The sequence below is a fragment of the Acinonyx jubatus genome, chromosome F2, assembly GCF_027475565.1.
Source record: "Acinonyx jubatus isolate Ajub_Pintada_27869175 chromosome F2, VMU_Ajub_asm_v1.0, whole genome shotgun sequence".
Lineage (NCBI taxonomy): Eukaryota > Metazoa > Chordata > Mammalia > Carnivora > Felidae > Acinonyx > Acinonyx jubatus.
The window spans coordinates 21,610,221-21,682,309 of NC_069394.1; the positions used below are offsets into that span (position 1 = coordinate 21,610,221).

A 72,089-nucleotide genomic window follows, 5' to 3' on the forward strand; every position below is an offset into this window, starting at 1 on the left:
TTTTAAAAAGATATTGAATAGGTCTACATAATTGACTGGTTCTTATCCAAAAAATAGAGGTCCATGATAAAGTAAAAAGTAGGATATACTGTATTAAAAAAAAAAAGCATCTGAAGATGTCACTTACAGTATTCAGTTATACTTTGTGAATTTTATTGGGGCAGGAGATGAAAAATATAATGACTTTTTCACATTTGGAAATTCTTGAAGATCTTTGATTATATCCCTATGAATGTCAAAGATTTATTGAACTAAATCCAAACTAACAAAGCAGATAAATTATGAATAGATTTTTGGCATCAGGAAAAATTTCTTCGTTTATTGAAGTGTTTGTGAGGACTTCTTTAAATATCAGCCTCCCCTGGTACGTTGAAGTGTTAGTAGATATCAACCTCCAGCAAAGAGTCTAGGGAAGATCAAAAGAAGGAGTAAATCTAAAGAGCTAGGAATTACTGCTACTCCTTGATTTATAGAGAGATGAGACACAGCAGCTCTGGCACTGTAGTGAGTTAATAGCAATAGACTTCCTTCCCCAAAGTTTGATATCTATGCTACTTGTGAGGAGCAGACCCGCTGCTTTATTAAGCAGGCTGCGTATTTACAACTGTTGAATGCAAAGACCAAACGTGAACTTTCTCAGCTTGAGTTGGAAACTGCTGAGATTAAGAAACTTCCAAATCACCGAGAACATTTTTTTTAAAGGAAACAAAAATCAATCCCCTTGAACAAAGTTAAAGGGGAACTTATGTCACTTTTGAACAATTTCCAACCCTTCTTGTTGCAAAAAATAATGTAACTGTGGGAGTTGCCTTTACTGGCAGGAAAACAGCAACGTGTACTAAGTCTTGAGGGGGTGAACATAAAGGGTAGGTTGCCATCTTGCAGCCTCATTAGGCAAAGCTCACTGAAACTGAGTCCCATTCTTTGAATGGATGGTTACACACAGCCCCTTCTTTATCACCAAGCTTGAAAATGCATCCTCTAGTTATAAAATGAAAGAGCTGTTTAAAGAGCGAGGTTGCACACAGCTCCCTCCTGGTGCATTTTCTCATTTTGTTGACTTCCAGAAAGCTACCTACCACCTTCACCATAAGAATGTCCAGCGCATCCTAATGAATGCTCAAGGCATCCTCTCTGAGGTGGGGCCAGATGGCTCCCTTGGGGTGTTTGGGGGTAAAGAAGGACAAGAACATCGAAGCAGCAGCCTCTTTTGTTGACATTCCAGAACAGAAGGACATTTCAGTCTTTGAGGCATCTCCTCAGGGAGAGAAGATTCCTGTGTAACAGGAGGGAGGCCGGCAGTGTTGTGTAGTATCCGGATTTATGCAGCGCTGGTGAGATATGAAGATGTCTCCTTTTTCAGTGTTGAAAGGACACATGAGCCCCAAGCAGCAGCTGGGTAGCCTTTTGTTGCATGGACCCTAAGAAGAGGCTTCCCTGCTTTTTTCTCCTTGCGAAGCCTGGGTGGCCCCCTGCTCCTCTCACTAATTCCAGAGGCCCTCACAGATGCCGAGGCCAGCGGCCCAAGGTTGCTGACAAAATTCCGTAGGAGAAGAGTTTAAATGATTTGGGATGATGATTCCTTGCTTTACTGCTGAATATTGGTAATAGTAACCACCTCATGGAGCTGTTGTGAGGATTAAAGGAGTTATTAATTAAATGGAATGTATTAGAACAATGTGTGGCTCAATAGTGTCAGCCATCATTAGTACTGATAGTTGTGGTAGTATTTGAAAGTTCAGTGAGGACGTTAAGAGTGAAACTACAGTTTACCTAAGGAGGCAGCTGGGTGACTGGACTACTGTTTGTTATTACCTGATTGAAGTAAAGTGTCACAGGTCTAAATGAGGACTTCTGTGCTGGAGGAAACAGGTCAACAGAGCCCTGCAAACAGCTCAGAGGGGTTATGAAAACCAAATCTATCAGAAGTCGGATGTTGGTTACAGAATCGTTGGATGTAGGAAGATAAATATTATCCATTTATTCATTTTGAGATTTTCATCCAGAGTCTTATTTAGTAGTTGAGAATATTGAGGCATCAAGAGGTTAGATCAGCGGCATCTGAGTGGCTCAGTCAGTTGAGCGACTGACTCTTGATTTGGGCTCAAGTCATGATCCCAGAGTCATGGGATCAAGCCTCATGCTGCATGCTGAGAATGGAGACTGCTTAAGATTTTTTTCTCTCTCTCCCTCTTCCCCTGTCCCCTACTCTCCTGTTTGTGTGCCCTCTCTCTCTCTTAAAAAAAAAAAAGAGGTTAGATCAGCCTTTCCTAAGGACATGCCCTAGAGAAAGTAGGAGTCCCTGAGAAAGCCTTTGTCCATCATGTCACACTATCTCCTCCTATTGAAAAAAAGTTGATAGAGTGGAAAGCCCACTCTTCCAGGGCTTGTGGCTGCTTTTGAGCCTCACCAGTTATACAAGTGGGACATGATCTGGCTTCCTTAAACAAAGGTAGAGCAGCTGAATCTCAAAGAGGCATTCAAGGAGGAGGGCAGGATAGCCTGGACGTATGGATCGGGGTCTTACATCGCATCACAAATGATAATTATAATAACAGTGATGATGATGGTGATAATATAGCAAAGTCATTCAGATCCTTCCCTTGATATTTTTTCTTAGGTAAGTTACCTAAACTCCCCAAGCCTTGATTTTCTTATACATGTGAAACGTGGTTAAGTATGGTAACTGCCTCGGAATTGTGACGATTAGGAAAAGAGCTAAAACCTATAGGGTGCTTGACACAGAGCCAAGGTAACTGCCTAATAAATGTTAGCTACTAAGAAGAGGTTCCCTTGCAAGAGGGATTCCAAGTTTTCCAGTTTCCAAGGAATGCAAATAGTATTGTACACCAGGATTTGAACACAGAGCTCTCAGACTCCAAAGTCCACTCCCAAAATGTACCATAATGTAGGCAGCTTCAATACAAAGCAGAACTGAGGCAGAGACAGATGGGAAAAGGATTCTAGGTCTGTGTTTTAGGTGTCACTTAAATGCTCACATTTGATTCTAAACTTAAGAGAGTTAAATTCTAAACTTGGCATTGTGGTTGCAACGGGCCACTAAATATGTTGCCAGTCTCTTGGACTTCTTCTGGGTGGGTCACCTGAGTTGTTAGAATTCTCCTGTTCAGTGCACATGGGTGTCCAAGGGAGAAGGCAGATTGAGACTGACCCAGAAGGGTTTGAAAGTGGAAAGTGAGAACTGGCCTCTGACCTGTAACTGTGATGCCCCAGGCACTCATTAGCATGTGACAGCTGTGGCCTGTTTGGCAAAAGTCTTCTTTTGTTAAGGAAGAGTAGGAGCAACCTCTCTGGGAAAAGATGGCAGCTGTCCAGTAGAAGGGGAAATCAGGGTTCAGTAATAGCAATTGCTGCAGAACTGGGCCCTGAAGAGGTGAAAGCATCTCTCATGTGCAATTCAGCAATATACATCCTAGGGACAGGGTTAGATCCACAAACTTATAATAGCGTAATTCTGGAGATTTGATGCCTTCCCCACGAATGCAGGTGTCCCTACCCTACGTTAGTTCAGCATCCATTCATTCAACAAATACTTCTGCATACCAAGTGGGTTGTAGGCACTGAGGGTACAGTAGTGTTTGTTGTTGTTTTATTAATGTGGACAAAGTTCACGGATCTTACATTCTAGAAGAGAAGATAGGCAACAAACAAGTAAAGAAATATAAAATTCTGAGATATGGGGTGAAGAAAAAGTAAGCAGGGTAAGGAAGAGAAAATGTTATAAAACTGGGCTGCCAGGGAAGGGCTTTCTGATGCGTGACCTTTGATCAGAGAAAGATGGGAATAAGTGAGCAGATGTCTGGGGAAGGAGAATTCCAGGCAGAGGAGACAACTACAGAGTTCCTAAGGCAGATATATGCGGGTGTAGCAAGGGGCCTGGGGTAGTCAGAACAGAGAGAACAGGAAGGAAAGTGCAGGAGAGAGGATCAGGCAGGAAGAGGAAGCAGCGCATGTAGGATTTTGATGGCAGGGAAGCTTGACTTGTATTCTGAGATCAGTCTGTCTTCTCACTTATGTTTTAATGGTATTATTTCATTTAAGATGAGGCCAGAATGTTGGGTTCCTAAATGTGCCCAAAGAAATAGTCTAACAGTGCTGAAAAGGAGAATATGAAGAGGAGGAGGGGGACCTTACAGGAGGGGTTTTGTTTACATCCCTTCAAATTTTAAATGAATGTTATTTCTGCACTTTAGAAGTCTCTCTTAAAGCACAATGGCATAGCTGTCCATCAACCCTTCAACCCCTCTCAGCTGTGGGGATGGAGAAGGAGGAGGAATAGTGACTTAGAGAATTCAAAATAAGCAGGAGTTCATTGGACCAGTGTCTGAGAAAATCATTTAGAAGCAGTAGATATAAAAATTAACTTGTGTCCATGGCTGGGCAATAGAAAAAGGAGGCAGGATCCCAGTGGTTGTCCTGGGAAAGCTATGCCAGCCAGTATTTAAAACTTCCTAAAAATGGTCCACAAAACAGATAATCCATATGTGAATTGCAGGTAACTCAAATTAGGCAACAGTAAGACAGTAATTGAGTTGAAACAACCTCCAGAGCTTATGAAGCTATTTACAAAAGAAAACAGATTTGCTTATGCCTTCTAAAATGGGCGAGTGTCTCGGTAACCATCAGTGCAAAGGTCTTGGGAGGGAACACAGCAGGCTTTAGCCGTTTCCTCCCCATCGCTCCACCTGCTGTAAAAATGTATCCTCTGGATTGTTGATGAGAAACAGCTTTGTCTTTGACTCAGACTCCTCATCCTGTGCCCTTGATGTGGAGGAACCTCAGGTATCATGACATCTTTGGACGTTTGAATCTCCGGGCCACCAATGGGTGGATACTTCCATGTCATCGTGCTGAGTCCCGACGCATAGGTACTGAGGGTGCAGAGCTATGACTGTGGAACAGGAGTGCCCATATCTGGATCTTGGCACCGAATCCTGGCTCTGTATTTGCTGCTTGGGCTTGGACGCACCTACATTTCCTCATTCATGAAATAAAGGGAAAAGAACAGGGCATCTATAAGAGCTCACTGCAAATACACTTGTACACACACACACACACACACACACACACACACACACACAGTAGTGCTTGATACAAAAAGTTCCATGATCAGTGCTATTTGCTCATACTGTTAATGATATTGGCTATAGTTTTCTTATTTTTCTTTCTTTAATTCTTTCCTTCTCATTCTTCTTCCTCTTCAGACTTCTTTTTTTTGCACTCATGTCTTCTTTTTTTTCTTATCACCATTAACCCTCCTCATGTCATTATTATGACTGTATCCTAAGAATAAGCTGTAGACTCACTTACTTTGATAAATAATGTGGCATGGTGGTGAGTGGGAATGTATGCATGGTCAGTGTTAGTACTTTATAGATGATAAAAAACTTGAGCACACCTTTTTATCACCCCTTGTCCAGAAGGGAGGTAGGTGGAGACAGGGGCAAGGGAGCAGAGGCGTTGTGTAGAGGAGGAAGGAGGGGGAAGGTGGGAAGGGAAGGGTGAAAAGAGCCACAGAAAGCCCTTAAGGGGACATCCCACGGTGTAAAGAACATACACATGCATTCATCTCCCAGGGTGCATTATCATCTTGTGAAGGGGCAATTTATCCTTGATTATCACCACTACTCTGATTAACCCTAAAATGTGAACGTGTGCTTCAGAAAGGCCTGATTTTGCATGAAAGAGGTCCTTACGGGCCACCAGATAGGCTGGAAAGATGTAAAATGCAGTCGGAGGTGGAGACCAAGAGGAAAGAAAGCCTTTAGGGAAATCGGATGAACAGGTTGATACAATATCAACTAATGGGCTGCCACGGAAGCAGATAAAAAGCATTAACTCACACGAAGAAAGTCAGGAAATGCTCCACCTTTTGAGGAGCGGCTGCATCATCTTCACCGTGACAAGCTGCTGTGTATCTGGCTGGCAGCATGTTGTAAAGTGCTGGAGGGCATTGATGAGAGTGGAATGACCTTATTATGGTTTCAGGTGACACCAGGGAGAGAAGTTGTCATCTGGAACTGGGGAGATGGATCTGAAACCCAGATGGGATGAACTGACCCAACACGCGGTGAGAAAGGCATGAGTGCTCTTCTGGGAGAGGTAGAGAGACAACCAGGCTGGCCCCTGACTTGTTTATCCCGCTGAGCCCTGACGAGCTTCATCGGTCTGAGGACAAGAGCATGCCTCACACACACCTAAAGCCTGTGTTCCATGACCCAGGACAGAAAGAGTGCGTTCTGCCCCATCCAGCCATGGGAACTTGAGCACAGTGCTTATCCCTTCAAGGACTCAGCTGCCTTATCTGCAAAACGGGTGATAGAAGAGTGACTTCAGATCAGGTTAGTGTTATTAATGATATCCTTTGGAAGCCATCAAGGACAAAGGCATGAAGGGATGGGGAAGGTGGGGAAATGTTGTGTTCCAGCTTTGCTCACAATTATGCCTGCCTCATCCAGAATAGCTCTACTTACATGAATGATGTGATTGCACTACGGGCGATGTTCGGTCTTAAAAAGGGTTTCAAGGCTAAGGTTGGAAACCCATTGGTTCCGCCATCTCTAGATTGCTTTGGCCTCATTTTCTGTTTCTCATGAGGTGACATGAGAGTATATTGTGCTGAAAACATGCTAGAGAAAAGGACCCAGATAAAAATAAATTGGAAAACGAGTCTGCCAAGGATGCAAGGGTTTTGGCTCAGGGGACCCTCAGGTCCTGCTTAAGAAGCAGCAGTGGAAAGGTTCTGCACCAGAGGGGGTCATTTCCTCCTGCCTCCTTCACATTGATCTCTCTCAAATGCAGAACTAATCCTGCCTGCTTCAGATCATGGGCAGAAACCTGTTTAAAGCGCCTATTTCTTGTTAAGAGTGTGTTATGTAGGCTGTAATTTAAAATATATCACCCAAGACAGTACGATAAAAACAGGTGCAGCTAGCTGCACCTAATTGGACACACATCGCCGTGTTGGTTTGCTATAGGGATGGTTACTACAAGCATCTAGCTCTCTTTATCTCTAGCATCTCCAGCGACACCAGAGTTTCAGATATTAGCATGTTGTTATAGATGGGTTTGCAATGATGAAATTGCTGGTATTCAAAATATGTGGATTCTAGAAATATTATAAATATTATAGAAACCCTAGGGGCACCTGGATGGTTAAGCATCTGACCCTGGATTTCGGCTCAGGTCAGGATCTCACAGTTCATGAGTTGAAGCCCTGAATTGGGTGCTGCTCTGACAGGGGGGAGCGTCCTTGGGATTCTCTTTTCTCTGCCTCTCTCTTCCCCTCCCCCGTTCATGCTTGCTCTTGCCGGTGCATGCTGTCTGTCTCAAACTTAAAGGAAACCCTAATGGCACTTGCACAGAGCATAACAATCGGGGGAACCCCTAGTCTGTACTGTTCACAGTGGTGTCTGGAGTTTGATTCTGAAACTCCTTTGTCTAGCAATCAATTCTGGGATCGTCTGATTCATTTTCTGAGGTTAACTGAATCTCCGCTTCCAGAACACTGCCACTTTTGGTTTATACACAGGTACGGTCACAACAATTAACAGGGCAAAGATCTGGGACCTCATTCAGTTTCTAGAGTATGACTGTTTTGTTCTTTTACTAATAAACTCACGAGTGGCCAACTTTGGTTTGAGGTCTGTTTCCAAAAGAACCTGGAAGCAAAGTTTTGGGGCAGAAACTTCTACCTTTGCTACTCAGAATGTGGTGTATGCAGCCAGCAGCATAGGCATCACCTGGGAGTTTGTTAGAAATACAGAATCAGGCCCACCCCAGATGTACTGAATCAAACTCAGTATTTTAATAGGATCCCAGGCGATTTGTGCACACATTAAAGTTTGAGGAGTTCTGTTACAGGCTTCACCTACCTCCGACTTTAGATACTTATTGATACTGAAAAGAATCTAATAACTGGAAGCATGAGATGGGCTTAGGCCACTTTGCAACAGAAAGCGAGAAGGAAAATTTCCGAGGACGTTATGCTACGGGCCCTCTGTGAGAGCTTGGAAGGAAGGGGAGGAGAGAAGCAGGGAAGGAAGAAAAGCTTAATAGAAGTTGCAAAGTCAGATACTGGTAGGGATAAGGCCGGTTAGGGAAACAAGAAAGGTGGGAGGGATGGGAGCCATGCAAACCTGAGAATTCATGCCTCTTTCCAAGTCAGCTCCCGTTCCTCAGCCTGGACCCTTGGCACACGGAAACATGGGCCTCATGTTGTCAGACCTTCTGACTTTCTTAGAAGCCCAGAATCTACATTTTAATGGAAAACTCCATGATTTTTATTCATTGAGGCCCGATAGACTAAATCTAATTCTATCAGCTAATAACAGCTGAGCTTACTCAGTCACCAACTCCTTAAAAGGGTCTGTGGCAAGTCCCTTCTCCTCTCTGTATTTCTATTTGTGTGTTCCTTTCATGGGTTATTATTAGAGAACATGTAATTTCCCAAATCCATTAGAATAATAATGATGTGCTTGGGAGACCTGAACCAAAGGCTCTGAGAATACATTGCTGATTTCACCTGGAGTTGATCTCCTTGGAAGGCTGTCAACGTGCCGCTTTCTAACAGGGTCTTGATTTTCTGTTGGCAAACCCAAGGGTTCAGAAAACACCCTGCTTAACCATGCATTACTGTCTGAACAGGTGGCTACTATAAGCTTTGCAACTTGGTGATGTACGACTGAGTTCAGATTTGAGGTGTTTGATTAATAGAGTTTTATTTCTCTAGGGAGACACAGGGCATGGGGGGGGGGTGGTGAGAGGTGGCAGGAGGTGGGATTGCTCAGAATCCCCAGGTGAAGGTAGTAAGTTGCTTCCCCGGGGATGTGCCCCAGAATGGTATGATTTTCAAGGTATTGTCTAAAGACCACCTGCATTAAAATGACTTGCAGTGCATGTTTAAAATGCAGAATCCCAAGTATGATTCTAAATCTATTACATAAAAATCCAGGGAGTGAGGCCATGAAAATAGTACTTTCAACAGATACCCCAGATCAGTTTTATGCATATTAAAGTTGTAGAGCTATTATAGCCTATGAATGAGATCATGTTAGGTGGTAACCAATTGTTCTCCATTTCTACGGAGGACAGCATAAACAGTAAATGCACTTGACCTGCTGCAAAAATAATTAGAATGTTTTGGAAGTGCCAGTAGGATTGGGATACTTGCATGATGCTGTTATGCCAATGAGAGAGCACTCCCGCCTTAGACTAGGTGTATGGTGTGCCATAACCCACTTCTCTAGAGGACAGTGCTCCCGTTTGTAGTGTTTTCCTGGTTCTATGGGGCACACCCTCCCTTCATGGCCAATTTCATGCTATCAGTGTATCCTCACTGAATAGGAAGATGGAAACGACATGAAGAATAGGCTGTCACTAGCCTGTGCCAGCTGGCTCTAGCTCACCACAGACAGCCCCTAATGAAGTGGTCCCAGAGGGAAATTTAAGTACGGGGAACAATGGCATTGCTACATAAAAGAATAAATACTGTCTTTTTTTTTTTTTTTCAAGTAGAAATTTAAACCAAATACCAACATAGTTTGCAGTTTATAGACCTAGGCTGGGCTTCTCAGAATGTCCATATGAATCACCTGTGGGTCTTGTTAGAATGCAGATTCCAGTTCAGTAGGCTGGGCTGTGGTCAGAGTCTTTGTTTCTCACAAGCTCCTAGGTGAGGCTGCTGATGCTGGACCAAGGACCACACTTTGAGAACCTCAGCCTAGAGTCCAAGCAAATTCACTGACTTTGCCCCCTTCCTTCAAATACCAATCAAAGCCTCAAATTTAACTATTCCAAGAGGTTGAAAGCCACACTAGTACCAGACTGAGAGCTCCAAATACTAGAAAAATTGTCCTGGTATTTGGCCAACCAGTTCCATAATGTTCTTCTTCTGGAATGGAATAATTAGAATAGGAAGGAAGATTTCTCTTACCTCGAGACCAGAATCAAAGGGAAATTCCCTGCCTCGGCGGGTATCTGAAAATGGTGATCATTAACAAAAGCTAACTCTGAAATCTGCTTTACTAGAGATGATTACAGACATGATACCTTGATTGCCCATAAAGACCATAAGGGACTTCAGAGGACCTGAGACGTCCAGTGAAAGTGGGGGTTCTGCTTCATGTCCGTCTTTTAGATCTACCACTTTAGGGTTCCTCAAACGTCTTTGAAGGGTTAGGACTGACTCTTGGGGCCAAGAAAACTAGCCTGTTACTGAAATAATAAATATTTCCTCCCATTGTCTGGACAGTAGAGTGTTTTTTATTGTTTATGGGTGTTAATCATTGTGCTAGATGTTTTATCTGCTTTTTCTCCAAATCCTTTACCATTCAGGCAGAGTCGGTATTATAATCCCCATTCTCAGGTGAGAAATTGAGGCACAGTGAGATGATATAACATGGCTGGTGCCAAGGTATGAGTAAATGGTAGAGACAGAATTTAAACCCAAGTTTGTTTCTCCTTTTTTTGTGTATGTTTGACCTTTCACTTCTTCAAGTTACCTTTAAATTTTTAACAATAAGGGTTATACCCTTTCTTTTTTCTTTATTTCATCTTGGAGTACCCAGGTAAGTTGTATGCGTGTGTTTGTGTGTGCACACGTGTTTATATACACAAAAGTCTACACAAGATGTTTGTTTTTTGGGGTCTGATAACTGTGCAAGTGAAAATAAAATAAAAATGTTAAATCCACATTATTTTTATACTTATATGTTCATACCAGTCAATGTGCTGCAAAAAATTGCAATACTATTTTCTAGTTATTACATGTAATTTTCAATATGCAACTGATAGAATCCACGAATGATGTGCAAGAAATGTGTATGTGATGTGGTATGAGAACACACCTGGAGCACTCAGGGAGAAAGCAACAAACTCAACAGCAGAATGGAGTTGGATAAGCTTTTTTCATTGCCATGGGCAAAGAACTGAGGGACATTTAAAAGCCTGGCAAGTGCCTTGACCCAATGAGAAGTCTGAGGCAAGCCAAGGCTGAGGGGCCCTTCTCAGATCCCTACTCCTCAGACCCAGGAGTGTGGGCTCTATGTGGGCAAGGCGTAGATGACCTTGAGTGGCCTATGGGGAAGGCTGCTTGGCTTCCTAGAGACCTCAAACTCAAGAGCCCCTCAGGAAAGGGAGTGACATTTCCTAGGTTTTAAAGAAAGAGTCTCCATTCCATGGGTGCCAACAGTGTTCCTGGCGGCCTTTCACTGAGCTTGAACACAGCAGTGGTATTGAGGTTGTAGACTGCAAGTACTGAGGGATGGCTTCCCACCCCTTCAACATGCTGTGGGGTAAGAGGTACTTGTGTTTTGACATGAGAGCCAGCTCTGTCCACCTCTGATCTTTTTAAGTGTACCAGACACTGTTGGAGAACAACTTGGCCAACACCTTCTCCTTCCTGGCAAAGCCAGCCTCCAGTGACAGTGGCTAAAATACCATATATCCCCTTGTTGGGCATCCCTTATGGCTACAGGCGGCACGTGACCTGTTCTGCCAAACGAGAGTTCAAGAGAAATGTGTTAGAGGGTCTGAGTAAAATTCTCTTTCCTGATGAAAGAGGTGTCACAGCAAGACATGTCGCATCCCCCTCTCCGTGTGGTGTTGGCAGTGTAAACAAATAAAGCCTGGAACTACAACAGACACCATGCAATCATGAGACAGGAAGCTTGAAGACTAGAAGACAACACAACAGGGATGGAGGTGTGAAAAGATGGATAGAGCAAGGGTCCTTTTTATCTCATTTTATTTTATTTTAATTCCAGTTAACATGCAGGTGTTATATTAGTCTCAGGTGTACAATATAGTGATCCAAAATTCTATACATTACTTAGTGCTCATCATGATAAATGTACTCCTAATCTCCTTCACCTAGTTCACCCAGCCCCCCCACCCACCTCACCCCTTTGTTCTCTGTAGTTAAGAGTCACTTTCTCGGTTTGTCTCTTTCTTTTCCCCTTTGTTCACTTGTTTTGTTTCTTAAATTCCACATATGAGTGAAATCATGTAGTATTTATCTTATTCTGACTTCTTTCACTTGACATTATATTCTCTAGATCCATCCATGTTGTTGAAAATAGCAAGATTTATGTGGCGCCTGGATGGCTCAGTCGGTTAAGCGTCCAAGTTCAGCTCAGGTCATGATCTTGTGGTTTGTGGGTTCGAGCCCCGTGTTGGGCTCTGTGCTGGCAGCTCAGAGCCTGGAGCCTGCTTTGGATTCTGTGTCTGCCCCTCCCATGCTCATGCTCTGTCTCTCAATAATAAATAAACGTTAAAAAAATAAAAAAAAAAATAGCAAGATTTCATTTTTTATAGCTAAATAATATTCCATTGTGTATATGTGCACCACATCTTCTTTATCCGTTCATCTAACAGTGGACACTTGGGCTGCTTCCATAACTTAGCTATTGTAAATAATCCTGGTATAAGCAGAGAGGTGCATATATCTCTTCAAATTAGTATTTTCGTATTCTTAGGGTAAGTATTCCGTGCAATTACTGGATCAAATGGTAATTCTATTTTTAATTTTTTGAGGAACCTCTGTACTGTTTTCCACAGTGGATGCTCCAGTGTGCATTTCCACCAACAGTGTGTGAGGGTTCCTTTTTCTCCACATCCTCAGCAACATCTGTTGTTTCCTGTATTGTTAATTTTAGCCATTCTGACAGGTGTGAGTTGATATCTCCTTGTGGTTTTGATTTGTATTTCCTTGATGAGTGATGTTGAACATCTTTTCATGTGTCTTTTGGCCATCTGCATGTCTTCTTTGGAGAAATGTCTGTTCAGGTCCTCTGCCCACTTTTAATTGGATTTTTGTTAGAGCCGGAGTCCATGATACCATCATTAAGCTTGTGACCCAACCATGGGGCCTAGACTTCTGGACTTCTTGTTCTGGGTGATAACTCGAAGTGTTTTTTTTAAGTGTTTGTTTGGTCTTTTGTTACTTGTGCTTCAAAGCATCCTGAGTGACACACAAGTTCTACAATCTCTCTAAATCTAAACTCCCTTGTCTGAAAAGTGAGGCTGGCACCACCTAGGAGAGTTGGGGATAATTTTATAATTGGATCTGCATAGGTCACCTGACATAATACTGCCTCCGAGTAGGTACTCAGTACATTTTAGTTAAATGTGAAGAAAAATTGGGAGCATGAAGCACAGCTTTTGACCAAATATGAATATTGCCACAGCTATTTGATGAGGCTCCTAATGTATAGAATGAACAGTACAATGCATTTTTGCTTTGTATTGCTTTATGTTACTACTTGATTTATCAATATATGTATAAATATGCATTTATTCATTTTTATAAATAAACTACATTTATATATATTTTTTTCTGCTGACATCTTTTTCAACGCTTTGTTAGGGAGCAGACTATTTTCCTCTTTCTCTGGGGAAGGAGGTTTCTCACCGCAGAGTTTAAAGGCTCAGGAAACAGTCTGTTTACTTTCAATAGCCCTGCATTAAGAGCTCCCTCTACATCTATCCAGGCTCGTGTAAGCCTCATCCTATCATATTTTCCTGGTAACATTTTCCAAGATTTTATAAGCTTCCACAGGCCACAGGCTTTACCAGAACCTTGCACAGGATGCTCACTGGTCTAATATGAAAATATTGTGAAACCCATTTTCCTCCCAGATGGGGGAAATGCACTTGCTGGGGAAGCTGCCTCTCCTTTGTTTCCCCTCTCTTTGTCCCTTCAGAAGTGGCCACTCTCAGACTCTTGGGTGGTTGCTGAAATTGGCTTTATTTTTCTGCTTCTTAGAAAGTGATGAACTTGTTTGTGAAAATCATCTTCCATTGTCAGGACAACAATAGCTCTTGTAGCCTCCTCTCTGTCTTCAAGTAGAATTCAGAAAGCATTGGTCTCTTCCAATTCCACAGGGGCAGAAAGCAGCCAAGGTTTTGCTCCTAATGTGTCTGAGTAAAGTCCTCCCGTGTCTTCCTTCTCAAGAAAGTGTAAAAAAAAATGACCTGTCCTCACTGGGAATTTTTCTTTTTTTCTTTCTTTTTTTTTTTTTTTTTTTGCAGTACACTATACTCCAAGATGCAGAGACCCATCTCTTTGGTAAAAGTAACTGTGGCAGCTGGTCTGGCATAGGTTAGTGCTGAGTTGGGCAAGGGAGCCCCATTACACATACCCACATTCGCTATGTAGATAGAAGTCATATGATTGTCACATCTCCCTAAATTCAGAACCCAAATATTGCCCAAAAGGTAGCTTTCACAAGTGGTGTCAACTCTTGGAGGCAGAGACTCAATACTCACTTTCCAGAACATTCTAGAACATACCTACTCAAGCAAAACAGCTCCTTCAAGAGTGGCCCCAAAGCATGGTTCTTAAAAGCATTCATCTTACACTATGATGACCTGAATGTGAATCTTCTGTCAATTACTAGTTCCGTGTCCCCAGGTCAAGTTCTTTCACCTCCACTTTGTGATTTGTAAATTGAGGGTTTTCATGAAGGCTACCTCCTAGTAGTGCCTGTAAAGGCAAGTTGATAACCACAAGGCACAGAAATCTGCACCTGTTATATACTGTTTTCATGAATTCTTTATAATCTCCTTAAGAGTTCTCGTTCATTCAGTAAATATTCTTGAGTGCCTATTATGCGCCAGGAACTGTTCTCATGCCAGGAACTATCCCCTTCCTGCTGATGTTCACAATGGTCCATTCACTTGAAAGAGTGTGGCTTGCTGGTCGGCTCTCCATCTCCTCCTATGAGCTGCTGTTTGAGCAGTTTCCCACAGAAAGCACGGCCTTGGCTGAAGAAGGCAGTCTACCCCCTACCAGGGATAGAACCCCTTCTCAGTCACCTTTTGTGTTCTGTAACCAAACCTGGCTTGTGAGAGTGTCTCAGATCTGCTGAGCATTCTGGGAACCCAGGGCTTGCTGGATTTTTACCGAACAGGCCTCACATAGTGAAGTGCTCTGCTTAGCCCAAGTATTGCTTTGATTTGCTAGATGCATTTGGATCCCCTTATGGTGAAATGCCTTGAGTTTGCCTGGTGGCTTCCGAGCAAGTATGTAACCAGAGACAAGGAAAATAGATGAAAGAAAGTACAAAGGAAATCTGGGGGCAGAAAAGATAAGGGAAGATGATGTTGTTATGCCCAGAATTCGTGATCCCCAAAGACCACTAGGGAGCCGAGTCCGATGCAAAAGCAAAGAGCCTTTATTCGAGCTAGCTCGAGCTCAATCCCCTACCTGCACCGACGCAGCGGTGAGATACCAGGGAAAGAGAGCGAGTTTCAAAAGGACAAAGGTTTTATTGGGGCCTGGGGGCAGTTGGTGAGGTAATGGCTATGGCCTCAGCCGATTGGCTGGGGAAGGGTCCTGGGGAAGGGTCGAGTCCTGTTAGGCAGGTGAGGGGGGGGTTACTCCAGGGGAGGAGGTGTGGTCAAGGTGAAGGACACAGAACAAGATGGAGTTGGCTGGCGTAGGCCCGCCCTTTCATTCCCCCCTTGTCATGTAGCTTAGGGACCCAATCATGGGACCGGCTGCATTTATGGTGACAAGGGGAACGGAGTTTGGAGGTTTACGCAAAGTTCTGGGAACCAAGTGTCCCTGGGGTGGCTCTGGGACATCTGATTAAGTATTGTCCCCGAGCTGGTGTCTATGATCTGCCAGGTAATGTTTTGGGGGGCGTGGGGACTCCCGGCAGCATGAGCAATGACAAGCAGAGTTAACAGAGTTACCAATATTAGGTAGGTCAAATGCGCTGTAGCTTGAGCTTGAGCGGGTTGTGTTGGTTTCCCTTCCCGCCAGCTCTTTTCCTTGCAGTATGCGCACTGATCCTTCTGCAGCCTCTGCTTCCCCCCCTTGGTGCTTTTACCTTTTCTTGTGTCGTCTGCCAGCTGCCGGAGACGGCGGTCTCGTTCCTCGGGGAAGTCAGCAGTGGTAGCTAGTAGTATTCTGGCCAGGTCTCGAGTCTGCTTACTGCTGGCAGCCGCCATAGCGCGAGCCTGCTTGTCCTCAGGAGGCTCCCGGTTATTATATACCTTTTCGGCTACCACCAGTAAGTCCTGCAGACTTTTTTCTCCTAGTCTATCTATTTTCTGTAATTTTCTCCTAATGTCTATGGCCGATTGGTTTACAAAGGCCATGAGAACAGCTGCCTTGCTTTCTGGAGCCTCTGGATCCATGGGGGTGTAGGTACGGAATGCCTCCATGATCCGTTCTAAAAAGGCAGCCGGAGAGTCATCTTTTCCCTGTTGTACATTTCCTACCTTGGCCAAATTGGTTGGCTTTCTAGCAGCCATTCGGAGACCCCCCATTAGAGTCTGGCGGTAGACCCGGAGCCTCTCCTTACCTTGAACAGGACCTGCAAAAGCTGCTGGCAATAATAAGCCCTGCCGGTTCTGAGCTTTAATGGGTTTTGGCTCCGGAGGGAGCAGGGTTAGGAAGGGCTTAAGCCAAGAGGGTGGGTCTTCTACAAGGTCCTGCCAAGTGATAATGTAAGGGAGCTGATCAAGATGGCCCGCCTTAGGCTGAGAGATGATACTCCTGACTCGGTGGATAGTAGGGAGGTCGAAGGTCCCCTCGGGTGGCCATCCGACATTGAAAGTTGGCCACTCGCTAGAACAAAAAAACTGCAACCGACCCTTTCGGACTTCCACACTGAGGTTGTTAGCTCTTCCCCTCACATCCTTAAAGTGGTCAATCATAATACTTAGAGGAGTAGTCTGAGTCTGTCCCATAACGTCCGTCCAGTAAGTCCACAGAACAAAACAGAGAAACACAAAAACAGACAAACAGAGGGCCCCTAGAAAGTCTTCCAACTCCATGGAAGCAAAACTGCAAGCTAGCTTAGACCTTTGAGGGGATTCCATGTCCCTCCAAAACCGATGAGGGGATTCCACGTCCCTCCAAAGACAACGGCCTCACGCCGACCAGCGGGAGCGACCCGCCTCGTCTCAGACCTTTGAGGGGATTCCACGTCCCTCCAGAAGGGAGAATCGGAACGTCTTCCGAAACTCCCGGCCCGTGGTCCTCCAGTGCGTCCACTTAGACCGCGTCGGGCACTACCAGAATTCCAGAAATGAGCTCACACAGAAAAGACAGAACAAACAGACACTAACCGTGGCCAGTCAGGCTCTCCGGGTCGGGGGTCCCTCGGGGTTCTTAGGGATCCCGGGCCGAGCCCCCAAATGTTATGCCCAGAATTCGTGATCCCCAAAGACCACTAGGGAGCCGAGTCCGATGCAAAAGCAAAGAGCCTTTATTCGAGCTAGCTCGAGCTCAATCCCCTACCTGCACCGACGCAGCGGTGAGATACCAGGGAAAGAGAGCGAGTTTCAAAAGGACAAAGGTTTTATTGGGGCCTGGGGGCAGTTGGTGAGGTAATGGCTATGGCCTCAGCCGATTGGCTGGGGAAGGGTCCTGGGGAAGGGTCGAGTCCTGTTAGGCAGGTGAGGGGGGGGTTACTCCAGGGGAGGAGGTGTGGTCAAGGTGAAGGACACAGAACAAGATGGAGTTGGCTGGCGTAGGCCCGCCCTTTCAATGTGAGCTCTCTTTTTTCCTTTCCATGACCTACCTGTTCAAAGAGGCCTTTAAGACACTGCAGGAGGAGAGAATAAGAAAAAGGGTTTTAAATCCCTCTGTGAGGAGAAACCCTGAGAAGGCAAGCGAGATGCCGTTTTTATGTTCTAGGGAACCTTAGTCCTTAAGTGGCATGGGTCATCCCAGCGTACTGGATGGGAACATGGTGGTGGAGTACTTATTTACCAAGTACTTGTATGAACCAAGCCTAAGTCAGAGGTGTACAAATATTATCACATTTAATTTCTTTTTCTCAGGGAAAGAGGAGTTCAAGTTCTGAACAGTCTAAATCTTGCAGGGACACTGAGGTCTTAATGTGGCACAGCTGTCTGAGTTATAGCCATGTTTTTGCCTCCTCTAGATGGTCCATACACTGGCTAAGAGTGAGGATGCTGGAGCCAGACTGACTGAGATTTGAGCCCAGTTCTACTACCTTCTAGCTGAGTGGCTCAAGGCAAGTTATTCAACCTGTCTGGGCTCCTGTCTCCTGGCCTGTAAAGTGAGAGCAATAATTGATCTTATTTCATGAAGTTATTTGGGTTGAATGAATCATTACATGTAGTACAGGGTCTGGCACACAAAACCTATTATCTTTGATTCTCTATTATATCTTCTCTGAGGAAAAATACCCTTTTGTGTTCAGTCTTCACCCCTTTTCTAGCAGGTATCAAGCTTCCTGATCTGTAAAAGAGGATAATATCTATTTCCTATGGTTGTCTTAATGATTTACTATCTTTTTAAAAAATTTTTTGAATGTTTATTTTTGAGAGAGGGAAAGAGAGGGTGTGTGGTGGAGAGGCAAAGAGATAAGGAGACACAGAATTCAAAGCAGGCTCCAGGCTCTGCTCAGCACAGAACCCGACCTGGGGCTTGAACTCACAAACTGTGAGATCGTTACCTGAGCTGACATCAGACACTAAACTGATACTGAGCCACCCAGGTGCCCCAATGATTTACTATCTTAATGTATGTAAGTTATTGCCTTATATACTGTCTGTTCATAAATAATGGTCTCTCAGTGAATGAGTTTGAACTTTTCAATGAAATATATATGTATACTCATTAATATATATTTTGACCTCAAAAGAATTCTATCTTGCATCAAGTATAATGAAAAAAAAAAAAAACCTTTAAGGCAGTGTAAAAAGTAAAAAGATCACTTCTTCAGCAGTGTGAACTTATGAACTACAATGGATTTTGACAGCAGCAAACTCAGCCTCTATTAAGTGAATATCTGTGATGGGCATAGCATTGTGCTGGGTGGGGAAAGAGGGAGAATTAATCCTAACCCCAGGGAGCTTTCCATCTACGCAGGCAGACAGAGCACACACATGAAACTGGAACATAAGAGCAGAAAGCAAGGTGTGATTGGGCTGTGAGTCCCCAGAGCTCAGAGGTGTTGGAAGTCAGTAGGGAACGATGTCAGGGGCAGCAGTGTGGTTTCAGATGAATCTCAAAGGATGGTTAATGATTTAATCAGAGAAAGGGAAGAGCTCACAGGGCATCCAGGTTGTGGAAGAGGATGAGCCGGTGTTGGATTTGCCAACATTAGATGAGGTGTCTAAGGGAGGTTAGCATTTAGAAAACATGTGGAATAAAAGAGAGCCAGAAATTGGAGACTAAGAGGACAAGAGTGAAAGAATGAAACCGATGTGATCAGAAAAGCTCGGGGTACGGTAAGGAGTTAGGGCCTTGCTGAAAGAAAATGGCAATGGGGATGCATCTAATTGAGTTTTTGAAATCCCACTGTGAATGTGAGGAAATTTAGTGCTGCTTTGCTGAAGGCAGTTAGAGGGAGAATGGCTTGTGGAGGGGGTGGAAGTGATGAATTTATTTCAAAACCTTTACTTTGGACTGAAGTCCAGGTAGAGAAAGCAATATCTGATATCTACAGATCCCCTTCTCTTCTGTGTGGGGGGGCATAGGGCTAAACAGTAATACACCTCCTCTTATTTCATCCTTTTCATATTTTCATAAGTTATTGAGGTGTTTGTTAGGTAAGACATTGGTAGATGTTAAGTAGATCCTTTAAATCTAAACCTCCCTGTTTTTGGAGTAGTTTAAAAGTAAAATCCACAGGAGAAAATACTGTTTGTCCCTTTTTCAGAGGAGAAAGCCAAGTCCTAAGCAAGTTGAACAGTTAGACCCAGGGAGCAGCTGGTAAGCAGCATGGGTGAGGTACAGGCCGTTTGTCTCCAGGCCCCACACTTTACCCACAATTCAGGACTCAGTCATGGGACAGGGTGAGAATTCTCGAAGAGCCAGGTGATCCTATTCTCTACCATCTGAGAGAGGAAGACCCTTCCCTATCCACTCTCTCCCTGTCGCCCACAAATACCTGCCTACAGAGAGTGTTGTAAACAAGTAAATAACCCAATACCTTACAAAAATCCTGTAGAGGTATGCCCTGCCCCCCTCCCCCCCCACCCTCCCCCCACCAAATTAGGTGCTCAGAAAAGAGGCTAGAAGCTCTAGGAAATGCCCTCTCTGACTGTTCCAGGTCACCAGACCATATTGCTACCACCTTGTGTGGATTGGCAAGAACAAACATTTAGGAATCCACCAAGGTGAGTATCATAAGAAAGAAACTTGCTACTACTTAATTCAAAGTCTACTGCTACGACTGTTTTATGTCTTAGTTATTTCTCACCTGGACTATTGTTGGTTTCTTGGCAAGCCCTTTCTGTTCATCTGTCATGGTTTTACTGTCTATTCAAAACACAGAAACACATTTATTTTTTTCCCCACCAGCTGTAATTCTCAAACCACCCTTTACTCAGGCAATTATACCAGGTTCCTGTTTCATCAGAGAATTCAATTTAAAATTTTAGTGCCAGTGGTTAAAATACTTACTTCATACACAACTTCAAGTTTGTATGGTTTTAATTCACATTTATGTTTCTGTTCACACTCTGCATTCTTTAATTGATTTATTTGTTAGCTATGCCATCTGTAGATTTTAAGTACTGAGGTTTCACAAATGACTTTTCTTCCCCCTCCGAAAGCTGTTTTGAAAACTATTTCCCTCACCTTATTGCAATTAAATCTGTGCTACATTCTCATCTTCCGGAGTTGAACATTTTTATGGTGTTGCCTTCTTGTATCTTTATCCTGAGTTAGACTATTAAACAGTTCTGGGCATATACAACAATATAACTTTTTAACCACATAGATACTATTTTTGTATGGTATCCCATGGGAAGGGGATCTCTAACTTGAGCTGTATAATCTGCTCTACAGGCATCATGAAAACACAATTCTCCTTGGAATAAGCGTTTCACAGAGTTCACTAGTTCTTTGGGTTGGTTGGTAAGCATCCCTCTTGTGGATGCACAGAAGTCCCCTGACTAGCCTAGAGTTTGTGTATATGAATAACTCTCTTCTAGCTCCTATTCTATAACTTTGAGTGAAAGGTCCTTTCCGTCTTGGTATACCCAGCGCCCACCATCGTGTCTGGAGTCTGTAGGTGCTCAGTAAAGACTGTTAGATGAGTAAATTATAAATCCAGGTTGGTTATCTTATCAGTAAAAAAAAAAAGATATGGCCATCTTCAGCATGGAACAGAGAACAGAGACAAATGTCTTCCCTTTGACTTCACCCAACCTCTTTAATGCCTAGGAAATATTCTGACCTATGAGGATGAGAGACCACGCATCTGTTTCCGTCTTTCCCTTCGCCTGTAAAAGTGGTTGACTGTGTGGCATTTTTGTGGATGATGAGAGTGAGGGCTCTTTGTCTCTGGAGTTAGTCAAGTATCCTTACAAGAATAATGTGAGTATAGGTGAGTTTTAGGATTTTGACTTCTTGAAGTTCTTTGCTCCAAATATTTAACTGTGACTAGAAAAATCCATCGCTCAAGCTCTTTTCCATACCTATGGATCTACATAGAGCAATGGTTCTTACCTTGGCTGTACATTGGAGTAACTTAGGGAGCTTTAAAACAGATTGATGCCTGGATCTCACCCCAGAATTCTGATTTAATTGGCTTGGGGTGTGGCCTTGGCACAAGGGATTTTTTACCATTTGCCCAGTTGATTCTAATGTGCAGCCAAGGTTGAGAACTGCTGATAATAGAGTATTATTTTTAAATACTCAAAAGGCTAGAAGTCTAAATACGGTGTAATATAATTTGTTTTATATTAATATAGCGATTTTTGAACAGGTTTCATATAAAATTACTCAAATGACTCACTAAACTGCATAGAAAAATATTTTTCCAGTGTCAGTGATAGATCACTGGGAAACTTGTGAAATATGCAGATTTTTATCTTCCCTTAGGCATTCTGATTCAGTACATTCGTGGTCAATCCAAAAATCTGTATTTTAAAAAGTACACCCAAGTAATTCTTGTGTACACTCAACTTGAAGAGATTCTGCCTCAAAAAAAGAGATTCTGCAACTGAGTGACTTAAAACAAATTGTGGTCGTTCTGACAAAGAGCATGCCATTTGGTTTTCTTCGGTTTCCATGCTGTAGAAGAGTAAGACCTCAAGGTACGGAGAAAATATAGGTTCACATTTTCTTTGTAAATATCTTACTATTCTAATTTTGGAATGTAGATTACCTATTGACACTAGTAAGAATTTTTGAAAAAAAGTTGTGAATCATCAATGCATACGTTTACTGACGTAAATATCTTAGTGCCTAATTTAATCCTGTGTGAAGATATAAACTGAAAAGGTATTAAATAAATTCAACTCTAATTCTTTCAGTTAAGAAAAAAAGATGTGAAAGAATTCAAGATTCCTGTCATGTAAAAAAAAAATATATATATATGCATCCCAAATAGCTTTCAGTTTATGCTTAAAAAAATAAGTTCTTGGTCCACAATGTTTTATAGGAATAGAAACAATTTTAAGGCATCCAGTTATGTTGGACAAATTTAGGAGCACTCAGGATAACAAACTCTATGAGCTGTAGGGCAAGCACACATTTTAGTTTAAGGCTGAAAGACTCCTCGATCTAGCTTAAACTTCCTTGGGAATTTAGGAAATAAAATGAATTACTCAAACTGGAACTACATCAAAATGTCAAGTTAACACATTTTGGCTTGTAATGGTGCCAAGGGATCTAATGTTTGAATGATCAGGGCCTTAGGTTTCCCATTCATTTTAAAGATAACTCCAGCATCATGGTAATAAAATTTTCATTTTATTTTATTTTTTTCTTAGCTCTTTATCTTTGCTTCTACCCAGGCTAGACTAACCAAGGTCTGACAATATCACACTGTCCTTAATTAGAGCAGCTATAAAGGAAGATGTCAACATAGAAGTCCACAAATTCAGAAAACATTTTAAGTTTTCTCATGATCGTGAATAATCCATTTGATTTTCTGTAAACTCTTCTTGGGTTTTTGAGAGTTGCTTCACTCATTATTTAAGGTAGTGGTAGAACGAAGGAAGAGCAGGCATCAGTGGACTGTTTGCTGTTGTTTGTTTTTCTTGCAAATTTTCCTAATTGGTGCCCTTTCACCCCCCTCCCCCCCATATTTGTTCCCCACTCAATGACTTTTCTATGACTCTCACACTCAATTCCTGGCTACAGAGATGGGCTCATAACCTGGTCAGTCTAATCATGGTACCCACATATGCAACAGTTGGTCCAAAGGTTGGTTATATGGCTCCAAGCTGTGCTAATCAGGGTCCACTAGAGTTCTCCACTTAGAGAAGTGGCCCAGCCTTGGGGGTCAGGGTACAGACATGTGAAGATGGAGAACCATCTTTCCATTTGGAGAAAGCCTACCTGCCGTAGAAAGAATGGAGCAGAGAGCCAGCAGAAATTACAGAGGCACCAAGAATCCTGGAGCATTGAATCTGGGCTCTAATTCTTGAAGCCCAAGTTCCTGCAGATTTTTTTTTTTTTTTCCACACAGAAACTAATAAATCCCTTTTGGCCCAAGCCATCTTGAATTGGGTTTCTAACATTTGTAACTAAAATTCTAACACAGATCAACAAATGCCACCTATCCTTTTGTAGACAAGAAAACTGAGATTAATGTGCCCAAGGCCATCTATCACAACTGAACTGCCCTCCTGGCTCTTTGGTCTACCTATTGGCATACTCTCCCTCAAGAAAAAGCTAGAACTTTCAGGATTAGTGGGGTCTGTGTGTTTAATAACCCCCAACCCATTCATAATTGGTCCCAAGTAGATCTGTGCATAACTGGATAAACCAGCATCAGTTCTGAGGGCTGAAAGCACGCTCCCCGAATTTGGGCCACAGGTCTGTAGCTGAGTGTAGCTACACTGACTTTTGCTCCACAGTAGAGCTACTATCTATAGAACCAAGGCCCCAAAGACATGATTTCCACATTCGCTCCAAGAGCTGAGTTTGTGGCACCTTGAATGATACAAGGAATTGAGGGTGACAGTTTAAACAGAAAACCATTTGGTTAAAACAATTTTTATAGGGGTGCCTGAGTGGCTCCGTCAGTTAAACATCTGACTTGATTTTGGCTCAGGTCCTGATCTCATGGTTTCTAGGATCAAGCCCTGTGTTGGGCTCTGTGTTGACAGCACTGAGCCTACTTGGGATTCTCTCTCTCCCTCTCTCTGCCCCTCCCCCCCCCGCCCCGCGTGCGCGCACACACACACACAGTCTCTCAAAAATAAACATTAAAAAAACACTATTTTTATAACTGTTTATTAGTCCATACTCAAACACTAAATTTGCAATCATAATCAGCAATCTACCATGCAAAGGATGTATTTATTATTAGTAAACATCTGTAAAAACCTTGCATGTCCAATTGGTGATAGGCTAAATAAAATATATTACCCTTAGATACTACAGATTTCTGAGGTAGATTGAACTATCGGTCCTAGTTCTTGTCCTTGTCCTAGCTTCATATGCCTTTACTTCTGCTTGAAACTGCAGTGCTTCCCAGTGTGGGCAGTTAACTCCCCATCTAACATTGGGCTTGCTCAGGACAACTGCTTTGATAAGTGTAAGTTAGAGGGTCTGGAGAGGCCCACACACGGTTAGGCTTGTCTCCTTGTGCGTCTGCCACTTGGTATAGGTGGGAGTTTATGGAACTTAAAATGAAATGTCACCTATTTTTTGAATAGGCAGTATTTGCATGATATAAAATTTCAAAGGAACCAAGGGGTACACAGTGAAAAGTAAGCATCTTCCTCAACTGTCCAGATTCCCTCCCCAGAGGAAGCTTGTGTAACCTTCCAGAGAAACTTTATCCATATACAAGAGAAGTTGAGTAGCAGTATTACTGAGTCAGAAGCAAGTAAGATAGATAGGGGCTTCTGGATTAGTCTGAGAATCTGAATCTCTTATTTGAGAGTACACTATAATCTGAGAGATGTGCTCCTGTAGGCAGACCTATGAAGGACTTAGTGTGGACTGACCACCAATCTATAGAAGCACTTGTCACATAGAGCTATCTCATTTAAAACTCCTAAAAATTTACTGTTTCCAAAAGGCCCTCAAGGTTACTTTAGGCTATATCTGAAGAATGAGGTAGGGTGTTGCCTCTTGGGCTAAAGCAGGTAGCAAATAAGCACATAGTTGTGATTTCAATTTGTGCCAGACTCAAATTATTTGGTTCTCTCTGGTTAGACATAGATCATTCCAAGTAAGACCCAACACTTAAAGCACACATTAAAAGTAATTTTCATCAATTTACAGCAATATACAAGTTAATTATTTCCTCATTTTAACCTGTTTGGGAGGGGCATCTGGGTGGCTCAGTCAGTTGAGCATCTGACTTAGGCTCGCTCAGGTCATGATCTCACGGTTTGTGGGTTCAAGACCCATGTCAGGCTCTGTGCTGACAGCTCAGAGCCTGGAACCTGCTTCAGATTCTGTGTCTCCCTCTCTCTCTGCTCCTCCCCCATTCGTGTTCTCTCTCTCTCTCTCTCTCAAAAATAAACATTAAAACATTTTTAAAAAATTAACTTGTTTGAGACTCGAAAAAAAATTAAGCTGAAATGGTGACTTACAAGTTTAATTAGTTTGTACACAGATAAGACAGTACTTGGTATTTCCATATGCAAAAATGTTTAAACCTTTACTCCTAAAAGGGTAATAAAATGAGCAAAACCACCACTGATCAAGTTGAAAATTTATTTACAAAACTTATTTTGCTTAAAAAACTCCTGAAGATTAACCAAAACATAAACCCTATCAAAGTTTATTACAATAATTATTCACAGAATCAATAGCTTAAAAAAAAACTGCCAATGAATACTTTAATGTAAAACCGCAATGTAAAAATAGGAACTTTAATTCTAGTGAGTAGAATAAAAGCAGATAAATAATCTTCTTCAAAGGGAAAAAATACTTGAGGGAAAAAAACAGCATAACGTGTAAAGCAGGAAATTTAAATATCAGTTTAGTTCCGCATTGCCAACATGGCATTTATATCCCAGATGAGATTTCGTAATTGATCCATAATTTGCTTCAGCTGTTGATTCTTCTGTTTGAGTTTCTGTAGAAACAAAAGAATTTATCAAAAATGTTTCATGAATTATAGACCATGAAGTGAGAAGATTAACATGTCAAAAGTTAGAACTCTAATGATCCAGACAGAAATAAGCTTAAATACTTCCTTCATGCAGAAAAGGTCTCTATCTTTTCTGGCCAGATATATTCTCTGAAAGGCATAATGAATTCTAATTCAGCCCACAGAGGCCTCTGGTTCCATCCCTGTGCCTCCCTTTCTGCCTCCATTCCCAATCAAAGAAACTAAGCTAAACGTTTAATTGTTATAAAACCTAAGATACAGGTTTTCTAAGATGCAGGGTAACCTAATGTCAAGAGTATAACCTCTAGAGCCAGAATCTCTTGGGTTCATGCTCCTCTCCTTCACTAACTACATATATGACGTTGGCCCAATTACTTAAACTCTCTGTGCCTCAGTTTCCACATCAGAAGAACAGGGATAAATTTGAACCTACCTCCTAAGAGTTATTATGAGGATTAAAAGATTTGATTCACATGTTAAAATTAGGTTGGCATATAAGTAAGCACTCAACAAATGTTCCTCGTAGGCACTGAACATAAAAAACCGTGAATACAGGAAATAAAGTTTAATGCAAATACAATGCCTGATGCAACTGGTCTTTGAAAAATGTGGCAGAAGCCACTCCTTGCCCACAGCAGGAAGTGCAATCTGCTTCTGCTTCTGAAAACTGAAGACCAATTGGCACAGTCTCTGATGTAATCTTGTTCACAGCTAAGATCTGCAGGATGCCCTCCCTGAACGCACATGGCTCTGAATCTCCATATCTGGGTTTCTACCAGACCACGGTTTATAAACTTGTCTGTAAGCACTTCCTTCAAATCCCATGTGGCAAATGTCTGCTGAGGTAAAACAAAATAGAGAACTTCTGGTCAAAGTACTTACTAGTTATAATAATAATCATTACTATTCAGTGACCTTTTAGAACCTTACATTAGGAAATAATATCTTTAATTAGATAATTTTAAAGCTACTATATTAAAATACCTCCAGATAAAGCAGTATATTCATTATAAAGAGGTCTAAAAATCTTAATTTTGATTTCATTAAAAAGCAAACTAGGATTAAGTTATCCTATTTTATCTAGAGTCAGAGAGCAGGAAGAAGCTAAAAGGGAGGAACAGGAAACTTTTACTGGAAAACAGAAAACAATGCACATAGATTTGAATGTTTAATATTAAATTTAATTCACATTTGAGGAGAGAACACAACACAGATAAAAACAGGATATACAGTACACAGGGCATGTGTACAGTATGCAGTCTCATGAAGCTCACGTTAACACTGTTTTTGGGAAAAAGATACTGTTAGTATTTTAGCTACTCAGTCTCCTTAGATTTCAGATTGGCCCATCTTCTAGTTCTGTTGTCACAAGTATGTGGCAGTTATTGAAGCAACTGTGCATAGAATCTAATCAAATGGACCCAGATAATTGGGTGGAATGATGGGTGACCAGATGGCGGGTACCAGGCCCGTAAAGTATTTTCCATCCTAGAGATCAAGAAACAGGTACTTCTGCCGGCCATCAAGGGGAGCAGCAAGCAGAGGGACACAGGAGTAAAGGTGCTCTACTGTATACTGGGAGGTGGGGGGGAAACTTCAGGCCCAGTTCTAACTTTGCCCCTAACTTGATATTTCATCTCAGAAAAATTCCTCCTCAGTTTTCTTATGAGATGGCGTCATATAATGGACGAGGCCCCTGCCAGTTCTATCTGTACACCCATATCTGGGAGCACAGTCAGTTACATAGACACCTGTGATGAAAGCCAGTGAGTTTAGTTGAGTGAACTAATTGCTGGCTTCAAAATGGCTCAGAGTCCGCTGCCATCCCCACTGAGCCATTGCTCACTCCCCCAGCCATGAGAGGCTGCCATTCCCACAACTCCCCTCTCTAATTTTTCAGGGACAGTGCAAAAGAGCTACTGAGTAAGAATACAAGGAACAGAAAGAAGGCAAGTTGATATTAAAAAAAAAAAAAACAAACTCATTTAAATTAGTACCTTCTGACATATCTTGAATATGATTACTTTTAAAAGTTTCAGAACTTTTCTTTGGAATGGAATTCTGAGCCTGTAACACGTTCTGTTCTGTATTTACTGAGGATATGTTATGTACAAAGCTCCAGGTCAGGCATTGTAAAGGGAGAAAAATGAATAAGGAATAGTTTCTGCCTTGAGGAAATTCTGCATCAAGGAGGAAGAAAATAATGTCCAAGTGACTAGGCTGGTAGCCTGGGAAGGCAGATGCTGTGTGACCCCAGAAGATAGAGACCCTACTTCTGACTGGTGGGGCAGCAAACAAGGGGTCCAGAAAACTGGTAGTGAGCAGAGTATTAGGAGGAGGAACTTGGGCTTGGTAGTAGGGGCCCATTAAAGTTCTGGAAGAAAAAATATGGTTAAAACTTGAATGAAAAAGGTTAACTAGACAGATGTGTGAGATGGATTCTCCTGAATAATTTTAATGGTGACAAATCTGTGCCCATGGAAAAGAAGAAAGAGGAATGATTTAAATTTTAAAAACAACTGAAAACCATTCAAAGGCCAAGCTTGGTGAAACAAGCTCAGTGATCAAATTTTCAGTAAAAATTAAGGAGTAACTGGAAGTAATAAAATTATATTCTTGAGTCGTTAAAAATACACTTTAAAATCAATATCAAAACAGGTCCAATGGCTCCCACAGTGGGTGCATTACTGGCATAAATGCGTAACTTAGCAGTAAGACTACTTTCAAAGAATATTCCTTTGGAAATACAAATTCTTTTTTTTTTTTTAAAGTTTATTCATTTTTGAGAGAAAGAGACAGAGCATGAGCAGTGGAGGGGCAGAGAGAGAGAGGGAGACACAGAATCCGAAGCAGGCTCCAGGCTCCGAGCTGTCAGCACAGAGCCCGATGCGGGGCTTGAACTCACAAACCACGAGATCATGACCAGAGCCAAAGTCAGACGCTTAACCGACTGAGCCACCCAGGTGCCCCTGGAAATACAAATTCTAATGTACTTGTCTAAAAAAATTTTGCCTCATTCTTCAAAAATGGACCCAGATAACTGGGTGAAATGATGGATGACTTAAGAAATAAAGAGAACTAAAAAAATGTAGGGTTTTCTCAAGGTAATATTCAACTCTAGGTAACTGTAATTAAAAAAATATATATGGTATATTTTAAGGCACTTGGAAAATTTTTCTCAAAGATGCCACAAAGTTTTAAATTAAAAATAATTAGCAAAGAAAAATATCTAGAGCCAAAACACATCATGAAACTATCAACAGCAAAGCTGACAGTTATGCTTATGAGTGGTTAAACTGTAAATAAATTTTCATGACATGATACAGGATTTAATATATACAGTCTTGCCCGGATTGATTTTAACAGAGGTTGACAGCTGCTATTATCAAAATCCATCAGCTGTGCCTAACTTGTTACATTAACAGGTGAATGTGTAAGTAGAGCAGACACTTAAAAATGTTTACGTTAAGTCATACCATGTAATTTAATACTCACATAAAGGTTGTGACCACTGGTCAAAAAATGCTTTAATTTCTAAGTGCATGGACTCAATGATATGTCAACCCTGTAAAAACTACCCACTCTTTCATTTTTCCATCAATAAAATAGTTTAAGCAAAATAGAACTCATTCTGATGTCCTTAAAACATATAGTCTCAAACAGGTGTTCAGTCTTTACTTGGGTTATTAGGGATTATGGAGTCTAGAATGCACAAAGAGAAAATAAAAAATATTTAAATAAGCCAAACATCTGACTATTGAAACTAGACCATCCTGTTATCTCATGATTTATATCAAACACTAATTATAAAATTTTGTGTCGCCAAATTTCATGGCCTATGGTAGGTACTGGTGGTATATACATTGTTAGAAGCCAGGCAGACCATATATTAAATAGTAAACATACCAGTAATGTGGTGTACTGTACAATTTTAAGTACACAAAGATATAGTAGTATTTTGAAAATGACTGAATGAGAGTTCACTGAGGGGTATATAAAGCTTATTTTACATAGCTTATTTACAGTAAAAGGAAAATATACATTGTAATTAATTTTTGAATAATTTTAATTGAATGCCAAGAATATTTTATTACTGATTAGGTCCAAAAAGCAACTTAATCATTTAATATAAGCAAATACCAATGTATTAAAAATATGATCTGGTATATATTTATGTTTTTATTTAAGTTCCAGTTATTTTTGTAAATCTCTGTCACAACAAATGGGTACATGAAAGGGTGCTGCTTTGCTTCCACTAGAGTCTTCTGTCCTCAGAGAAGACCCCTAACCACTTGCATGAAATATGCATGGTGCCAGGCAACACACCTGACTGATTCGTGGCAGAAACTCCACACTTAGAATGATGGCTGGCACAGAGCAGGGACCAAAATATATGAGTATTTTAATATTCAATAAAAAACCCCAAAAAGCCAAAGAAAAATCTTTCTAAATCCTAGAGGAGAAAAAATAAACAAACAAAAATTCCCTAGCAATCATTTTGAAGCTTGTTCTGTTTGTTTTCCAGTTAAATCTGGTATGTTGGTATTTCAAAACAAAAAGAGATACGGCCATTATTAAAAATTATTCATTTTAGTAGTCTAAGACAAATTACTTTGATGTGTGTTACTAGCTAAGATTGCTGTGAACCTTAAGCTCTACTACTATCACCTAATAATAAAAATTTTACATAACAGCAAAGAGAATAGATAAAAATAATAGACAAAAGGCATGTAAAATTTTAAGTTTATAAATATAGTTTATAAGTAGTTGAAAAAACAAATCAAAGAATTTAAACTATTTTTTAGTAGCATCTATATGATCACAAAATTAGATCAGGGCAACATTTTACCATCTGTAGGTAGCTATTAAAAAAAATTCTTTGGGGCACCCAGATGGCTTAGTCACTTAAGCATCCCACTTCAATTCAGGCTGTGATCTTGCAGTTTGTGAGTTTGAGTCCCACATCAGGCTCTCTGCTGTCAGTGTAGAGCCCACTTCAGATCCTCTGTCCCCCACCCCTCACTTCACCCCTCCCCTGCTCGCTCTATTCTCTCTCTCAAAAATAAACATTTGAAAAAAAATTCTTAAAAAAAAATGATATTCTTCACAGAAACACTCAGGTGTGTGTGCCATCAAGGCAGAAAAATATATCCATTGATCACGAGCTTAGTGTTATAAAGATTTTCAATTACGGGAGCCTGGGTGGCTCAGTCAGTTAAACGTCTGACTCTTGATTTTGGCTCAGGTCATGATCTTACAGTTTGTGAGTTCGAGCCCCATGCCAGGCTTTGTGTTGATAGCGCAGAGCCTGCTTGGGATTCTCTCTCTCCTTTTTGCTCCGCCCCTCCCCTGCTCGCTCTCTCTCTCAAAAATAAATATACATTAAAAATTTTTTCAATTATACATTTTAATCTTGTATTCTAGAAGCGAAGTATAAAGTTGAATGAAATTGGAAGAAAAGAATAAATAAAATAATGTTAGTAGCACTAATTATACGTAACTTTATTAATAGTCAAAATATGTGTTACATTCAATTCACACATAATGTTTTATTTCAGGAATGAATTAAAACTTTTTTAGGTTAAAAAAATCCACTTTGCTTAGTTTTGGCTATTTTCTCTTCTGCCTTATTTTTTGGATTTCAGTTTGAGTTAACCAAATCTTAGTCGTCCCCCCCCTTTTTTGTTTACACCTGTTTACTGCCTTATTCTCCATTCCTGTTTCAAAATATAATAACAGTTTCTAGGAAGTAAGAGAGAGTATGAGACTATCAAATGAGTATTTCTCCTGCCACTCAAGATACTTTCCCGCTAAATTCTCCTTTAAAAAATAGCTCTTATAGAAATCTAGGGCTAAGCTTTAAATCTGTTCAATTAAAACATCTAAACAGATTCTTTCTTCTTTGTAATAAACTTCAATATGTTAACTAAAACAAGTTTTACCCCAAAGTTAGAAGCACTTAAAACAGCAAAATCAGCATTCAAATAATTTAATCAAAGAAAGAGTTCTTAAATGCTTTAAGTATAGATAGGAACACAAAACTTGAAATATGGGCTTTTATTCCATAAATAGACAAACCTTCAGAAATACTGTGTATCTATTTTGTGTATTGAAATAAACCTGCTGCAGATAAACACTGTGGACTAAATACCTGTGCTTATCTCTTTTTCTCAAAGCCCTAATAAAATGGCAGGAGATAAATGAAAAAAGCTATAAACCCATGTGGAGAAAAATGATCGGAAAGGAAGCAGCAGTAGATACAAGGTGGTAAAGTTTAAGAGGACAAGTAGAAGGGGAGTGGTAAATGACTTAGGAGGAAACTACAGTCCAGGTGGATGCAGGGACGATGCCACTGAGAGCAGGGAGACTGCTGTGCCATGGAAACTGCACCAGGTGAGGCCTGGGGATGAAAACTGGAGGAACAGCTCAAAGAGCTCCAGGGACTACCAAGAGCCGCATGTGCTCACTCCCACTCCTTACAAACAGGTGACTGAGTACCCTCTCCCTGTGCCCTGTCCCACCTCTAAGGATCAGGAGGTTTGTTTTTTATGAAACTGAACCACAACAGCTGTGGATTTAGTCCTACCAGCACAGCAGAATGCAAGAGGACAAGAGCATATCTATGTAGGACACTGGAAGATTCTTCTCTGAAGAAACTGAACAGACTTAAAAAAAAAAAAAAAAAAAGCCTCAGAAAATGATTGTTGGGGATCCCCCAAGGAGAACACCTATCTTGACATGAAGTCCACTCATAAAGCCTATTATTAGCTTTCTAGAGCCTCATTCTTAAAATATAAATGGCTCATGAGTAAACATCAGATGTTCACCAGATCTTTTAGAGCCTCAATTTAGAAAGACAACAAAATGAGATAGCAGTTGCAAACTCTTGACACATGACCTGGTTTTGTACGGCCTGTGAGCTAAGGATGGTTTTTATATCACAACAAAGATCATGAATGTCTCACAAAGCCTAAAATATTTATTATCTGGTCCTTTAAAGTTTGCCAAACCCTATTTGAGAAGATTATGGAAGAATACCTTCAAATTTCTGAGGGAAATTAATTTACAACATAGAATTTTTATAGCCAGCCGAACTATCAAGTGGACAGCTACGGGAAGACTAAAACTTAAGTCCCTGCATTCGTTCTGAAGAAGCCACTGATATTTGAACCTAACCAACAAGGCAGTAAACCAAGAGAAAGGAAGACAGGAGACTGAGAGAACAGTGAAGCCAACAGAAGGGGTGAAGGAAGCCCCAGGACAATGCTAAACAGCAGGCCTAGACAGCATTCAATCCAGACCTTGCAAGATGATGGGAGGATTTGGGTAGGGGTGGGGGGAAAGAACCAATAAATTTCCTGATAATTTTGACTCTGTGGAAAGTTGGAAAACAGTACTGAGATGCTGCTACAGATGCATAAAGAACAAACCAAAAATTTTAAAAAATTACTTATTAACCTGGAGGCTAATTATTAACTCCAGATGGACAAAAAAATCGTTCAAGAAAAGGACACTAGTTTAATATGTGGCTAAGGAATAAACAATATTTATGTGCCTTAATACACAGAATATTTTCTGAGCCTCAATTATAACTGTATCGGAAACACTGGGGTAAGGAAAGTATGTAGGTGGGTCCATGAGAGGGAGAGACTGGAAGAAAGCTAAATCCTCAACTGGGGCAAGAAATTTTTTTATATATCTTATCCTTTGTATCAATCATATCCTTCTCTTAAAATTCACAAAATTCTAAATCAATAGCTAATAAGATATTTTGGATTACATACTGTCAAAGTATTACTGTATTCCGATTATATAAAAGACCTTTTTTAAAAAATCAAGTGTTACTTCTAAGCCATCAAATTAGAAAAAAAAAGAAGAGGAACTCAGAGAAATGAAAAGTGAAATGAAACCTATATTAAGAAAGATTATATTTTAATTTAGACAGCCTTCTTTTTTCCTCTAAAATACATAAAATCTTCTATGGTAGAGAACAAACTCTATGTCACACGTAGTAGTCTGAAATCAAAGTTACCACTATAATGCTATTTTGTTTATGTGCATAATCCATTGTATTTTATTAAAAAAGGCTTATTCCAGGAAAAAGTAACAGAGCACATCTATTGTGAATTAATGCATAGATTATCAACAGAAACATGTAACACTTCTTTTTTTTTATTAAAAAAAATTTTTTTTAAATGTTTATTTATTTTTGAGACAATGCAAGACACAGAGTGCAAGCAGGGGAGGGGCAGACAGAAGGAGATACAGAATCTGAAGCAGGCTCCAGGCTCTGAGCTGTCAGCCCAGATCCCGACGTGGGGCTCGAACTCATGAACCGTGAGATCATGACCTGAGCCAAAGTCGGATGCTTAACTGACTGAGCCACTCAGGTGCCCCAAAACATATTTCTTAATAAATGAATGCTTCGTATCTCTACCAAACACCATTTGTTCTTCAAAATATAAATTAAAAGTTCCTAATCACCTCCTCACCCCCTACAGATTTCCTGCTGTACGTTCTTTATGCTCATTCATTACTATCAAATTTTCTTGAAATCTTCTTAATCTGTATTTCTCCTTTTATGAAAAAAATGAAATAAAACTTTATAAAATCCAGCTTTTTCCTTTCTCCTGGTTTTGATATACATTTTTCTCTTAATTTTCCAATATTTTGTTTTTCAGGTCTTATTTTCAACTCTGAAATTAATTTTGACATATGGCATAATGTAAAAGCTAGCTAACTTCCCCTAAAGCTTCTATTTTTAAAGAAAAATTTTCCAAACAATCCCTCTTCTGTCATAATAAATTCTCATATGTAATAGGAAGACTATTTTTTCTGGCTATTTTATTAATCTGTCTCATACCAGTATTTCACAATTTTTTTTTATAATATTCTCCATACTGTGTTTTAATTTTTGAAGCAAAGAGATCTGTTTCATTACTCTTTGAGAATTTTCCTTGATGTTTTAGTTTGTTTGCAAGAAAAAATTCCAATTTGGATTTTATTTGGATTTGTTTTTTCATTGGTATTGCACTAAAATCTTATTATTTTGTGTACTTTTAAGAGAATTCACACTCAATACTGGCATTTTTAGAATATTTATTGTCCACACAAGAACTTTATGTGTTCTTTTAATTATCCAAAACTTCATTATGTATTTTGTATTATAATTTATTTATTCTGAGAGAGAGAGAGAGTGCGCGCACAAGTGGAGGAAGGGAGGAGAGAGAGAACCCCAAGCAGACTCTGTTCTGTCAGCACACAGCCTGATGCAGGGTTCCATCTCCCAAGCCAAGAGATCATGACCTGAGCTGAGATCAAGAGTCCACTTACCCGACAGCCACCCAGGCACCCGTTTTTTATGTATCTTAACAAGTTTAGTCACATAAATCATTGAGGTAATTCCTAACTAAATATTTGTTGTTGCAAATGTGAATAGGATCTTACAATCCAATTACTTTATAGCAAGTGAGAAATCAAATAACTATGTCCTGGGTTAGGAGACTATAGGGAACGTGTTGCAAAAATTTTCTATTTGTGAATTTTTATCATTTGCTGCTCCAAATATGCCATAAGCTAGAAAGCAAGAATTCTGCCTAGAAAAGAAAAGAGTAAATGAGTTGTGACTGAATGCCCATGAAGTTTTTCTAACAGCTTTATGGCATGAATTCTGTAATCTCTCTTTTGACTATTCAGGTGGCTTTTCTGCTTACCTTTTTAGTTCTTGGTTATACTCTTAACTAGGTTACATTTGCCACAGAAACGACTTCATGTAATTCTAGAATGCAAATTATGTCTTTGAGTTACATAGACACCCTTGTAATTTTTATCCATGATTGCAAAATATAAAATACATAGACTGATAACTCACCTTATTCACTTCAGCAATTTCTCGCCTCTCTTCACTAGCAAAACGAGGTGGGCCAGTGCGGTCCTCATTCTTTGAGCCATCTTCTTCCACATATGGAATCAGTTGCTGCGAATGAGAGACGAGTTAAAAGTTAAAAACATGATATGAAGTTTGCAATTACATGGGTATACAAAATGTCTCTGATTAAGGTTAGTTTGTATGCTTTTCTTTTAATGGTATATAAATAAATTTTAATTCAGGTGATAGCCTAAAATAACAGCATTAGAAGTTTATCATTTCAGTGCCTTCTACACATTAGCTTTTCAGGTTTCTTTTGCAAAACAGCCCTTATAACATTACATTAACTGTTGCTTACAATTAAATAATACCCTATCCATTCAATCAGCAAATACTGAGTTCCCAGACACTGGGTGAGATACTACAAAAATAATGACAAGTAAGGTGTGATCCCTGCCCCTAACAAATGTATAGTCCTAACAAATGTATAGTCCATTGAGATAGAACAGACTTTCTTTCATCTATACTAGAAAGAAAGGAACTTCATGGATGTGCATTATATAAATGTCATTTACTTTGCTATCTAGAACTTCAGCGTCTATGCAGATTTCTAGATGTCTTAACTGGTTGGGAGAAAGATATTTTGTAGGAGAAAAAATTATACAGCAATGAAACATCAGAATTAATAATGAAACATGTATGGCTTATGATAAGGTTTATTTGATGAAGGCCCTCATAAATGTGACAGAGACTTCAGGAATCATTTAGTCTTTTCCATCTTACATTAACAATGTAGGAACAGCCAGAGGTGAACACATGGTACAACCAGGAGTCATCTGGCCAAACTTCAAATTCTTGGGACAGATATAAACTTATCCACATCCACAACCACTCTGTCTTCCTTTCCTCTCCCAATGCAGAATTGTCCTCCCTCCTGAAGATGATTAATTTCTATTCCTGTGCTCTCATTTCTTCACCCTCCCCCCAGTCTCTCTCCCTACTGCTTTCTTGCTTTATAATCTAAACATGTCTGGTCTCTCTCATTTAAAGGCTTTTTTCCTTTCCTTTCCCCCAAACCCTTGATGCCAACCATCCTTCCATCTACTGTTTTTCTCTCTTTTTATCTAAGCGTTTTGAAGATGAATGTCTACTTGTTGGCTCCAGTTCCTTATTTCCCGTTTAATCTTCAACCCATTGCGATCTGATTTCTAATTGCTAACATCTCACCAAAGCTCTGCTCATATAGACCAATGATTTCCTGCTAGCAAAATCTACTGGACAATTTTCATTCTCTGTTTCCCTTTGCTGCAGCATCTGACAATGTCGACCACATTTCTGATCTTTCTTCTGTATTTCTGACCACTTCTTTTCAGGCTGTTTTGCAGTTTATGCTTTTCTCTGTTCATCCTTTACATGCTGATCACTCAACAAGGAAGCACTCAACACAAAAAATTGTTTTCTATATGTAGTAAGAACATCCAGACCTTCCCAGCTACTTGTGTTGGCAGAGACAGAACTTGTCAACAGGAAAGGGCCACCTATAAAAATATCATATACCTAGTGAACTGAATATATCTATGACCCAAGATGAAGTTTAAGAAATATATTTTACAACTAAAGTGATTTCACTCAGCTAATCTAAATTAATAATGATGAAAACATAATCTTTCATCTGTAAAGGGCTTACATGAAAACTATTTTAAAAGGATTTTACAACACTATCTAAAATTCCTGCTAAAAAAATCATGTACTGATTTAATACAGACACCAGCAGTATTAATAAAAATTGCCATAGACCACTCTCTTCTCTAACAACAAAAGTTCACTATAAGCCTAGATGTTAAAATCTGTAAGGTATTAACATGAAAAGATAGTACTAATTCTATGCATATGTATCCTATTTTCATCTTCTCTAGTCAGAAGTAAAACCAATATAATTCAAACTCTGGAAATACCGTGCAAATAGAGAGACAGGAAAACATTACAAATGTCCTGCATCTTATATCATCCTCCCTCTACCACTAACACTTGCCTCCACTGGAATGGGATCCATCCCTCCACAGTTTTCATTGCATTTGTCATAGACCAATCTCAGCTTCCTGAAGAGAATAGAAAGTTGGCGAAGGTGATCCTGTAGCTTTGCCAGCCGGTCTTGATATGTTCCAGTATGGTATGTGACACCATTTGGCAGCTTATCGAACAAAACAAAAACAAGAAAAATATGAAGTAATGACCATCGAGATTTTCTAGAAGTAAAGCTGGCAGAACAGAAATATTTTCTTAAGCACTGCATAAAAGCAAACTGTTCCTCACAATCAAGTGCAAAATTTTAAGATTTGAAGAGTAATATTTGCTCATTTGTTAGCTCCTTGGCATACTGCTTCAGTGCTGTAAAACAGCTCTGGAAAAAACTGCATGATAAGCGTCTCTGTCCAGCTGAAAAACTTTCCCCTCTAATATTTGAAGTATGTTAAAACTTTAAAAATAATGCCATGATTTTAATATTGCTTACTATTTAAAAAAGGCAGCAAGCTGCTGAACTTACCTTGGAAGTTAAAAACAAAATGCAATTTAAACTGGGAAGTTAAAAACAAAAAAGCAAAAGAAAAGTACAAAATACAAAGTGAAGATCATGACTTTTCAGCAGAAGAAAGGAACAGTATACTGCTGCTATTGCAAAATGATCTCAAAATAACTAAAAGATCATTAAGATGCTCAAGGCATGCACTAAAGCATAAAGCTGTCACCAAAAGTTTTACTTTAAAAAGAAATCAACAGCAGGAGAGAGAGATGCAAATCAATCTATACTTGAGGATCATTAATAAATTATTGCAAGTAACTGCTATGATCACAGCTCTGTCTTGGATGCTTATATATTTTTAATTCAGGACTTTTATCAAAAGAAGCCAAAAAAGTATGTATTGAAATGGTAAAATCACAGACATATGGAAATTGACTATTATTTAGAACTTATAAATAAATGCACCTTTTGTGCATTGCTGAACCTCATGAACAAGCTCTTCCTTTCTTTGTACATCAAAATATTCTGTACAGTATTTTATTTCCACAATTTGATGTGTGAAATCATCCTAACATTTGAATTAACAATACCTGTACCATGTTTTCTAGTATATGAGGTGCTTTGATTGTAAGCACTCATACACTTATCTTGGGGATTGAAATGACTTAAAACCAAGATGCTAACTACTACCCGATAGATAAGATTAGCTAGTCTTTCTAAACCTCAGTTTACTCTTTTTTTCTAAACAGATGAGGTAGGAATACAAAAAAAAAAAAAAATGCATAGGACAGTACTTGGAGAAAAAAAGAAGACAGGATACTATCATTGCAAGTATATAAAACCATAAACATGAAAAAAGGACCGAAAAGGCCTACAGTAGTTGATAAAAACACGTAATAGGAAGTCAGCTTGAATAATTACTTCTTTTCTATCATTTCCCAATTTCCTGCAATATTATGATTTATAAGTTAAGGAGATGGACCTTCTGAAATTATCTGAAATGAGTTATTAGGATTTTCAGCATTTTTTTTAATGTTTATTTTGAGAGTGTGTGAGTGAGCGCAAGGTAGAGGCAGAGAAAGAGGGAGAGAGAATCCCATGGGGGGCTCAATCCCATGGCCCTGGTATCATTTTCTGAGTCAAAATCAAGAGTTGGACGCTCAACCGACTGAGCTACCCAGACGTCCCAATTTTCAAAAATTCTCAAGCATTTCAACACTCTGAGGACGATACCTCCAAGAAACGTGATAAAATATCAAAGGCTAAATCAGTCGAAACTTTTAAAGAAAAAAGGCATTACAAGTTCACCCCCAAAAAGGGCTTGAACTAAATACAATGTAGAGTTTGTCAGGAACCTTCAGTTAACAAACTTTCGTAATACTAACAAACCAGAGAACAGTCTCAGAGGCTCCCTGCTTTCCTGTTTGGGTGACAATAGGCGGTATAATGATTACATCTTGCATACAAAGCACTGTACCTTTACCTGTACCTTTATGTAGTAGGTTTAGTACTTGGCCCATATTTTCTACTTTGTGAAGACTGTAAGTTATTCACATTTATATGCCTGTGTTTAGTATAGTGCATACCCACAAAAGGTTTTAAAGTACAGTCTGAATTATTTTACTTCAATGAATTATTTTATCCATATATCTGTACTTAAAATTCACTAAGAAGTGTGTGTTATGTAAAAGAAGTAAATCCTTTCATAAAGAAAAACAAAATCCTTTTGAAATGCAAAGTGTCCCCCTCTTCAAGTATACCCACTTAACCAAGTCTGGGTATTAGTTTTCATAGACAGCATTAGATTCTCAAAGAAGGGAAGATTTAATTTCTCCAAAAAATTCTTTCACACTTTTCATGTGTCAGACAGTATTCTAAAAGCTAAGGTACAGTAGTGAACATAGGAGGCAAGGTTTCCTCTACCACAGAATATAAGTTGTAATAGTGCCTAAGATCTTTTGGTATATATCCGTAAGGTACACGTTTAGCTGAAAAGCTCATCAATAACCATCTCACTCTTGAATACTGAGGAAGATCTGTAAATATATGATCACATCCCTGGACACTAAAAAGGCGTTCAATTAAATTCAACATTCATTCTTAAATATAAAACAGTAAAAATTTCCCAGCACTATAAAATACATGTATCTTGGTTAAAAACTCAGCAGCATGATTAATGTAGAAACATTAAAAGCATCCTCACTGAAGTCAGGAACAGAACAGGATGTTTATTAAGACCACTAATACAAATAGTGAACACTATTCTGGAGGCCCTGGCCAAAGCAATTAGAAAAATAGAAAAAGTTGAAACATTAAAAAGGAAGTGGTCTAATCATCACTATATATGGATAAGATATAAATGATAAAGTGCTACTCTCAACAAAGGTAGTCAAGAAAGAGATGGGCACAAAACTAATAGAAAATAGCTTTGCTTTCATATATGAAAACAAATGAAAATGAGAAAGGAAAAAGACCCCACTTACAATAGCAACAATAAAGATAAAATATCCAGGAACAGACTTTAAAATTTTCAAGATAAAGAAGAAAACTTAAATAGTTCACAGGACAAAATAAAAGGTATTTGTGCTCTTGGTTAGTAAGATTCAACATCACATTGACGTAAGGTCTCTCTAGTTTAAATCAACATAATAAAATGCTAGCAGGTTTTTCTCAGAACTAATCAAGCTATTCTAAAGGACATGTGGAAAAATAAACAAGGATAGCCATGGCAATTTTGGAAATAAGATAAACAGATTATAGAGTCACCATAAATGTAAGAAAATTTGGGATTACTACATAAATGACAGGCAACCAAATGTAATAGAGCATCCAGAAATAGATTCTTTTGTATGAAGTAGCATCTGAGATCAATGGAAGAGGAAAATGAATTATTCAACCTTTTGGAAAACAAAGGGCTGGGGCCATACCTCACACTTTATAGAAGGATAAATTCCATATGCTTTAAAGTTTTAGATATAAAAATGGAAACAAAACCCAGAAATCTTCCTGAATTTGCAGTGGGAAAGTCCTTCCTAACTAGACATAGAACCCAAAAGCCCTAAGAGACTGATAAGTTCAACTACCTTAAAAAAATACATATGCAAAACTTCCATAATCAGAGCCAAAGGGCAAACAACAGACTAGGGGAAAATACTGCAAGTTCTATCACACAGACCCAAGTTCTTCTAATATGTAAATAGCCAAATCTTATAAATTGAGGGAGAGGGTAAAAAAGACCAAAAAAAAAAACCCACAAACTAAAAAACAAAAAAACACACACACAAAAAAACCACACAGAAGGGGGGGGGGGCAAATAATATGAACAAGCAGCTAGCAGAAAAGGAAATATGATTCATAAATGTATGAAGAGATGCTCAAACTCATTCCTCATTAAAACTAGAAGAAATGTAGATTTTCATCTATCAGATGATCAAAGGTCCAAAAATATAACTTGCTATTAGTCAGAGCCCGGTTGTTGGTCTCGGTTAGCACATGGTAGCATAAGCTGGTACAATCCCCATGGAGGGCAATTCATCAAAATTTATCTAATTACAGAAGCACAGAGCCACTTCCAAGAATTCATCCTACAGGTATACTTGCACATTTATGCAGGAGGTTATTCACTGCAGCATAACAGTGAGAGATTAAAAGCAACCCAAATGCCTAGAGAATGGGATGAATAAATTAGTCTTTCCATGAATTGTATTACTGTAAATACACCCTAAAAGGAAAAGGAGATATATTCTGTGCAGATATCAACAAATCCAAAATATACCAAATGAAAAAAGCAAGGTGCAAAGTGTTGTGTATAATATACTGTTATTTGTGCAAAAACAGGAAAAAATGAAAGAATAAACACACACATTGCTAAAATATGCAAAGAATATCTAGAGGGATACATAAGAATAATCATAAAAAGCATTAACATTTATTGCCTGTGGAAAGGGGTTAGAGAGCCAGCAGACAGGGATGGGAGGGATACTGTCCATTTTATGGTCCTTTTTTTAATTTGTGAATTCTAAATATATTACATATTAAATATTTTTTTCATATTTAAAGGATAACAAAACCAAAGCAATATTTTCTTACACAGGGAAGCTTAACCTGGGACCTAGCAATCCTTGAAGAAAATTCCCCCTCAAATTTTATTCAGAATATATAGATGTGCATTTTTCTGAGAAGAGAACGCATACTTTCCCATCAAATTCTTAAGGGGCTAGTGGAGACCTAATAACCACCTCTCTAAAAACACTTAGAAATAGGGTGTGTGGGTGGCTCAGTTGGATAGGCGTCCAACTTTGGCTCAGGTCATGATCTCACGGTTTGTGGGTTTGAGCCCCACGTCGGGCTCTGTGCTGACAGCTCAGAGCCTGGAGCTTGCTTCAGACTGTGTCTCCCTCTCTCTGCCCCTCTCCTGCTCGCATTCTGTCTCTCTTTATCAAAAATAAACACTAAAAAAATTTAAAAAATAATAATCTCAGGAGTTTGTATTTATGGTGCTTCATCCTTCTGGATTAGTAATATGGAAGGTAATTTAAAAATTTTTAAGACTAAAAACTGTATTAATAATTAGGTTACATGTAGTCCTGTTTGTTCCACTTCTTCTTCCAGCTTTTTGGAAATGAAGGATCACATTCTTGCTTCTTCTTCTGCCAATTATGACAGGTCTCAAAGTCTTACATGAGTTAAACCCCAGAATTCAAATATAAGAGGCACCAAGAAATAACAACCATAGTCCCTTACAAATTGGTTTTGAATATATGTCTACATGTAATCTAGTTATTGATAATACTTTAAAAATATTTTTTTAAGTTTGTTTATTTTGAGAGAGAGAGAGAGGCAGGGGGGAGGGGCAGAGAGAGAGGGAAAGAGAGATCATCCAAAGCAAGCTCCACACTGTCAGTGTAGAGCCGATGTGGGGCTTGAATTCACTAACCGTGAGACCATGACCTTTTGATAGAGTTTGGTTCTTTTAGCGTAGGTCATGGGTGTGTATTATACCTCTGTTAATAATACAAAGTGTTTGACAGCAAGTTAGTATTATAAAGCAATTAGTAGGAAAAACTACCAGTTATGTGTGATGTTTGGTAAGTTCTTCTTTCTCTATTTAAGCCTCAGTTTCCTTAACTGTAACATAAGGATAAAAATACTTCTTAGAACCTTACAACAGTTTGTGTGAGCAAGGAAAATGCTTGATAAATGTTAGCTAGAAGATCTACTAGTCCTAATTCACTACTTTGCATATAGTAGGTTAAAAATAAACATGTATGGGGCAGCTGGGTGGCTCAGTGGGTTGAGCGCCCGACTTCAGCTCAGGTCATGATCTCACGGTTCATGAACATCAGGCTCTGCTCATAGCTCAGAGCCTGGAGCCTACTTCGGATTCTGTGTCTCCCTCTCACTCTGCCTCTCTCCCACTCGTGTTCTTTCTCTGCCTCTCAAAAATAAAGAAACATAATAAAAAAAAATTTTAAATAAACATTTACTAAATTCTAAGAAATCATTTAACACTATAATCATTTTAGATATTAATCTATTAATTTTTAAATAATTACCAGATTTCATATCTTCTCTTGGATTCCCTTTGTATTGTTTTTCACACTGGCCTATTGACATGGTTGAAACATTTTCTATGCACCTGGATTACTTGTACAGTATAGAACATTACTGAATTACAGTACATTATTGAAATCAGTTGTAAGAGTCTTAGACCTGGTTTCAAATTTACCCTATCACTGACTTGCTTTGCACAAGTCACTTCACCTCTCTACCAGAAGCCTCAAAAACAAGAATGGCATCCACATAACATACCAGTAAGATAAGCAAGCGTTAAAATTAAGTAGTATGTATTAGAACAACTGGATATCCAAATGCAAAAAAATGCATTTGGATCCTTATTTATCATGATATCCAGGAAAATAAAGTCAATGTGCATTATGGACCTCCATGTAAAACCTAAAACTACAACTTCCAGAAGAAAACACAGGGGAAAATCTTTTTCACCTTGGGTTAGGCAAAGATTGTTTTCGGTGTGATGTCAAAAGTATAATCTGTAAAAGAACAAATTGATAAATTCAATTCCATCAAAATTTAAAATGTCTCTTCAAAAGGCAATGTGAGGAGAACGAAAAGCCACAGACTGGGAGAAGGCATCTGCAAAGCAAAAAGACATACAATAACAAGTGTTGTCAAGGATGAAGAGTAACTGGAACCCTCAAACACTGATGGGATTGTAGAAAAGTTTGAAAAGTTTCTCAAAATGTTAATAGATATTTGCCCTATTATCCAACAGTCCCACTCTAGGCATCTAACAGCTTAAGAGAAATGAAACACGTGTTCACACAAACATTTGTTAGGTGAACATTCACAGTATTCTTCACAGCCAAAATGACCGTCAGCAGATGAACAGATACACAAACTGTCATATATTCATACAATGGGACACTACTCAGCAATCAAAAGGAATGTACTACTGATATATCCTGAGTCATAGAAGCCAGACCAAAAACAAAACAAAAAACGACATAGTGTATGATTCTATTTATATGAACCTCTAGAAAATACAAAGGAATATATGGTGCCACAAAGCAAATCCAAAGTTGCCTGCGGATGTAAGTAAGGCCAGAGTAAAGACTTAAATGAGGCATGAGGAAAACTTTTTGGAGTGGTGGATAATGGTTTCCTAAGTATATACACATGCCAAAACTTTAAACAAATGCATTTTATTGTATGTCAGTTATACCAAAATAAAAATGTTTAACAAAACTGGGTAGCAGAATCTGAATTCCTCAGCTCCTTAGGTCCTCTGTATTTTGTTTGAAAACGAGATGAAAGTTAAGCCAGTCTAGTGAGGTTGACAGAGTGAGAGACCCACCGTTACCCTTAAAGGTACAAGAGTTTGCCTAACAACTAGAGAATCCAGTGGAATGTAGAAGATGAGGGTTCAATCTTCCAGAAGTCCTATCTGGAAAACATCACCTTAACATCGCAGAATCCTGGGGACAGGCACGTCATTGGGGAATACTTCTGAATACAAATGGGGCGACCCTATACTTGAGGTTTGCCCAGGGCAGCCCCGTTTAACGCCCAGCGGCCTCACGTAACGACTAAGCCAGCGCCCCTTTCCTCCAAGAAGCATCCGCTCTCTCCACGCGCGGCCCGGAGCGCGCCCACCCTCCTTCCCACCTGCATGTTCCTTAGGAGCTGGAAGATCTCCATGGTGCGGTACACGATGTCCTGCACAGTCTCCTGCCCGATCCGGCAAAGCGATGCCGTGTTGACCTCCCGGGCGGCCTGCTGAGCCTGAGGCCCGCCGAAGGGCCCCGGCGCCATCCCCGACGCCGCCAACGGAGGGGTGGACATGGCGAGGCTGCGGCCTCAGGCCGATAGGGCCTGAGAGCAGGCGTCAGGGGTTCCCGTCTGCCTCGGGCTGAGCTGTTGCCGGCCTCTGCGGAAAGAGGCGCTGGTAAGACTACGGCGGCCCGATTTCAAAACAGCGGCTGGGACTTCCGCCCACCGTGACGTAACGCGTCATCTCAACGTCACGGGAACCGCCCTCTTGGTGGCCTCCTGGGAACTTACCTCGGCCTAAAGCCGGCCGGGATTGGACCGGAAGCCCGGGTGGGGCGGGACGGAGGAGTTGAGCAGCCAATCATCGGCTGTACTCCAGCCAGAGGGCGGTGCTCGTGCTGTGAGGTGGCTGAGCTTTCCCGGAGTTCTTTCCTGGAGTCTGAGCCTGTCATTAGAATTCCTGAAACGAGCTCTTATTTTGTATTCGTTTGCTTGCTGAGATTTCTCGTAACAAGTCTGTGACGTTTGCAGACTCAGAGGGGCTAGTATATTTTGTTGAGTCGCATACCCCTTAACTGGTAACCTGCGATTTGAATTTAGAAAATGAAATTCCTGATCTTGTATGCTTCACTGTGACCGGATACGGACTCCGCATTTGCTATTGGCCCCTGCTCAGATGTTGGTTTATTCGAATAGCTTTCCCGATCACTCTAGAAAATTAACACTACACACACTCCCACACACTTACCTACTTACTTTTCTGACTTTGGCACTGATTACAGCCCACGCTCTATATAATTTAAAGTTTACTTTTTGATTTCCCCTCACCTTATACATACGCTAGAATGCCAACTGTTAAGCACAGAGACTATGCCTATTTTATTCATTTACTGTATTCTCAGCACTTAGCGATTTGCATATAGAAAGCACTCAATAACTACATGTTGAGCGACATTATAAATGTAGGAAAAATTAAAATAAAGCCATTCTCCCATCTACCTCTTACTGCTCATTTGCAAAGGGGAGGGGGTGAGTCAAGAATGTGAAAAATGGTGATTGGCACAGAAGTTGTGCATTTTAAAGTATCTGAACGTTGTATTGTAAGTACTTAATAAAGGAAATAGTTACTAAAAATTACACAGGAATCATTGTAGAGATTTTAAAGATAGTGATTTACAGGTCCTTAGCGAGCAATTATGATTTCACAAATCTTTACCTCCTATATGCTGGGTACTAGGAATGGAGATAGGAGTAGTGAACAGGTGAGGCAAAGCCCTGTCCTCCTGAGACAAACAGAACACTAATTATTATGCTGAGTATTTTGAAGCAAAAGTTAAAGATTCTAATACCAAGGTGCTAGCAATTTAGGAGATCAGGAACAATCTGAAGGGAATAAGTTGGGCCCTGATGGTGAATGGAAGAGGATGCTGAACATTGGAGTCTTTTCTATGAGAGGGTCATGGGACAAGGAAGGCCAGTGGCAAGTGAAGAGGCCTCCAAATGCTTTCTAGGGTCTGAAATTTAGCGTGAGGATAAGGGTCAGGAAATAAGGCTGAGGACAGAGACAAGGCATGTCAAGCAGTTTGGGCTTTATTCTGAGTGAAACAGCGAGCCATTGAAGAGTTTCAGGAGAGAGGAATAATTATCAGAAATATTCAGTTTGGAAGGCTTATTCTGGCTGCTAAATGGAGAATGATGGGTATGTACTGTCTCCTTTTTCCCTCTCAAAGAAAGATGGTGATGATCTGTATTAGAGAGCTTGTACAGTGTGTAACTTTGAGTAAATATTTATAAGTGGAATCTAGAGAACTTGATGTCGATTGGATTGGAGCATGAAGGAGAGGAAGGAACTAAAGATGACACATGTTTCTGTCTTGAACAGATGGGTGATGTTTATGCCATTTACCAATAGGGTACACTGAAGAAAAAAACACGTTTCAGTGAAGTTATGACTTGTATTAGTTTCCTGTTGCTGCTCTAAGAAAACCACCTACCATGGACTTAATGACTTAAAACATCAAAGTTTATTATTTTATAGTTCTGAAAGAACAGAAGTTGGAAATGAGTCTCATTGGGCTAATACCAAGGTGTCGTCAGCACCCTGTTCCTTTTTGGAGGCTATCGGCAGTAATCTGTTCCTTTGACTTTTCCAGCTTCTAGAGGTTACCAGCATTCCTTGTCTTGTGGTCCTTTCTACCTTCTTTAAAGCCAACACTGGCCAGTTGAATCTATTTCATGTTGCTCTTTCTCTTGTTCTGAGTCCAATGCCTCTCTCATCCCATTTAAGAGCCCATTTGATTGCATTGGACTCACCCAGGTAATCCCGGATATCTTTTTTTTTTTTTTTTTTTTTAAGATAAGCTGGTTTGCTACTTTAAATGCCCCCACCCCTGGCATGTAACATAACACACTTACAGATTCTGGGGATCAGGACATAAACATCTCCAGAGTGGAGGGCATTATTCTGCCTACCACATGCCTCTAGCCAAAATTATTCCTGAACTTTAAACTCACGTACCTGACAGTTATCTGACATCTTCACTTGAACAGCTAAATAGCATCTAAAACTCAACATGTCCACCATACTCATGATCCCCCCAACGTTCTTCCATGATTTTCCCCATCTCAGTAACTGGCACCACCACGTGCTCTGTTGCTCATCTGACTTCTCTTTCCCACCTTACTTTCTAAGCCATCAGAAAATACAGTGGACTCGAACTTTCAGATATATCCTATATTGAGGCGCCTGGGTGACTTGGTTGGTTAAGCATCTGACTTTGGCTCCGGTCATGATCTCACGGTTCACGAGTTCAAGTCCCACGTCGGGCTCTGTGCTGACAGTTCAGAGCCTGGAGCCTTCTTCAGATTCCACGTCTCCATCTCTCTCTGTCCCTCCCCTGCTGGCACTCTGTATCTCTCTCAAAAATAAATAAACATTAAAAAATTTAAAAATTCAAATATATCCTATATGTGACCACTTCTCATGACTTTGCCTCTTCCACCTGGGTCCAAGCTGTCTTTTTCTCTTATTTAGATTATTGAATAACAGTAAAAAAAAAAAAATGCTTCCTTAGTGAACTTCCTTGCTTCTCCTCTTGCCCTCTTTAGCCTACTCTCATTATAACACCCACAGGGAGCCTTTTAAGCATATAAGTCAGCTTGTGTCCCTCCTCTGCCAAAGTGTCTTCCCATCATGGTTAGAATAAAGCCCAAAGCTCCATGACCTGCAGAGCTTCACATGTGCCGGCCCCTGGCCTCCCCTGCCATCTCAGCACCTACTGCTCTCCCTTCACTCCAGCCACATTGGCCTCTTTGCTGTTCCTCAGATATCCTAATCTCCTCTCACTTCAGAGTTATTCCTTTGGGTCCAGAAAGCTCTTCCCCCAGGTATCTCTGCAGGTCTCTGCTTAGAGTGGTCTTCCCCAAACACCCCCCTTAAAATAATAGCCTGAATTTGTTTTCTCTTGCTGACATAACAAATTATCAGAATTTAGTGCCCTCATACAACACCAGTGTAATAGCTTGTAGTTGTAGGTCAGCTGGCACAGGTCTCGCCAGGCTAGCATCAAGGTATTGGCAAGGCTGCGCGACTTTCTGGAAACTCTGGGGGCAGAATCTGTTTTCTATTCATTCAGGCTGTTGTGAGAATTTAGTTATTTGTGCATGTAGGGCTGATGTCTCCGTTTTCTGCTTATTGTAACTACGGGCCATTTCTAGCCTTCATAGGCTGCTACATTCTTTGCGTTAAGGCCCCTTCCTCCATCTTCAAGGCCAGCAATGGGGGTTGAGTCCCTCTCACACTTTGACTACCTCCTGACTCTTCTTCCATTGTCATTGTCACATCGCTCTGACTCACGATTTTGCTTTCCTCTTTTACTTCTAAGGGTCCATATGATTTTATTGGGTCCATCTACATAATGCTGGATAGTTTCTCCATCTAAAGGTCCTTAATCTTAATCACATCTGCAAAATCCCTTTTCCCATATTGTGAAACATATTTGCAGGTTCCAGGATTAGGTGGGTAAGGTCAACATCTTTGTGGGGCCATTATTCTACCTACCACCTGGCCGTCTCCATCTCTCTGTCTACTTACGCTGCTTTATTTTTCTTAATAGTGCTGATCACAATGGTTGCTGATTGTTCAATCTTTGTCTGCCCCGCTAGACAGTAAATTTCATGAAGTTGGAGATTGTCTTTTTAAGTTACATTGGTAGATTCAGCACCTAGAGCAACACCTGGCATACAGTAAGTGCTCAATAAATAACTATTGAGGGAAGTATGAGTTTACTGTGGGGCATCTTGAGTTGGAAATGCTTACAAGATAGTCAAGCAGAGCTACGCAGTAGGCAACTGAGTATACTCATGGGATGTGGTATTTTGTTTTGTTTTTGATTGGTGGGATGTAGTAGTAAGCTCAAAAACAGGTAGCCTGGACTAAAATTCACACCCAGCACAGTCTAAGTGTGGACAAACCACATCAACCTCTGTCTTAAACTCGGGGGTAACTATGGCATTTACCTTTGGGGTTGTTGATAGGATGAAGTTAGAGTGTATGTATAAAGTGCTCACAGTTCCATGCATATAGTAAATAAACATATGTTATACTTTCTTTCACCATGTGGCACAGTGAAAAGAATGGGTAAAGTGGGAAGTGAGGAATGAAGTCACACCAGGACAGAGCCAATAGGAACACTAAGACACAGAGGGCAAGGCGGCAACAATAACAACAAAAGTTGAGACTGGCCAGAGAGATTGGAGGAAAATGAAGACAGTATCACACCATGGAAGTCTCAGGGAGCGCGGATTGTTTCAGGAAGGAGCTCAGGGGGAGCAGTGTCAGATGCTGCTGAGAGGTGAAACAAAATAGTTCACAAGAAGGAGGTATTATCTTAATTTAAAGAATGAGAGTATTCATCAGAAGAAATGTTTGCTCAAAGTCCTGTAAGTAGTGAGAGAGTGAAACCGAGAGTACTATTTTTACCTGTATCTGCCCTGGCTTATCCTTTGCAAAATAACATCTGGTTTTCTGGTATTTTAGCAAGTCACCCAGAATACAGGTATGTGTCAGTCTTCTTTTCATGTTGTTAGTCTGACCCTAAAAAAAATCAATATTTGAAAACACACTGAGTGGAAAGAAGTATGGGATTTGGGAGTAGAAAAGGGAGAAATGTAGATTACAGAAAGATGTAGTGGGACATAATGGAAGGAAGACTCCTCTCAAGTCAGTGCAGTGGGTACCAGACTTGTTTTATCTTTAAGTAGTTGGGTGGTCCTTGACTGCCTTATAATCCAGGTTTGTCACCCTAAGACTCTTACACTTTTCAATATATTACACAAGCCATGGAAAAGCCTCAAAACAATGTAGGTGCATTTGGAAATATCACTGCATTGGACCTAGCAAAGGAAAGGGAAGTGTGTAAACCATTACTGCCATGACGTTGGCCTTCCAGTAGCTATGTTGAAGTGCCCCCCAGCTTATGTGCAATTTATCCATGATGAATAGCCTATATTTTTCAATTCAGCCATGCATGTCAGGAATATTCCCTCTGGGCATAGAATTATTGAATTTAAACAAACACTTATTGGGCACCTATAATTGGTCAAACTAACAAGCATTTAGGTTGATTCAGACTATTGCCTACAACCTAATTAGTATTCCAATTTAACAAACTGTGCTAACTGGTCCCTGAAGGTTCATTAGTAAAGGTTTCCTTTGCTTCACAAATGTTCACTTAGAATTCCATACTTAAGAAATGAATGAATTAAACCACAACTTCATGTTCAAGAATGGTTCCTCCCCCAAGTTTAGAGAATTTGTATGCCCTGGTAAACTGTTTTGGACTCTTTGAGCATCAAAGACTAGTATTCAGAAATAGCCAGGATAAGGAGACATTTGTAAATACCATTAATGAAAGCATGAGGCTTTAATTAAAGAAACATGGTTTGAGATGAAAGTAGTCAAGCTGTATATGAATTTGCCTATTGTTTGTGATTGAGTCTCATGACCACATGCCCAAGTAATAGATGTACCTGTGTTGTGCTAGAAGTGAATATTTTACTCCTCCTTTTTAGGTTTTGTAGTCATCAAAAACTAATCAAAACTTATTATAAGGCATTTGTGATAATGATACTTCAAGGTGGGTAGTAAGCAAGGCAAAATAAAGCAAATAATACACCTGTCAGAATATCCAGTACCCTACTCTGCTATAACTTCTCCTGAAGTTTTTTTTCCCCCAAACTTCTCAAAGAGTATGACATAGAAATATCTTCTGCATTTTTGTTAATGGCCTAAAGAATAGTCTTCAAAATTTTTTAATACATTAAAATGATTGGATACTTGTTCAAAAATATCAATATTACCTCCACTCCTCCTGTTTTAAACCACACAAAATCTATTGCTCCAGTATCTAATTGGCTGATGCCTAGAAAACTATTTCAATAGCACCCATTCTCTCTCCTTCCCTTAGCTTCTCAATTATATTTATATTCTGTTAAAATTTCCCCCCACGTCCCACTCATCCTATTGAGAAGCTCTGACCCAAAAAAAGAGTAGACCTTTTGTTAGAAAAAAAAATATCCTTACATCAGAGAGAGTTGTCATAGGGTGAATTTGTTGAGTTAGGGTGATGAAGTAAAGTGGAAATTACCTGTATTACCTATTATAAAATATTTACACATTCTGAGGTAAACAATAGAGGTATGCTAAGTCAAGGCGTTTCTTTTGGGGGCCATCATACACAGATTGAATTATGAGCATATTTTAGAAAGGAGTAACAGACCATGGTGAAGAGGGAGGGGAAAGCATCTTGTGTATTGGCAGAGGATGAAACAGATGAATCAGAGGTGAAGAATCACAAGTGTTTAGGATAGAGATGATATTAGGGGAAAGAATTTGCCACTTGCCAAATTTTCAGAAAGTACCAGTTATGACAAACAGCTCCCCCTTTTCACTCACACCTTCCCAAGGTCAGAAAGGTAATTGCATAATGAGATTGGACCCAGAATTTCTGTCTCTCCTCCTTGGTCTTAGGTTAGCCCTGCCACAGAGCATGTCTTCTCCTCCTCTCCCTCAGACTATGCCCCTACCCTGCCTGGGACTGGCAGGCAATTCCAGGGGAAGGCAAAGCTAAGCCTTGTTTTATTATCTAGCTTTATCAATAATAAGGCTGGTGTTGTATCCTCATCCCTTTGATTTCTGTGCATATTGCTCATCACATACGATCCAGGAGTTTAAAAGAAAGGCCATCTTATATGACCTTTAAATCTCAGTGCATGGCCTAATTGGAAAAGAAGCAGAAAATTAAGATAAACTTACTCTTTCTGAAACTACTTTCATCATGTAAATTTCTGTTTATCTCTTCATATGAATTCTGGTCACTGCCATAAAAAGTCTGTTTCTTTGACCTTTCAAGGCCTCCCATGTTTTACTCCTACTCTACTTAAGCAATCTTTTTTCTCACTGTATGGGGCAGATCAGTCACACGGCTTGACACCCTCATGGCCCTTCCTAAAGGAACTGCTGTTCCTACTGAAGTGACAGTCACTTATGTACCATGTGATCCCTGGTCACAGCTGATTGGATTAGTGACGGGTGTGTGACCCAAAGGCAACCAATTGATAAACTGCTCAGCAATGCATCACATGGCTTTTTACAAAAAAATCTCTGCCCAAACAAGGCTTGAGGTAATGAACTGTGCCAATCAGATAGTCTTTCTCAGGGATTTGAAAGGGTAAAGAGTGAATCAGGAAATAGTCAAAGGGACAAGATGGTTGAAGCTGGAGGAGATGTGAACCTCAAGAGAAACAGACAGAGAGACAGAGAAGTTGGTGGTATTAGGAGGGATGAATGGAGGGAACTTGCCTTTGAGGAATGTATAACCTAGGGTACTGTCTACCTACACTGATTTATTTGACCTCAGAGGGCATGTTGTTTTACACCAAGTAGCAACACCTTTGCACATAAAATCTGGGATCCTGAACTTGGCCAGTGGGTCCTGCATGTTTTGTTCATATCCTACCTTTACTTAGCTCTTGCCTCTCTTCCATCCACGCACTGTCCATTGTCTCCTTGTCCTTGAAGTGTTTCAAAGGTACCAAGGTCTTTCCCTCCTCTATGTTTTCATACAGATTTTTCTCTCTGTATGGATTGCTCTACATCGTCCCAGTCACTCCCAGCCCTATTATTTTCCTGGCTGCTTCCTGTCATTTAAGTCTTGGGTGAAATGTCACTTCCATGGCTCCTCCCAACTGAAACACTATTCCTGTTTTATTCTTAGCACTTCACATGCCATTCTTTCATAGCATTAATCATATTTTCAATTACATTTTTATTTGCATATTTATTTATTTGATGACTGCTCCTTCCATTAGTCTGGAAGCAATGTGGGGTAGAGATTATGTGCATTTTTGTTCACCAGTGTGTTCTTAGCATTTAGCTCAGTGCCTAGGACATTGTATATTCTTAATATCCTTTGAATGAATGAATGAATGAATAGTAATGAATGAATGGTTCCTCCACTTCTGTTTATTCCCATCTATCTCTCTCAAGTTCAGACATAAGACCCTTCCCTCCTTTTTCTATCTTGGTGTTTCTTTTCTAATCTTTTGCGTGTATACTTTGACCATTATAAGCACACTTGACATTTATTATTATATTATCTGTTATTCCTTAATTGTTTTATGTGCTCACTAGTATACACTAGTAGAAGTAGGGACAGTGGCTCATGCCATGTAACCCCTTCTTCCCCAGAGTGCCTAGCACAGTACCAGACTTGTTATGAAAATTTAATAAATACTTGATGACCCAAGACCCTTTCACCAAAAGATTGAGATGCAGGGTGCCTTGAAGTTCTAGACTACTTTTATCAGGAATAAAGCTTTTCAGTAGAAGGAGCTGTGCTTTCTATCATCATTGTCCCACTAATTGAGGAGTAAAGGCCCACAGGTACTGAGCTCTGGAGTTAGCACTGGGGAAATTTTAAGGACCATTTGTAAACATAGTTCTAAAATGTTTTTCAATTAAAACTTAGACAAATAAGACTTGCTTTGTGTTTTGAGTACTAATAATCAGACTCATGATTACTTTTGCATGAAGAAAGTCATTAAATGGTAAATGAGCCCTGTTTATTCATCTAAATATTAGATTTTAGGTTGACTAACATAAAATTCAAAATTATTGTTCTTGGCTCTACTTTTTGTATCTGTTCTACTCAATTTTTTTTTTAATTTTACTCTTTCATCTGTATCTCATCTCCAGATCTAGATTATAAAAATCTTTGAGAGTAGATATGATATCTTTTTTCTTTAAAAGTATTTATTATTTCAGTTTTACTTCTCATTAAAATTTTATGTACAATAAAACTGTACATATATACAGTGTACACTTTAATGAGTTTTGATATATTCTTACACCCAAAACTATGACTACAATCAAGATACCAAACATTTCTAACACATCTAGAAGTTTCTGTGTACCTCTTACATTCATACCTTGTGCCATGAAATCACTGATATATTTCTAGGATTATAGGTAAATTTACATTTTAGAGACTTTTATAGAAATGGAAACATATAGTATTACTCTTTTATTGGCTGTATTCTTTTCTTGATATGATAATTTTGAAAGTCATTCAATGTTGATGCATATATTAGTAGGTAGTACCTTTTGGCTGTTGAGTACCATTCCATTGTATGATTATACCACATTTTGTTTATTCACTGCTAATGAACATTTGTGTTATTTCCAGTTTTAGAATATTACAAATGAAGGTGCTATGAATACTTATGAATAAGCCTTTATGTGGACATAGGTTTTCATATGGATTAGGGTTATAGGTGATGGAACCACTGGATTATACATGGCATATGTTTAACTTTTAAAAAGTCTGCTTGGATACCTGGATGGCTCAGTTGGTTGAATGTCTGACTCTTGATTTGGGCTCAGGTCATGATCACAGGGTCGTGGGATCGAGCGCATGTTGTGCTCTATGCTGAGCGTGGAACCTACTTAAGATTCTCTCTCTCTCTCTTTCTCTCTCTCTCTCTCTCTCTGCTCCTTGCCCTCTCTACAATAAAAAAAACAAAATAAAAAAGACTGCCAAACTATTTTCTAAAGTGGTTATACCATTTAAATTCCCAGCAGTTCATGAGGACACATCATCCCAACACTTGGTATCACCAGTGTTTTTTAATTCAAGCTATTTTCATGGGTTTTTAAAGGTATATCATTATTTTAATTTTCTCTTGATGACAAATGATGCTGAACATTTTTTCCATGTGCTTACTATTCATTTGTATATATTCCTTTGTGAAATGTCTGTCAAATCTTTTGTCCATGTATCAATAGGCAAGTTGTAAGAGTTCTTTATATATTTTGGATTCAAGTCCTTTGCCTGATTTAATTTTTAAATATTTACATTTATCTGCTTGAGGTGGAATTTTAGGTCATGGAGAATGGGTTGTATTTTTCTGGTTCTTTGTATCTTGAGTAATTTGGGAGTCTGTTATAGTCATTCTGAAAATTTTGTTGCATAGACTCTGGGTTCTATTATATTCCTCTGAGGATTTTTTTTTTTTTTTTTACCATCAGTTAACCAGGAATGACATAAGCTATAACTCCTTTATGATTTCATGTGTATAGTGCTCTAAATCTTCAGTTCTTTAATTGTTTACTGTGTTGCTTTAAATCTGTCATATGCGTGGCTAAGGGGGCAACCTGAACCTTTTTTAGTTTTCATACGTAGAACTAGGGGGTTCACTCATCTTACTTTCTCCCCCTGGGAGTTTCCTTCTCACTTTCCAGGGGCAGCTGTGGTTGCCCAGGCTCTTTCCTTGGCTCTTCTATCCAGAAAGATGGTGGTGCTTCTCTCATAGTTTAAGCTTCCTGGGTGACAGTAAAAGTCAGTAGCTGCAGCCCAACTGTGGGGCAAAGCCACAAGAAAACACCAAACTTGCTTGTTGGTGCTGCAAATTTCTACTGCCCTCCACAATCTGCCTGCTTTTGTTTACTCTTCAAAATCCTCAGCTTTGAATTCTTTTCCAGGGTCTGTAGTTGTTATGAGCAGGAGGATTGATCTATAAACGAGTTATACCACCTTGCTGGAAGTGAAACTCTGCCATATATTCTTCTATCTCTTTTATTCCTTGCTCTAATAGCTGTAGAACCAGAGCAGGGATTTAGAGATCAGGTCACTGTTTTTCTCTCTGCTTTTTTGTGAATATGTAAAGCCAAGACAAATGAAAGGACATATAGGCAACAAACAAAAGTTGGGAGGTTGGGGGAGAGGACAAAAGTGTCAAGGTTTTCCTCACCACAGAGTATATATTTTGGGTCTTAAGTGGGTGCCGATACATGGACTATATTTAATTTTTTTCTGCTTCTTTATAATAAATACCATTATTGAACATGGACTATGTGCCAGACACTGCACTTGGTGCTTTATATACATTATCTTTAATCTGTATGTGTGTAGGATTAAATATTTGTTTCAACTATGTGTCCCTATGTTAGGGAGTGGGGGCTCAGGAAGGTTAAACACAGTGTGCAATGTCACACAGTTTATAAGCAGTGGAGCCTGGGAGACAAATCTTTTTATCTCTGACACTGAAGCCCTGTCCCCTCTTCCTTCATCACTGTACCTCTTGGGCTTGAATTCTACACACGTGTGTCTCTGCCTCTCTGTATTATTTTGACATAGGCATCATTTACTTTTCTTGACTTAGGGGGCTGTTAATGGTCCCTCCCAAAAGGGTTACCATCTATGCAGTAGGTTTCCAGATCTGTACAAAAACTGGGGCCTTAGAAGAATTTTATTTGCATCACAAAGGGAAGCCCAGTCTCATTTCCCTAGATAGTTCCCCTTTTATCAAAAAGTACATTCCAGGTATTTGCTCACACAAACCTTCAATAAATGCTTGTTGAAATGAATTGAGTCTTTGGGAAAGTGTTTAGTGAGATCAAGTGAATCATTGAAATAACCGTGGCAGTTCAAAATCATACAGAATTTAAAAGATCTAGTAGTACCTTCAGTTGTGCCTTAACACATACATTGTAACAACTTGAAACTCATTAACTGCCTGTTCTCTGTCTTGTATGATCAATGGTCTGCTTTCACTTACAAGATTTTTTTTCTTGCTCTGCTTGGCAACAGAAGAAATGGGAACTAATGGATATACATACTAAAGTCAGAGAAGTTTTATATATTCTTAAGAAATTTCTCAACATTTCTTAATTTCTTTCAGAGTCAAAAACACAGCGGTTTTGTTCCTGAATTCTTTTCTATCCGTAACATTATAGTTCTGTTTGTGTCTGTGAACTTGGTTATTTCTGAAAAGGGTAGGGCTTTTTTCTTTCTATGACTCATTCAATGTGCATTTTGCAAACATTTATTTAGTACCTAACATGTGCCAGACACTGTTCTGAATCCGGGGTCAAAGCAGTGAGGAAAATTAAAAACAAAAACAAAAGCAAAAAAACCCACTATTGGCCACATGAGCTTACCTTCTAGTGGGGGAGACAGAGAATAGACTAATAAATTAATAAAATAACAAAGGGGAAAGTAAATATATTGTATGTCAGTGTTGATAAGGTATGTAAAGAAAAAGAAGTCGGAGAAAGGAAATAGTGCTTTTTTAAATAAGCCAGAGAATACCTCACATGATGGATAATCTTTGTGCCAGAACCTAAAGAAGATGAGGGATCAGGCTTTGGGCTATCTGAGTAAAAAGCATCCCAGACAGCTTGAGAGTCCTTAATGGCTTGTTATCTTTCCTATAAGACCAATGGTTTGAGGGGCCTGCATAGGGGAGGCCCTGAAGAAGGAGCTGTGGGCACATTCAAGGCACAGCAATAGGCCGGTGGGGCCAGGGCATGGCAAGCAAGGCGGTTAGGGACAGGGAGAGTGAGATCGGTATAGTACACAGAGCACTGTTTCTGAGGAAGACCCTGGGGGGGGATGAAGGTGGGGTAGGTGGAGGGTTGACTTGAGCAGAGGGAGATGGCCTGACTCTTATTTCAGCAGGATTTCTGTGAATAGAATAGACTCTAGGAGATCCAGATCAAAGGAACAAAATAATGGAGGCAATGAAAATAATTCAGAGGTAAGATCCTGAAGGATTGGATCAGGGCAGTGACAGGGGAAGGGGGGAGAAGTGGTCACACTCTGGATGCATTTGCAGAGGGAGCTGCAAGGGTTTGCTGAGTGGAATGAGAGAAAAGAGGAAGTCAAGAATGAATCCCACATCCTGACCTGAGCACCAAGAACAATGTAGTTGTCATTAGCTGAGATAGAGAAGGCCTTGAGAAGACTATGTTACAAAAGAATAAGAATATAGTTTGTTTGTTTATTTAAAATGTTCTATTTATTTTTGAGAGAGAGAGCGCGCGAGAGCATGCACGTGAGCGAGCACAGGTTGGGGAGGGGCAGAGAGAGGGAGACAGAGGATCTGCGCTGACAGCACAGAACCCAACTCAGGGGTTGAAATCACGAACTGTGAGATCATGACCTGAGCCAAAGTCAGGTGCTCAACTGACTGAGCCACCCAGGTGCCCCAAGAATATAGTTTTTACCTGTGAAGTGTGAAATGTCCATCAGACACACAGTAGTAGGCAGTCGGATGCAAGAATCCAGAGTTTAGGAGACGGGTTGGACTACAGCCACAATTGTGAGAGTTATCAGAATATAAATAATAATTAATACCACGAATATGGTCAAGATTACCACTGATTCTTAGAGTGCTGTAAAATTAAGAGATCTGGGAGATGAAGAACAATAGGCGGGGAAGATATGGTCAGTGAAGTAGGGAACAAACCAGGAGAGCAGCTTGTCCCGGAACCCAAAATAAGAAAATATTTCAAGGAAGTGAGCAATCAATGCATCAGATGCTGCTAACAGGCCAAATAAGATGAGGAATAACAATGTGGAGGTTGTTGGAGATCACGACTATATTAAAACAAGCCAAAGTAAAACAAGCCAAGTAAAAGAGCCAAAAGATGGGTTGCAAAAGTATTTTAGAGATACTTGGAAGAGAGAAACTGCCAACAGTGAGTGTAGAGAATGCCTTTCAGGACTTTACCTCTAAAAGAGAGGTAGACAAACTGGGGGTAGCTGGAGGCAGGTATAGGGTCAAGAATGCTTTTTTTTTTTTTTTTTTTTTTTTTTTTTTAGTTTAATAACATTGGAGAAATTGCAAGATGTTTGCTTGGGTGCTCCTGGAAATGACCCAATAAAGAAGAAGAAATGATGATGCAGGAGACCATGTGGAGAAATACTGACAAAAGTTGGGAAGGGGACGGAGGCTAGAACACAAGGGAGGGGCTGGCCTTAGATGAAGGATGGACAGCTCATCCAGAGCAAACAGGAGGGAAGACCTGACTCCCTTGGCAGATAGACAGGTGCATGTGGCATTTTCCTTCCAATTGCCAAAGCTGCTGGTGGATACCAAGGAAGATTAAACCATTTACAATTATGTTGGCATATAACATAAAGGCACAATAAAAATTCTTGATTTTACTGGGAAAAATAACAAAATCTGGAAGGGGTCAGCTTGTTCAGTGTTTCATTTTTCAAGATGAGAAAACTGAGACCAGGAAGTTATTAGCTACTTGTTGGTAGAATTGATGCCAGAACTCATGGTTTCTATCTCATAATCCTGTTCTTGGCTCACTACATTGTGTTACTTGGTTACTTAAAAAGTTATCATCTTAGTTGGTAAACATAATATTTTAAATGGAATATTTCTCTGTGAAGACATATCAGTAAATAATATATTACCAAGTAGGCATACAGTAATAGGAAACCATGAATTGCAGTCTTTCGTGTTATTGTATCCAACCATCATAACAATCCTGAGTTGTGCGTGACTGTGACCAATTTTTCAGGTGAGGAAATTGATATCTTAAAGTAGTTAAGTAACTTATCTAAGGTTATAAGAGCCACAGGTGGTAGAACCAGATCAGAAATCCAAGTTTCCTGACTCAAATCAAATATAGTCTCTAATGTCATTTCTAGTAATGAAATATCAACTCATGCTCCTGAGTTACCCAAAGGGTTAAATTTTTTTTCAGTATCTTCCATTAAGGTAGACAAATTATGAAGTCACATGCAATTGACTCTGCTTTAAGTGTTTTAACTGTTTTAACACTTGTTTTAAAGTGTTTTAACACTTCGGGAAATATGTTTTAGTTATCTGAAGATATCACTCATCCAGGTGACTTGTTACTTCCCAGCGATGGATGAGTGTTCAGACACAGAAGAGAGAACTGATGGTCAGAAGGCAGATTATGAAAATAAAACATTTGAGGATGAGTGCCACTTAAACCTCAGACAACCTGGTAGAAGAGTCATTGGTCCTTAGAGATACAGAAATGTTTTTCTTATTTCTTAGACTCTGAGATCATTGGTGAGGAGAGAAGCTGATATTTGAGAGGCAAGATTTAAGAGCAGATCCTGACTCTTGTCACTTGCGTGAGAGCAGAGAATCCAACCTGAAAATCCAGGTGAGATCAGGACCCCTTGGAAAACACTGCAAGATGTAATAAACAAATGTAAGACCGGTCATAGTGCCGATGGATAAGAAAGGACAAAGAAGACCCAAAAAAGTACCTCTGAAAGGAAACTAAGGGCAGGGTCCCACTCTGATTGAGCAGGAACATGCAGAGTCAGGGAAACCAACACAGCGTTTTCAATTTGAAACCGAAAAAGGATAAGAACAGTATATTACCGTTCATGTCACTATGAATTAACTAAGTACTTTCAGGAGGTAGGAAAGCAAACTCTGTAAGATGTGAAGAGAACCCAAATCATTTGGCTTTTGACTTCTCTTATCTAGTCTTCATTTTTTATTAAAGCACTGACTACAAGGCAAGGTGAGTTTGAAGTGTCCACTCAGTAAGAACAGCGACTCTCAACTTGTAGACGGGGCCAAACAAGTAAAACTCAAATGTTTCTCGGTGCATCTCCAAGGTGGTGGCCCTATCATGAAAATTCTCCTTCAAGGTCAATAGAGATTTGTAGCTAGAAGGAGACCTTCAATTACTGGAAAGATTTTATTGTCAACTTGTTACCTCTCACTTTCCAACTTATCCCCTAAGGTCACTCTCACAAAAGCAAGAGAGTTCCAAGCCTCTGCCTAAGTCCTTCAACCATGAGAGAATGTGCAGAGTTACATAAGAAATGTTTACTAGCTGGGGTCGCCTGGGTGACTCAGTAGGTTAAGTGTGGGACTCTTGATTTCAGCTCAGGACATGATCTAACCGTTCAAGCCTCATGTCTGGCTCCACAGTGCGGAGCCTGCTTGGGATTTTCTCTCTCCCTCTCTCTCTCTGCCCCTTCCCCGTGCGTGCACACACTCTTCAATTAAAGAAAGAGGTGAGGAGTACTTGGGTGGCTCAGTTGATTAAGCGTGGAACTCTTGATTTCTGGTCAGGTCATGATCTCACAGTTCATGAATTAGAGCCCCATGTTGGGCTCTGTGCTGACCATGCAGAGCTTGCTTGGGATTCTCTGTCTCTCCCTCTCTCTGCCCCTCCCCTGCACATGCTCCCTCTCTCTCCCAAAATAAATAAACTAAAAACAACAACAACAACAGTAAAAAGAAATGCTTACTAGCTGTACAGACCTGGGAAAGTTACTTAACATCTCAACACTTAATCACTTCATTTTAGCCTGCCCTCCCATCTGTCTAGGGCTGTGCCTTAGTGGGTAGGTCTAATTCAGCATCTATCTACTCTCTCTTCACTGACTTTCATGTTTTGGATACAGGATCATGTTTCATTTGTGCAGTCTGATCATTCATTCATTCACTCTTCATTTATTTAAATCAACAAATATTTTTCAAGTGCCTTCCAAGTACCAGGCCTTTTGTTATGTCCAAGGTATATATTGGTGAATAAAATAGACAAGATTCTTCCAATATTGAGAAGGTCCTGCGTTAGTGTGCTGGCATTTCTTCCTGGAAATCTTTGACTTATGCCGAGTTTTGGTGAGATTGCATCTAAATGAAAATATATCCTGGTGCATTTCAAGCCTTCATAGAGAATCTCAAGGAATGAAAATTTTCGTACAAGCACATTTCTGTAAAAAGCCAACTAAATGGCAAAGTCAAGTAAATAAGAATTAAAGGTAAAGGTAAAGCTAGTTAAATAAATGCATTTTTCTTAATAAGTGCAATTTTAAGTCTTTTATATTATTTTTGAGGTCTAAACGTAAGGAAAGGTGCAAATTTTCAGTATTGCTTTGGATGAAGTGTGATACCATGGGAAATGTTTGAATTCATCTTGCACTGTCTTTTGGTAGTTATCCCAACATGTGTGTGTACTTTTTTTTTTAAACATGTGATATCTAGGATCCTGAGAAGGTAAGCAAAGTCCTGTAGCTGTGCTTCTGAGAAGCGAGAAAAAGCAGGTTAGAGGAACATCTGGGGACAGAATACACAAACCTGTCACCAAAACTAAGCAGCTATAGCACATAGTTTTTTTCAAAAACAGATTAATAAAGAACAAAAAGCCTGAAATATTGTATTGTTAAAACATACACACATGTATGTGCACAAATATCATATCCACCTACACACACACACACACACACACACACTAAAAATCAGTGTCATTTGGGTAAATAATAATTTGATTTTTAAAAGACCCCCGGTCATGGTACTGTGCAATTACAATTTTAACAATGACAAACTTTAATTAACTAGCTGTGAAATGCAAGCTGTTCTAAGCTGCATAAACATTATGTGTTAAACAGGACTTTCTAATGGAACTAGCCAGCTTAATTCTAGTAATCAAGTTAATACCTAAGAGATTCATTGAGTATTGTCCTTTCCTACGTTTTATTAATGGTTTGTGGAAAACTCAGCCACATAAAACGTAGAACTGCTTCAAAATTACAGACTGCACTCCTAATTGGATGGAAAGAAAATAAATATCAAAGGCAAACTCTGGGAAACGGTGTATATGATTGAAATATAGTTGCTTGGCATGCATGTATTTTGATCATGTACTTTTTTCTTCATGTTCACCTTGATTCCTATGTTTATTTTAGAGGTCTAGAATTTATACTCTGGGAATAGTGTACGTGGAGTGGTGAATCTGACCTTAATGACTTACTAATTCAGAAGCTCTTTTTAATATATATAAATATATATATTTTTTTCTTTAAAATATAATCTATATAGGGGTGCCTGGGTGGCTCAGTCAGTTAAGCGTCTGACTTTGGCTCAGGTCATGATCTCACTGTTTGTGGGTTCCAGCCCCGTGTTGGGCTCTGTGCTGACAGCTCAGAGCCTGGAACCTGCTTCAGATTCTGTATCTCCCTCTCTTTCTGTCCTTCCTGCGCTTGTACTATCTCTCTGTGTCTCACAAAAATGAATAAATGTTAAAAAAATTTAAAATGTAATCTATATATTAATGCTCTGGCACAACTCACTATGATACCACATTTAGTATGGTACCAATAATATAGTAGGTTCAATAAATATTTGTGAAACTGGACTTGATTTTGCTGGTCTCCATCCAAGTAATGACTGTTCTTTATTTCTCTTCCCTTTCCCTGTCTGTGAAGTAAAGCCTATACGTACTCTATCTACAGTGTCCTATAGGATGCTCAAAACTCAACCTATCCAAAGAGAAATTCATCCTTGTTCATACGTCTATGATTCATGGCATTAACATCTGCCTAATCATGTAAACCAGGAAAATTGAAGCCATCCTTTCTTTGATCTCTTTAAACAACTCCTGTCAGTATCTGTCAAATTATGTGACTACTTCTCCATACCTCTGGCTGTTACCTTAGTCTAGTGCATTGTATCTTTGTCTAGGTTGGCACAACATGCTCCCAAATGGTCTACATGACTTCTCCCCCACCCCATTTTCAGTCATTCTACAGTCTGTTACTAGAGTTTTTTTCTAAGATATGATTTTCATCTCTTCCCTTTTGGTAATATTCTTAAGTATAAGATGGAGTCTAAACTCTTTGGTGTTAAGAGATGAGAAGCTACATGGTCTACTTTAATCTGTTTCTCTCTCATCAATGGCCACATTCTCCAACACTTCCTTCAAGCTCGCTGAAATTCTTGAAGTCCTAGAAATATACCATAAACATCTATGCATCTATTCTTCTCATAATGCTTTTTTCTCTTCTTTTTTCAAGTCTTAGTTCAAACAGTACCTTCTCTGAAGATTTTCTTCTCCACTTCAGATAGGAATAAATATTATAGGTTATCTGCTGTTTAAATTATTCCTCAACATCCTCTGCTATTATTTATTTAATGTCTGACTCGTCTACTAGATAGTGAATGTGGCTGTAAGAAGGCTTCCAATGAGTCTTATCTCCACATACTCATGCCTGTGAGGCTCCTCTCCTTGAGTGTGGGCTGGACTTATTGACTTACTTCTGATAAATAGTGTGGCATCAGTAATGGGATTTCCCTTCTAAAATTTGATTGTATAAAACTTTGATTTCTATCCTGGAAGCTTACCCTCTATTGTTCTCTTGCTTACTCTGAGGGACACCAGCTACCTTATTGTGAGATGACCTTTGGAGAGGTCCATGTGAGGAGGAGCTGAGGGCAGTTTGTGGCAAACTGTCAGTGAGAGAGTGAGGCCTTAAGCCCAACAGCCTGTGAGGAACTGAATACTATCAGCAACCACATAAGGGAGCTTGGAAAAAAGTGTCTTTCCAGCACACTCTCTTTGATATCAATGTATCTACTGCATCACACTGCCCTTCAAGAAAGGTTTATTTTAGGTCTCCTCCTATGTGCTACCCAGGTACTAAGCTAGGGAGTCATTCAATTAAAAAAAGACAGAGGCCCTTTCTTATTTTCTGGTTGTTTTTGCTTCCAAAGCTACTTCCTGTCTACCTATAGGCATGCTGAGGTCTTCCCTATCCTATGCAAATAAAGATGAAAACCCTAAAACGCTTCCCTCAACAACTGATGCTTTTTCAAACTACTGTCCTTTTTCTTTTCAACACATGAAGGGTGCTTTGAACAAGATTGCCAGTATGACTTGGACACAGTACAAAAGGGAATCGTGCATGAAGTGGGGCCAGAGAAGACCTAGTAAAATTCATACAGAGCATTATAGGTCATAATACAAAACTTGGTTTTATACCAAGTACAATGAGAAGACAGCATTATTAATGGTAACTAAACATCAGTTTTATCTATTAGGTTACTATAGGCTTAGTGACTATATTAGTCTGTGAGCTTGTCAAAGGCTGTTTTAAGATCTGGAAAAAAATCATTAGCTTAAAATGGAGAAAAAATAATTCCTGGAAAATCGGAATCAATAAAAGTATAAATAAATAAGTTTCTACAGGATGTAATATCATGTCAAATAGTTAAGCACAATTCAGTCCAACTCTACCTAAATATAAATGTAAGTAAGTTTAAACCACAAGAACAAAATAAATTATCTTTAAGCAAACTCCAGTTTATAAAAATTATTAAAAAAACTTAAAAAATTTTTTTAGAGAAACCATATTTAACATGTGATGTGGGTTATTTTGGCATGTTTGAAATGATTTGGGTGGGAACTTCCAAACTGTAGAATGCTGAGTGACCAAGAAGTTCTCGTAACAGACATGGTTCTGCTTGCTAATATCTAAAAAGAGCAGCATGTCTCAGAGGACAAGAGTCAGTCAGAAGGTGAATAATCTCATGTATGTAACTATCAATAAATAATATCCTGGGATAGTAAAAATGCATATATATATATAATATTGGATATTAAATATAAGATATTACATATATATTTCAGGTGGCTGGGTTTTTTAAATTTCTATACAAGAAGTATGGAATCAAGACTTCAGCTATAATATATATGCCACTAGTATACAATCCTGTCCCTTGGGTAAGGTTCAAGTTTATTTTCAATGTCATAACAAGATGTATCTGGCAGTTCTTAAACCTAGACCCAATAAATATTTACTTGATATTTCCCTTGACATGTGTCTGAAAATTTATTTCCTAGCTGTCTAGCAGACTTGGTGACTTCTTCCCTTTCTTAATTTTTATCTCATGTTTACTAGATATACACAAAAACACATACACTCATGTACACATACACACAAACATACGTATAAACACACAATTATAAAGATCAGGCATCTCACATCTCCAAAGAAAATTGAAATAAGATTTTTGCTTTTTCTTTATGTTTCCAATATAACCTGGAACCTTGCCAGCCACACCAGAATTGGATACCATCTGTGAAATTAATTTGAATTTCACTAAGTTTAATTTGCTTGCCTCTAAATCAGCCATGGCAACACTCCAAATTTATTTTTCCAAGTTTAGACTTTAATTTTATTCCAAGATCTTTCTCCTGAGTATATTTCGGTCTCTTTCACTAAAGAACTGTCCATTTTAACCATTCATATTTCTTATCTTCCCAGTATTTGAGTTAGTAGTTTGTGTCTCAGACTAAGCTCTAATAGAGTTAAGAAGGAATGATGTTTGTTAGTTCAGCAAAGAATCCAGGAAATTGTTCTCAAGTCATTTAAAAAAACATTTAGTATTTAGAAATGTTCACCCTGATTTGGAAATTGTACATGGCAGGAAAGAGGGAGGGTGAGGAAGAACTCAGAGAAGCCTTTCTTAGACTTGTTATCCCAGAAGAACCCTTGAACTAATTTTCAGGTCTCAGGGAATCCCTGCATAAAATTATTATATCTTTAGCCCTCTATACATTGGTATGATCTATAAGTTGTAAATACAATAATCCAACTAAACTCTCAATGCTCTTTTGGGTGTAAAAGATATTTTCCATAGATCAGTTTATTCAGTCAACTTCTGAGATTCTTTTTGTATGTTTCTTCCTTTTCACATGTTAATGCTAGTCAGTAGTGAGGGTGGAAGAAACATCAGTTCTTTTGGTTTCTGAATTCTTACTTGATTGTTTTTTAAGCCTCATCCAAGTAGGTTTGACAGTCTGATCACTAATTTTTACCACACAGTTGCTGAGGAGCTATTGAATGTGATAGATGACATGTACAAAAGCAGTGTTAGTCTACTTAAAACTAAAAAGAAAAAAATCTTTGTAGCCAAACTTTCTTTTTCTAATTTTTAATTACAAAATTATTTTAGAAAGAGCACAAGTGGGGGAGAAGGGCAGAGGGAGAGAGAGAGAGGGAGAGAATCTCAAGCAGGCTCCACACTCAGTGTTGAACACAACATGGGGCTCGATCCCATGACCCTGGGATCATGACCTGACCTGAAATTAAGAGTCTGATGCTCAACCAGCTGAGCCACATAGGAGCTCCTATAGCCAAAGTTTCTTTACAAAAAACCAGGTAGGTAAGCTCAGCTCACCTCTTTTGAAATTATTCCCTTCTTTTAACAAAATTTTAAAACTCATAAGGCAAGATAACAAATTTCTGTTAAATAAATGATTTAAGTCAAAAAAGGGGCTTGGTAGGCAACCAAAGAGGGGCTTGGTAGATTTAATTTAAATGAAAGTTGAAAATAGATTTTAATAAATGTTATTTATGATATGAAAATTACTGATAGTGTCATTAATACATTGACCTACTTATATGAATAGTGGAGCCTTTCCAACTTTTGATACTGCATATGTCCTGACATTTTACTCACTTGAATATTATATGCTGGCAAATGCTTAGCAATTATGTTACTTTTACTTTTCTGGGCAGTAGTTTCTACTGCTAAATAACTTGGCTCCTGAACGTTTTCACTGAATATTACTTATTTTAATTTTTTTTAACAAAAGCTTTACTGTTTTGAGATTCCAGTAGCCCTTTAAAATAATTATCCCTCTTATTTGTCAAAAGGATATGATTAATATTTGTGTCTTTTAAACTTTGCTGTAATTCTAACTTTCTGGCCATAGAGGAGGCACAAAAAATTGGACAACTTGGATTATTAGCCCATTTAAAATCACTGATAAGTAGCTTTCACTGTAGTGCCAGTGTGTGTGTGTGTGTGTGTGTGTGTGTGTGTGTGTGTGTGTGTGTTTCACTCTCACAGTGAAATGACTCAGAAGATTGTAATTCTTCATCAGTAAATGTATCAGACTTGTTTGTAGGCCAAGGACTAGAATCCGTCTTTTCCATTTTATACATGCCCTAAAAACTCACCACATTGTATCATCAGAGATGTTTCTAAAACAGTCGAGAAAACATAAAGGCATAAAAAAGAATTAAATGAGAAAATCACCCAAAGTATCAAAACTTCTCAACACAATCGAGTTTGAATTACACAATTCATATTTTGCAACCTTCACAGCAACAACAAAGTGGCAAGGGACAGCTAAGCCATGGCATGTAAAAATTCCTTCTTTAGAATAGAAATTTCTCATAAGTCAGTTGGTAGTATATGATGGGAAGTTGGGAGTGATAAGCTGACACTCTATTTGCCTTCTGTCCTTCCTTTTGTACAATGAAATGCTTACCAGTTATCAATGACCTCCTTAATCCCACATCAAGAACTAAAAATTAACTCAAGCAAATGAATGTGGGCCTACTATAAACCCTGTCATGCAAGACTGAAAGACCTTTATCAAAATATGACCCTAACAGGGTCATTCACTGTTTACCTCTCTAAACACTGAGTGGCACATTAAGTTAAAAAAATGTGTCTGTGTGTGTGTTTTATTTTGGTCACAATCTGCTGTGGAACCCATAGTCACAAATCTGAGAACCATAGCAATTCACAGAAACCCTGCTGAGAAACACTATGTTAGAATTAAATAGTCCCAGTCTTCCTTCTCTCTCTCCTCACCTTGACTAAAAAGTCAGAGATTGTTTTGTGTATCTACTGAAAATACAGTACAAAAATTGCCTTGTGATTTAGAGCTTGGGCCTGTTTAACCCCCAAGGCATTTGCATGAGAGAACCTAGACATAGCAGACGTGCAGGTGTGCAGTTCGTTCCCCTTTCAAGAAAGGACTCCCTGCCCTGCTGCAAAGGATGTGGTTAGCTGATGGTCTCCAGTTGTTTGTTTCCTCTTGACCCACCTCAACCTTTGAGACAAGGTCTTGCTATTCTCAGGGAAGTCTCAGGGAAGGTGGTGGTATGAGGGCCTGGCCATTTCTACCCAGTGTGGGAGCTACTTCAGTGAGCAGTTCTTGCTCTGAAGTTGTTCTTTTGGCTGGGAGAGGCTTGTGAGATCTGTATTGCAGCCTACTGGCTTCCCTGACCAATTTGCTTCCTTCATTTTCCTTTTATAGGAGGTTATTCTCTAAGAAACTATTTGCATTTCAAACTCCATCTCAGCCTTTCCGTGTGGGCAAATCCTAAATGGTACAGTTGTACCAGAAGTGGTCTGAAAAAGCAGGTGGTAAGATGCGACTTTGGAAATTGATCATTCACTGGCTATCTAGTAATAAGGATCCTATCCCCCATAGGTAGCCCCTAGGACAAGGTGGTAGTCCAGTTGTTAAAATGTTCACCCATGGTGACCTGGCAGGTTGAGCTGGGATAGGACATGGACTGGCCAGTGAAATCATTCAGGGTTTAAAACGTGCCAAGAAATAAGATCAAAACAATGGAATTGGATAATTATTACTAAATTGCATTGAGACTCTTTGTTAACTTATACAGCAGAGGAGCAGAAAAAGCTGGAGATCAGGCTCAAGATTTGATAGAGTGGCCGAACTTCAAAGATGATTTAATGTTCAAACGAACCAGATATGTTCTATCAAAGTCAAGGCAAATTGGAAAAACTTATAACTCTATACATGGGATGGGGACATTTGACCTGAAGATTGATTTTCCAGACTTATCTGATCTTCTGGCCTTGAAGAAGTTGCTCACTCCTCCCTTTAAGAGCTAACCTTTCCCACTCCCATGCCCCACCAAGCCAGAAGATACAAAAATAGGTATTCCACCTCAGAAGCTGCCCTCTATGCTTTCCTGACTCCCAGCCTATAACCAGAATTAAGTAGCAGCATAATGCAGCCAAGGATGAACTACATCTTATAAAAGAAAACAAGAACTGCACTTCAAAGGAGCTACAAGACCTAGCTATCAGGGATCAACAGGGGCTGGAGTGAACCTATGTGCTGGAGAGTGATCAAGGGAGTCCAAACATAAGATTGGTTGAGAGAGTTTATTGGCCTGGGGCACTTGTTTGAGGTACAGGATTTAATACCCTGGCAAGGGCTCTAGGAAATGGTACAAACTTGCAGCTAGGATGGCTCCTACTAGATAAGGCGATGGCCCACACCAAATAAGGTTGAAATACTTAACGTTGCTTAGTGATACACACAAGAGGATGGAACTAAAAGACCAAATGATGTGGATGTGCTGGAATGGTTATATAACATAAGGCAAAAAAAAAAAAAGCGCCAGGTGTTCTTATGTTCCATAGTTGGAGGGGTCCCCAAATCAAACATTGACCTAGGCCATCAGGAATTCACTGGGGAGAAGGACATCAGCATCACCATGGTGTTCAATGCTGCCTCTCTTTTGTGGACCAGAGCTGAAGGTAGAAGAGATGGGATAATTGGGTTCCAACACAATAGAGGCCAGGAAATAGTTCTTAACACTAGACCTGGGAGATCATTGCTCTCCTAAGCATAGATAAGATCAGAGTGGCAGCCAAGGGCACCTAACCCATAGAGAACTATGAAAATGGCTTATGGAATGTTATTATATTTTGCCATAGGAAAATAAATGGATTGCCAATACAATCAAAAGAAAACAAGAATTGATGAACAGGAGTCTGAGGTCTTTTGCTTGAATAAAGCCACATTCTCCTGCCCTGTTTCTGCATCTGAGTCAGTTTGCAGACTAGGATCCACTGACTCAAGAGATGTGGGATCCCCAGGGGAAGCACTGTATTAAACACTGTGACGGTTCCCATAGTCCTTCTCCAGAAGAGCCAGCAATTGATTCCAGTGACTATATGTTGGGGAAGGGATAATACCCAAACATACAGAGGCCTATTGGACATAGCAAGTGTTCTGACACTGATATCAAGTGACCTGATGCATCACCATGCCTCTTCTATTAGAGTATAGCATTTGGGGGGCAGGAAATACATCTATAGATCTACAGGTCTGTGGATGCACCTATTGGTCATTTCCCCATTTCTTGAATTCTTATTTGGAATTGGCACTCTTGGCTTTTAGAATAATTCCCACATTGCATTCTGGTTCTGTGTGATTGAAGCTATTATAGTGGAGAAGGTCAAGTGGAAGCTTCTTAAACTGCGCTCCATGCTTTGGCCAGGATGGTCAGTGAAAAACAGCATCACATCCTATGGACAGATGTTGGAAATTAATGCTACTCTTAAAAATTTAAAGGATTCAGTGGTGGTAATTTATATCATATCTACATTTAATCCCATTTGCAAAAACCTGATGGATCCTGGAGAATGACAAGAGACAACCACAAAATCA

The 72,089-nt window shown here is 39.6% G+C and overlaps 1 protein-coding gene across 2 annotated transcripts; it reads right to left on the reverse strand.

The window, feature by feature from the left end:
* Positions 1-25,628: 25,628 nt before the first annotated feature.
* MED30 (mediator complex subunit 30) lies at positions 25,629-45,960 on the reverse strand. Of its 2 annotated transcripts, XM_027064006.2 has the most exons (5): positions 45,617-45,960; positions 37,943-38,101; positions 35,914-36,018; positions 35,756-35,820; positions 25,629-26,006 (listed from the first exon to the last, which is right to left on the reverse strand). In XM_027064006.2, exons 1-4 carry the CDS (start codon positions 45,791-45,793, stop codon positions 35,788-35,790), a joined length of 474 nt encoding a protein of 157 aa, XP_026919807.1. In that variant the 5' UTR covers positions 45,794-45,960; the 3' UTR covers positions 25,629-26,006; positions 35,756-35,787. The 2 variants fall into 2 exon arrangements, with proteins under 2 accessions (XP_026919807.1, XP_014928344.1); XM_015072858.3 differs by lacking the exon at positions 35,756-35,820 and having other exon boundaries at positions 45,617-45,957.
* Positions 45,961-72,089: the final 26,129 nt, after the last annotated feature.

Bases quoted from the DNA above. Each gene is read 5' to 3' on its own strand.
- MED30 (XM_015072858.3), bottom strand. From the start codon at position 45,793: ATGTCCACCCCTCCGTTGGCGGCGTCGGGGATGGCGCCGGGGCCCTTC. The intron at 38,102-45,616 runs GTGGGAAGGAGG...TTGTTCGATAAG, and splicing joins AGCTCCTAAGGAACATGCAG to CTGCCAAATGGTGTCACATA. The intron at 36,019-37,942 runs GCAAGTGTTAGT...TCTCATTCGCAG, and splicing joins TGGATCCCATTCCAGTGGAG to CAACTGATTCCATATGTGGA.